This window comes from Schistocerca serialis, unplaced genomic scaffold (genome assembly GCF_023864345.2).
Source record: "Schistocerca serialis cubense isolate TAMUIC-IGC-003099 unplaced genomic scaffold, iqSchSeri2.2 HiC_scaffold_868, whole genome shotgun sequence".
In the NCBI taxonomy this organism is placed as follows: domain Eukaryota; kingdom Metazoa; phylum Arthropoda; class Insecta; order Orthoptera; family Acrididae; genus Schistocerca; species Schistocerca serialis.
The window spans coordinates 184,025-256,113 of NW_026048483.1; the positions used below are offsets into that span (position 1 = coordinate 184,025).

General features: G+C 41.5%; 1 protein-coding gene across 1 annotated transcript; it reads left to right on the forward strand.

Moving 5' to 3' along the window:
- The first annotated feature begins 20,715 nt into the window (after window positions 1–20,715).
- On the forward strand, window positions 20,716–44,480 carry LOC126452447 (Down syndrome cell adhesion molecule-like protein Dscam2). Its single transcript, XM_050091075.1, has 3 exons — window positions 20,716–20,861; window positions 27,971–28,129; window positions 44,156–44,480. The coding sequence occupies exons 1-3, from the start codon at window positions 20,726–20,728 to the stop codon at window positions 44,464–44,466; spliced, it is 606 nt and encodes a 201-aa protein (XP_049947032.1). The 5' UTR covers window positions 20,716–20,725; the 3' UTR covers window positions 44,467–44,480.
- The last annotated feature ends 27,609 nt before the right edge of the window (window positions 44,481–72,089 follow it).

The window sequence follows — 72,089 nt, forward strand, 5'->3', positions numbered from 1 at the left end:
TTTTATTCCGAAGAATACCGCCACCTCCACACTTGAACACAGTCTCTAAAAGAAAAATATCGCGACATAGTTGTGAAACCGTCCCAAAGACACACTGCGCACTTTGTGTGGACCAACCTTGTCTTGGAGCGTGAGGAGAAGAGCGGTGCGTTTCGTCACAGGGTTATTTGCTAACCGTGATAGCGTTACGAAGATGTTTAATAAACTCAAGTGGCAGACTCTGCAAGAGAGGCGCTCTGCATCGCGGTGTAGCTTGCTCGCCAGGTTTCGAGAGGGTGCGTTTTTGGATGAGGTATCGAATATATTGCTTCCCCCTACTTATACCTCCCGAGGAGATCACGAATGTAAAATTAGAGAGATTAGAGCGCGCACGGAGGCTTTCAGACAGTCGTTCTTCCTGCGAACCATACGCGACTGGAACAGGAAAGGGAGGTAATGACAGTGGCACGTAAAGTGCCCTCCGCCACACACCGTTGGGTGGCTTGTGGAGTATAAATGTAGATGTAGATGTAGAGGTGCTTCAGGAGTTACTAAATCCGACCGCTACACTCTAGCATGGAACTAAATAGATGGCTGCACGCTAGTGAGACCTCCCTGAGACACTTCACACGCTTTTGTGGGAAACAGATCTCGAAAACAATATCAGCTGCAATATCGGATTTTACACGACAAAACGACGATATCGGGAAGCCGAAACAAATATCTCTGTTACTCTAAAAACAGGAAGCTCACTGCTTTCCGAGTTTTAGCTGCTTGTTTGAAGGCACTCCCACTGACAGAGAGAAAAATTTCTGAGTCCTTCAGTTGCTATGGTGCTCATCACTTTTCTGAAACGGTTAATGGGCTTAGTTCTTATTTGCTTGTGATGCAGTCAGGGAGGTTATTATCTTCAATTCTCGAAGCATACACTGGTGTCTAAGAACAGACAGGAAAATCAGAACAATTACACAAACAGAATTCGGATCACTGCCCTACAGGCTAGAAAAAAGCTGGAATTTTCGGTGAGCTTTCGGTGTCCTACAGCTCATGGTCTGGAGATGCTCTAAAGCCGCAATGGTGGATGAGGGACAGCACTCCACCAGAGATGGGTGTTCTGCTTGGATGTGTCTCTGATCACTCAAACAAAGAGGACATCACGTTACTCTTATATGTCACAGAAATTTCCGTACATACCTTTCCCCTGCCTTGTTTGAAACAATCTGTAAAAGCTTCTATAACCCTCATAAAGGATACCTTGTGAATGAATGGAGCAATCTGATTGGGTCTCACTGAATTTATTTGCCAAACTGCTGCTTCCGGCGTGGGAGCACTGCCCGCCATTTTGTTTCGCAGAAAGACAAATTACGAGACTTTCAGCGGCAAAACTATTTTGTACAGATCGAAAACAACATACAACAGCCATATTGCACTGACAGCTAAACCCAGAAAAAGTGGTATACAGATCATGAATACAGGAAGACACTTCCTCAATTACACTGCTCTGCTATCGTCGAGGAAGGCTAGAAATTTTCAGAATGAAACTGGTCTCCAACTGGGCTGTCGATGTAGTAAACACAATTAGTATCCTGCGCCATACAAAATCATCACTTCTGCATCCTGCATATAGCTGTCGACCATCAGACACTCCTACATATATTGCAAAAACAGACAGATCCAAAAAAAAGGGCACATACACCACATATAGTCCTTGCACCACTAGATATTTCCCACGAGGTCGATCAGTCATCCACTGCAGCCAACACTCACTAGTCAACTGTCCCACTTCCCCATCCCCCGGAACATGCATCCCTGATATGTTATCAGAGCGTCCTCCACGGACAGTGGTCACTCTCCAAACCATCGCAGAAAGTCTGCGCTGGTTACCCACGGCACAAAGATGTTACTGTTTCTGGCCCGACCTGCTTGCTTGCTCATTTCCTGACTCAGGGATTGCAAGATGTTTTTTCACATGGCTTGCCAGAATATCATATCATTTACGTGATAGGTCTAGATATCAAGCAGAACGCAGAATGCTACCAATCGCTTGCACAGTATAATTACAAGGATAAAAACTGGAAATTATTTCCCTAGAAAGACGAAGCTTTAGTGAGATGCAGCAACGTGGAGCATACTGTAAACCACTGAGTAACTAAAAACTCCTCTCATCTGCAAAGATCTTTACGGGAAAACACGAAAAAATAAAGGAAAATGATAGTTCCACTCGCGAATACTGCAGTCAGTGATGTAACAGGTTCCAAATCGTACTTCTGCTTTGCGTTTCTCATGCTAGAGAAGCATCAAACTTGTCTTCAACCCGTTTTTCACCATCTAGATGCACGCAACACACACCACGATCGATGTTCTCTCAATCAAATAAAGATGGGAAATGTGCAGAAGCAGCCAATCGGCAATTTACATGAGAGGGAACAATGGTCAAATGCAAACACACGTCCATATTGAATGTTCTCAAATTTCCACAGAGGACGCACTAGATCACGAAGGCTGCAACGCATACTGAGTATTAGTTCAATATTCAGCCATCTGGAGTGCGACGTGGTTAGGTCAGCTACATTCCTGTACCCCATCTGGACTCTCCATTCATATGGCTCTCACCATAAGCCAGAAACGTCAATCGTTTCCGCCACAGGCCACCACCACCACATACTCCCCGCACACCAGATAGAATCGTTCTAGGAAACCGGCCCCATACATTTTATCACTCTACTTACAATTAAATATTACGAGTGCAACCTTAATGAGACGACATTCGATAATGAGCAAAGTATTGGAAATACCTCCTCCAACGGACTGTGGCTCTGGAAATAGTAATATCTGTACCATTCTTAGGACTGGACATAATTTTCTAAGTAAACACGCCTTTCTTTCCCCTTACGGGTATTGCAGTTATCCACGTCAAATCCGTAACTTCCTTGCGATAGAACATAGTGTTTTTATTTGCACATGTCGGAACACACACATTGTTTAGAAAGCTGCTGCTCACAGAGAATCTATCATGCATCCTCTACTACAGCTAAGTGTAATACTTCACCAACAACTGAATACTGGCGATACGAAACAAAGCTGAGCGAAAATCCGTAATAGATGGACATGACTCATTTGTTTTTCTTTGGAGTGGTACCAGTGTCTCTAGGGAAGAGACACGCAATCGTGTTATAAGTAACCAGATATTTAAATTAAAAAAAAAAAACACGATTTCAATGGCTATGTTACTGTCACAAGCGGTCTTGGTTCCACAGGTGCACACAAGTATCGATAAAAGTTTCCACGTAAAAAATTAAACAAACTTCATAAATCAAGATATAACATTTCTTCCGAATCATGTGGTTTTCCACACAAATACGACGACATTGAATATAGACGGTGATCATTGGGTGTGCATTAACACACCGAACGTGCAGTTGTACGTTGCCAGTGGTGCAGTGGTGTAAGGTAGTTATAATATCATCGAATTCAGAAAGTGATTCAGCCGAGTTACGTGTTATGAAGCCAGTATTTGCAACTCCCTCATGCCGCCAGTAGATACTTCTCAAGTATTTGTAATGCATTCTGTCTTGATGCCATGTAACAAGTTGTGCGATATATCCACTGGTTTATAGGCGATGGTTGATTGAGAATAATCACATACAGTAGATGGTGTGCTATATGACAAATCACTTAAAAAATGCAACCCTAGATTAAGGTCGTAAGGAATGTACCCTGGCTTTTCAGATCTGTAGTGTTACGCTTTCTGATAGAAATGTTGTCTCCGATTTGGAATCAAGTCTTACCATTCACCCACATATGTATGTTGGGTTCTATGGTGATGTCCTTTTAATTATTACGGTCACAAGTGAATCACATTTGTGGCACTCTCACATCTCGAAACGAGTCATCTTTTTTCGAACCTTTCTGCTACAATAAAACTCCAATGTGGTTTTAGACAGGCCCTATGCATCTTGTAACTGTTCTTCACTCTCTGCCCCGCCCTCCTTTCAGCTTACTGCATGTGATGATCCCTATTTGAGTCAGAACTGAACACAAGTCGGGTGCGCTATATCTGCCACCTTGTGCACTTGTGGAGAACCATGTGGAGCTGAGTTAATGCGACAGGACTGTCTTTTTTGACCACTTAATGAAAATGGGGACATTTTGTCGTAGCTGCGCCAATGATGTACGAGGGCAGTTCAATAAGTAATGCAACACATTTTTTTTCTCGGCCAATTTTGGTTGAAAAAACCGGAAATTTCTTGTGGAATATTTTCAAACATTCCCGCTTCGTCTCGTATAGTTTCATTGACTTCCGACAGGTGGCAGCGCTGTACGGAGCTGTTAAAATGGCGTCTGTAACGGATGTGCGTTGCAAACAACGGGCAGTGATCGAGTTTCTTTTGGCGGAAAACCAGGGCATCTCAGATATTAATAGGCGCTTGCAGAATGTCTACGGTGATCTGGCAGTGGACAAAAGCACGGTGAGTCGTTGGGCAAAGCGTGTGTCATCATCGCCGCAAGGTCAAGCAAGACTGTCTGATCTCCCGCGTGCGGGCCGGCCGTGCACAGCTGTGACTCCTGCAATGGCGGAGTGTGTGAACACACTCATTCGAGATGATCGACGGATCACCATCAAACAACTCAGTGCTCAACTTGACATCTCTGTTGGTAGTGCTGTCACAATTGTTCACCAGTTGGGATATTCAAAGGTTTGTTCCTGCTGGGTCCCTCGTTGTCTAACCGAACACCATAAAGAGCAAAGGAGAACCATCTGTGCGGAATTGCTTGCTCGTCATGTGGCTGAGGGTGACAATTTCTTGTCAAAGATTGTTACAGGCGATGAAACATGGGTTCATCACTTCGAACCTGAAACAAAACGGCAATCAATGGAGTGGCGCCACACCCACTCCCCTACCAAGAAAAAGTTTAAAGCCATACCCTCAGCCGGTAAAGTCATGGTTACAGTCTTCTGGGACGCTAAAGGGGTTATTCTGTTCGATGTCCTTCCCCATGGTCAAACGATCAACTCTGAAGTGTATTGTGCTACTCTTCAGAAATTGAAGAAACGACTTCAGCGTGTTCGTAAGCACAAAAATCTGAACGAACTTCTCCTTCTTCATGACAACGCAAGACCTCACACAAGTCTTTGTACCCGAGAGGAGCTCACAAAACTTCAGTGGACTGTTTTTCCTCATGCACCCTACAGCCCCGATCTCGCACCGTCGGATTTCCATATGTTTGGCCCAATGAAGGACGCAATCCGTAGGAGGCACTACGCGGATGATGAAGAAGTTATTGATGCAATACGACGTTGGCTCCGACATCGACCAGTGGAATGGTACCGTGCAGGCATACAGGCCCTCATTTCAAGGTGGCGTAAGGCCGTAGCATTGAATGGAGATTACGTTGAAAAAAAGTGTTGTGTAGCTAAAAGATAGGGGAATAACCTGGTGTATTTCAATGCTGAATAAAACAACCCCTGTTTCAGAAAAAAAATGTGTTGCATTACTTATTGAACTGCCCTCGTATGATGTACCGGGTGATCAAAGAGTCAGTATAAATTTGAAAACTGAATAAATCATGGAATAATGTAGATAGAGAGGTACAAATTGACACAAATGCTTGGAATGACATGGGGTTTTATTAGAACCAAAAAATACAAGCATTCAAAAAATGTCTGACAGATGGTGCTTCAATGATAAGAATAGCAATAATTAGCATAATAAAGTAAGACAAAGCAAAGATGATGTCCTTTACAGGAAATGCTCAATATGTCCACCATCATTCCTCAACAATAGCTGTAGTCGAGGAATAATGTTATGGTGAGGCATTGGCGTCGGATGTTGTCTTTCAGCATCCCTAGAGATGTCGGTCGATCACGATACACTTGCGACTTCAGGTACCCCAAAGCCAATAATCGCAAGGAATTAGGTCTGGGGACCTGGGAGGCCAAGCATGACGAAATTGGCGGCTGGGCACACGATCATCACCAAACGACGCGCGCAAAAGATCTTTCACGCGTCTAGCAATAAGGGGTGGAGCGCCATCCTACATAAATATCGTAAGTTCCAGTTCCTGGAGGTGTTCCTCAGCCAGGCTGGGGATGATGCGATTCTGTAACATATCGGCGTACCTCTCAACCGTCACGGTAGCAGTTTTGCTGTCCAGCGCCATCTGTCGGACATTTTGTGATTATTGTTTTTTTTGTTCTAATAAAACCCCATGTCATTCCAAACATGTGTGTCAATTTTTACCCCTCTGTCTACATTATTCCGTGGTTTATTAAGTTTTCAAATTTATACTGACTTTTTGATCACCTGGTGTAAGGCCAGCGCCAAAACTAAGCACTCTCTGCAACACAGAGTAGTATAAAAGACAATAAGGGAACTGAACCAAGGACAGGGATTCTGCTACTGCATTGCTGTGTGTCTTCAAACTACTTACAGGTACTACAGTTTAAAGGAGATCTGCGTCCCTCAGGGCGCAGTCACGTCTGTCACCCAAACATTCTCTCTGTCATCATTATTTGGTATCATCCGACAGAGGAAAACAATGAACTACAAAAATAAGTCTCCCCTAACGTCATCCAGAAGAGAACTCAGCAAAATTTTACCGCGTTTTTCGCAGAAACTTGGAATAAAATGGTTCAAATGGCTCTGAGCACTATGGGACTTAACATCTGAGGTCATCAGTCCCCTAGAACTTCGAACTACTTAAACCTAACTAACCTAAGGACATCACACACATCCATGCCCGAGGCAGGATTCGAACCTGCGAGCGTAGCGGTCGCGCGGTTCCAGACTGAAGCGCCTAGAACCGCTCGGTCACACCAACCGGCTAAACTTGGAATAGAGATCAACACAAAAATCATTTCCGCCCTTTGTATTGCTCATGAAAACCACAGACAGCATATCTCATCACCATACAGTGAGACTTTTAGAGGTGGTGGTCAAGATTTCTGTACGCACTGGTACCTCCAATACCCAGTAGCACCTCTTCCTGCATGGATGCATGCCTGTATCCATTATGGCATACTATCCACAAGTTCATCAAGGCACTGTTGGTCCAGATTGTCCCACTCGTCAACGGCGATAAGACGTAGATCCCTCAGAGTAGTTGGTGGGTCAGGTTGTAGATAAACAGCCCTTGTCAATCCATCCCAAGCATGTCCGATAGGGTTGATATCTGGAGAACATGCTGGCCACTCTAGTCGAGCGATGTCGTTATCCTGAAGGAAGTCATTCACAAGATGTTCACGATGGGGCGGCGTATTGTCATCCATGAAGACGAATGCCTCACCAATATGCTGACGATATGGTTGCACTGTCGGTCGGAGGATGGCATTCACATAGCATACAGCCATTAAGGCGCCTTCCATGACCACCAGCGGCGTACGTCGGCCCCACATAATGCCACCCCAAAACAGCAGGGAACCTCTACATAGCTGTACTTGCTGGACAGTGCGTCTAAGGCGTTCAGCCTGACCTGGTTGCCTCCAAACATGTCTCCGACTATTGTCTGATTGAAGGCATATGTGACACTGTGACACTGTGAAGAGAATGTGATGCCAATCTTGAGCGGTCCATTCAGCATATCGTTGGGCCCATCTGTACCGCGCTGCGTGGTGTCGTGGTTGCAAAGATGGACCTCAGCATGAACGTCGGGAGTGGATTTGCGCATAATGTAGCGTATTGCGCACAGTTTGAGTCGTACCACGACGTCCTGTCACTGCACAAAAAGCATTAATCAACATGGTGGCGTTGCTGTCATAGTTCCTCCAAGCCATAATCCGTAGGTAGCGGTCATCCACTGCAGTAGTAGCCCTTGGGCAGTTCCTGTATATCTCCCCCATGTCCAAATAACATCGCTTTGGTTCACTCCAAGACGCCTCGACACTTTTGTTGAGAGCCCTTCCTGGCACAAAGTAACACTGCGGACGTGATCAAACTGTGGTATTGACCATCTAGGCATGGTTGAACTACAGACAACATGAGCCGTGTACCTCCTTCCTGGTTGTTTATATCTTTGTGCAGATTTAGTGACATCTCTGAACAGTCAAAGGGACTGTGTCTGTGTGATACAATATCCACAGTCAACATCTGTCCTCATCAGTTCTGGAAACCGGGTGATGCAAAACTATTTTTGATGTGTGTATATATATCTAAAACAAATACCATCTGCTCGCTGGCATCAAGCATATGCGCTGACCCCCAGTAAATATACAGGTATTGATCTGCTCAGGCGCCTGTACAGACCAGTGTAAAGTGTCATTGCCTGTACTGTAGGAGAAGGACCATATTCCACAGACTATATTATCAGTCGCAAGAGAGGGTCCATGTGTTGTTTGGTACATTCGTTTTTTCTGCTGTAACACATCCAAGCAGTGTATGACACATCTTTTTACACCACCATATACTTTGTTTTCTCTACCACGACTTCGGGGTCTGTGTCCAGTTCTAAACTGACATTAACACATTTCCATCCATTCGCTCTCACAGAAAACTAGCCATCGCACAGTGTAAATTATTCTGCTGCTGCTCCCACAAAAAACAAACTGGATGATTTTAAATAAAAGACAGTCACAACATGGAAACTGGAAGAGTTTGGGGCGTTATGGAGAGTTTTCAAATACCTGTGGTAAAGTGATTGACAGCCTCTACATCTAAACTATTCTTCGTAGTGACAGGGTAACTAATGGCGCAGTGTTCCCTCTCAATTTATTCCTCATATTGCAGTCATGTATGTGATCACTGTTTCGGTGCTAGCCATCACTGGAGGGGATTGCCCCCCCCACCACCACCACCAAAACTCTTTAGCCATCTCAGACAAGTTATATGAGTCACTAATAATGATATAATCAACAGCATACCAGTGAACAGATGGATTGAAATTGGCAACTGATCAGAGGTAGACTGCTACATTCCGCATCTCATGAGGAGCAGAGCGAGCTGAGTCAACAACTGCCCTTCCGCTCCTATTTTACTTAAAATGGTTTAAATGGCTCTGAGCGCTATGGGACTTAACATCTGAGGTCATCAGTCCCCTAGAACTTAGAACTACTTAAACCGAACTAACCTAAGGACATCACACACATCCATGGCGGAGGCAGGATTCGAACTTGTGACCGTAGTGGACGCGCAGTTCCAGACTGAAGCGCCTAGAAACGCTCTGCAACAGCGGCGGGCCCTATTTTACTCACGCCATCCATCGAAAAGCACAAGATTTTTCCAGATGCGTGCATGTCGAGGAGTTAAGCACTCCTTATTGGCGTATAGTACATACGAAAGTGTTGCATGATATAACAGACATTCAAAGAAAGGATGGTTTTTGCGCATGATGGAGCATGAGACGGATGGAGTCTGAAGAAATTTACGTAAATCTACTGTGCTATCAATTCTTTAGTATTGTTCTAGGGTCTGTGGTCAGTACCAAGAAGGTACTGGTAAGATAGAACATAAGCACATGCGCTCCTAAGGCTATACTGTTACATTGTCGCGGTTTCTGACCTATTAGTCATGTGTAAAGCAACACTATTTATACTCCAATGTAGGAAATATATGTCCAGCGCATGATACAGATTCTCCTTGCAAGTTTCTCTACGATAAACCAGTGTGACAAACAGTAAAATGAGAAAACTATTTCATTAAAGCACAGAGTCTTTTTGATACATACACAATACAGCTTTGCAGAGGTGTATAACACACACTGTTCACATATGATCACTGTTCAGAAATCATTCTATGCTTGCATTACTCCTATAAAATGATCGTTAGTAATGGATAATACCTTTTACAAGGAAACAGGCAAACACACAGCAGCAGTTCTTATCGCCACATAGCTGCGCCACCTAGCACGGCGTTTCGGCACATAGAGGCGGAGGGGAAACGAAGCGTGGGGAGACGAGAGCAATGTATGTGCGGCAGCAGAGAGCGGACAAACAAAGTCAACGTTGCCGAACCGCATTGCTGCGGACAAGTCAGGATCATTTGTCTACGGTACATTGTATTATATGTTAAAATATATGAGGGGAATAATAATTCAAAAAATGGTTCAAATGGCTCTGAGCACTATGGGACTTAACGTCTTAGGTCATCAGTCCCCTAGAACTTAGAACTACTTAAACCTAACTAACCTAAGGACATCACACACATCCATGCCCGAGGCAGGATTCGAACCTGCGACCGCAGCAGTCGCGCGGTTCCGGACTGCAGCGCCTAGAACCGCGTGGCCACCGCGGTCGGCGAATAATAATTGTTAATACCAATTTCGATCAGTGGTCATGAGAGAAATATTAATTCACGTCTTGACGACGTTGCGTCCACTGCTCCACAGATTTACTCTGAGTGAGATCGGGAGGCGAGAACAGATGACACAGCTTTGAGAAGACTTGAAGTAGAACTTTTGTCAAAACGACAATTGTCTAACGACAAGGTAATTGTAACTGCTTGCAATAATTACCATTTATTGCGATTTGAACTGCATTAAAAGTAAAAATTTAATACTCAACAAAATTAACTTCAAGCACAAACCGAAATAATTATATTTGCTTGACAACTCCTTCTGCTGAATAGTATTCTTAAAAATGTGTAACGTATATATGTATATATATATATATGTGTGTGTGTGTGTGTGTGTGTGTGTGTGTGTGTGTGTATTTGACTACAGTTATGTGTAATAATCACTGCACGTAAAAAAAGAATTAGTGGTAGAAAAGATTAATGTAAAAGACTATCGTAAAACTGGTCAGTAAGTTTCATATTTTTCGTTGTTAACAGACATTATGAGTGTAAACTAACACGTTCGTTATTACAGAGAGAGACCGCATTTCTAATCCACTGAACAAGCAAACAATTAACCATCATGTGCGAATAACTCCAGGGAATTTGACCGATTACATCGAAAACCACTGGTATCTCGACAAGTAACAGTTACTGTCATTTTACGGCCTTATCCAGTTCGTGCCATGAAAGTGACAGAAGTTTACAACATGGTGGGAGAAGCTTAACTTCTCCTTGGGCAATACACTGAATATCATGGTCTGCATAATGAAAAGCATTCAAAGTCCTAATCCAAAAGACTAGGAAGTTCTCATTATTATGCACGCAATTGATATGTTGAAAAAATACATTCTTAAAACCATAAGTCTTTTAAAACTAAGAAATATTATTACTTTGCTCCAAGGTCTACATCCTAGTAACATCGTCACTTCTATATGAGTCTATTTCCGAGAAATCTGATCGTATATTTACGATGATAGGTTCAAGGCTTATATCCATCACCATTTCACTGTCTAATTCTTCTTTCTGAAGCTTTTCAGCATGCCACACAGACTGTGCCCACGCTACAGGTGGGATGTTGTCTGTTATCTCATTGTGTATTGCCTCATGTACAAGCGATTCACCGTATGTCATCTTGAATGTTTTTTTTCTCCTACATAGCCTTAAAACACTTTGCCCAATTTAATTCCGTGGAGCTACAATGACAGTGACACATGGGTAAAGGCAAAACTGTGTGATCCCATTCACGTGCAAGGAAGTCAAGTTTGTTCATTCTGTCACGTGACTTGTATAAATTAACGAACTGCAGGAGATCGGTGTTGTGACTTGGCAAGACAGCCAAGTCACTATGCGAGGATGCCGAAAGGCACGCGTTAAGACTGGCGTGAGGTCTGGAACAGTTAAGGGAATTTATAGTAGCAAATAAAGTACGTAGATGATGTAATACTTAACTTCAATCCATAATTGGAGAACATCGCTCTTGTTGATACATTAATAACAATCTCAATATAAACTGGTAATGGCGCCTTGCTAGGTCGTAGCAAATGACGTAGCTGAAGGCTATGCTAACTATCGTCTCGGCAAATGAGAGCGTATTTGTCAGTGTACCATCGCTAGCAAAGTCGTCTGTACAACTGGGGCAAGTGCTAGGAAGTCTCTGTAGACTTGCCGTGTGGCGGCGCTCGGTCTGCAATCACTGACAGTGGCGACACGCGGGTCCGACGTATACTAACGGGCCGCGGCCGATTTAAAGGCTACCACCTAGCAAGTGTGGTGTCTTGCGGTGACACCACAATCGGCACGAGTCTGGTTTATACGGTGCTTAACATTTTTATTTTTAAGCCGGAGAAAAATATCCGCTTTTCTGGTGTTTATACTTGATGTTTTGTCTATAACAGTTGAATTATAACTGGCAATGACCGATTTCAAAACAAGGTATGACAGGAATTGTGAATCACGTCACGAAACTGACAGCGTTCATTGCCGAATGGTAACCACTGCTTTTTTTTTTTTTTTTTACACCTAGATACAAGTTTATTCTCAGAAATAAAACCAAAAGAAGAGACACCATGCAGAATAATTATCCGAGAGCCTACCCCAATGAGAACTTTAAAACCGCCAGTACAATCACTCACTTTCCAGCAGATCTTCTTGGAATGATTCTAATTGACCCATGTTTCATCAAGGCAATACACCGTTCAACTACCTCCTTCTCTAGTATGCTGAACCTATGTCACTTCTGTGAACTAAGAACTCTCTTCTTAACAATTCTGGAAACAACGTCTTTTAAAATTTTTTATCTTGACGAAGTGCTTACCATTGAAGCCTTCATAACTGTAATACGTTGTTGTTATGTTGGGCATCCATCATTCACATGGAGCACTTTAAAACATCGTTGTTAAAACCATCAATTTGTGTTACAGGTTCCTTGCGATTTCGATGCTTTCCAGGCGACACGAAACCACCTGTCTCTATGGTTCCTACAGCTCTGATAATTTCGTTTACAATTCTCTTTACAGTTCTCTCGCCAACACCACATGGTTCTGGAGACTTTTCTTGTGTTTTCCAATGTCAACAGTAGGAGACCTGCTTTTAAATTCACGTTTGAAAAAGTAATAAACGTGGTAAATAATCCACCTCTCCTGCTTGTGAAGCACTTCACATTTATTGCCGTCGCCTGACTTTTCTTTTAATCTCACTTAAACATTTCCAATGTACACATTCACAGCTATACTGCTACAAGAGAAAAAAGGAAACAAAAACATTGATAGTTGAATGAATAATTCGGTTGTCGCGAAGTAGAGCAACAGTACAGCACATAGGAGCGAGATTCTCGATCTCTAGCTGTTAAGTCTCTGCTAGCCGCTCGAACAGAGAATGAATAGTATTGGCCGCCAGTGGCTAGTGGAGGGGGATGCAAAGAACGGCTGAAAATTGGGCCGCGTTCTTGCATGACCCGGACTCTGTAAAAAGGACGTCTGTCTATCAGATGTATACATGAGGATTGCAGTACCTCACAGACACCTGTCGCTAACTTAGAATTGCTGTAGCTATGAAACTGAAGACTCTATTGTATGCCCAAGATGCGGCAGAAGAATGGAGTACGTCGCCCAAATATTCGATTGTGTAGAGGAAAGTGTCGAAACAGGATTGACATGTTTCATCATCATAACATATAAGATGTAAGTCCTCTAATGACTGAGTGGTTGGCTGTTAACGATCGCAAGTAGATAGTGGTCTAAGTCACACGCAGAACACTGAGCTGTATGTGAGTGGAAACCAGATTATGCCCCACAACTGGTGCACTCCAACAGAACAACGGAAAAAATGGTAAATGATCTACAGAAACATCTCTCTCCCTCTCTCTCTAGAATGCATCATCAGTCTACCATTAAATCATACCTCGTTTCAACTCCATCTCAACCGATTGCTCCATCCACTTTCTGTCAACCTTCAACGCAATTGCAAATACGTTTAGAGGCAGATGGTTCCCTTTAGTCCAGAAAAGTATCAAAGACAGCAGTCAACTCGTGTGTTATCTTAAAGGAAATACAGTAGAATATTGCCATAAAGCAACTGTTTGCTAACTGACACCACAAGCTTGTGATTTGCGGAGAGTACGGAGAACCACATTGTAAATACTGTTTGTTAGTGTTTAAAGCACCTAATCTGTCCTGCACAGGTTCAAATATGCGATCCATTCTGTAGCTGCATATTGCAGTCACCCCAGCTCGTAACACAACAGTATTTAGCGAAGGACACACAGCTTCCCGCAGGCAGCTAAAGAGCGTTTATTACGAGCGGGGGTGACTGCAATATACGAGGGTTGCCCAGAAAGTAATGCACTGCATTTTTTTCTCATCCAAAAACAATGCTACGAATGAGAAACGTAACGTATGTAGTATTTGAAGTGAGTACACCACGTTTCCGTCACTTCCAACAAATAGCGTAGCCGAAGGACAGTTTCAAAATGGTGTCAGGAGGTAATGTAAGTTGCACGCAACATGCCGTCATTGAATTTCTCACTGCAGAGAAAGAAACTGTAGGGAGTATTCACAAAAGCTTGTGCAAAGTCTATGGAGCATGTGCTGTCGACAGAAGTATAGTTAATCGCGGGGTACGAAGGGTGAGGTCATCAGAAGGCGGTTCGGTGGAGCTCTACGATTTACAGCGGTCAGGGAGACCATCCACGGCTGTAACACCTGACACACCTGACCTCCGAGCGGTTCTAGGCCCTTAAGTCTGGAACTGCGCGACCACTACGGTCGCAGGTTCGAATCCTGCCTCGGGCATGGATGTGTGTGATGTCCTTAGGTTAGTTAGGTTTAAGTAGTTCTAAGTTCTAGGAGGCTGAAGACCTCAGATGTTAAGTCCCATAGTGCTCAGAGCCATTTGAACCATTTGAACATCTGACCTAGCCCCCTCAGACTTCCACTTGTTTGAGCCATTAAAGGATGCCATTCGTGGAAGACATTTTGAGGACGATGAGGAGGAGATTCGCACAGTGAAGTACTGGCTATGACACCAAGACAAGCGTTGGTACCGACAGGGCACACACCCTTGTTTAGCGCGGGAGGAAGGCCATAGGACGGGATGGAGATTACGTGGAAAAAACGGGTGTGTACATGAAACACCATTCTTTCGTGTGTGTAATTCTCATGATGTTCAACAAAGAATTGTTGCAGAAAAAAATGCGGTTCATTACTTTCTGATGATACCTCACACAACTGCAGAATGGATCACGTGTTTGACCCTGTGCAGGACAGATTAGGTGTTTTAAACCCTAGCAAGTAGTATTTACAGTGTGGTTCTCTGTACTGTCCGCCAATTACAACCTTGTGCTGTCAGCTAACAAGCAGTTGCTATATGGCAACAGTCTACTGCATTTCTATTGAGGTAATAGCGATACACACTAGTTGATGGTTTTGTGTTCAAAAGAGAACCATCCGCCTCTAAACTTATTTGCATCTGCGTTGAAGGATGACAGAAAGTGGATGGAGTGATGGGTTGAGATGGATTTCTAATGAGATATGATTTAACCATAGACTGATGATGCAGTCTAGAAAGAGATGTTTTTGCAGCTCATTTAACTATTCTTTCCGTCGTTCTGTCGGGTGCATCAGTAGTGTGGCATAACCTGTGTTCCACTCGCATACAACTGTGTGTTCTGTGTGTGACTTAGAGCACTATCTACTTGCGATCGTTAACAGCAAATCTCTCAGTCATCAGGCGACTTCCACCTCACGTGTGACGATGATGAAACATGTCTATCCTGTATCGACACTTTCCTCTAGACGAACGAAGATCCAAGCGACGTACCCCATTCTCCTGGCGCATCGTGGAGATGAAATCGAATCTCCAGTTTCATAACTACGCTCATTCTAAGCTATCGACAAGTGTTTGTGAGATAGTGCAATGCTCATGTATACATCTGCTAGACAGATGTCCTTTTTACAGAGTTAGTGGCGGCAAGACTGCTGCTGTGTGATTGCCTGTTTCCTTGTAAGAGGTACCATCCGTTACTAACGATCATTTTATAGGAGTGATGCAAGCATAGTACAATTTCTCTGTGTTTTAAGAAAGCTTTTTGTTCACTTTACAGTTTATCACAGTAGTTTATCATAGAGAAACTTGGAAGAAGAATATGTATCGTGCGCTGGAAATATATTTCCTACCTTGGAACATTAACAGCGTTGCATTCCAGATGGCTAATAGGTCCGAAACCGCAACGATCTAACATTGCAGTGTTGTTAAGTCCAGAACCATGTAGCCTTAGGAGTGCATGTGTTCACGTTCTCCGTTACCAATACCGTCGTGGTACTGACCACAGACACTAGAAAAATACTTTAGAATTTATAGCGCAACTCATTTACGTAAAATGCTTCAAACTCCGGCTGTCTGGTGCTCAATCATGCATAAAAACTACCAGTTTCTTCTTCTTAACCTTCTGTTACGTCATCACAACACTTTCATATCTAGTATACACCGATAAGGGATGCTAAACTCCTCGACATGCAAGCATCTGGAGAAATCTTGTGCTGCCGCCCGCGATTAGCCGAGCGGTCTTAGTACCTGTGAGTAGTTTGGAGACACGCAGCAGTGCAGTAGCAAAGTCCTTGTCCTTCTTTCAGTTCCCTCTGTCTTTTATACTACTTTTTGTTTCAGAGAAAGCTTCGTTTCGGCGCTGGCCTTATACATCATACACCATTGGCGCAGCTATGCCAAAATGTCAAAAAAGACGTTTCTGTCGCTTTAACTCAGCTGCACGTGTTTCACCATGGGGTGCAGGAGGTGGCAGATATAGCGCTCCCGATTTGTGTTCAGTTACGACTTAAATTAGGATGATCACATGCACTAAGCTGCAGGGAGGGCGGGGCAGAGACTGAGGAACACTTACGACAAGCATAGGGACTGTCTAAAACCAAGTTGGAGTTTATTGTAGCAGATAGGTTCGAAAAAAGATGACACTTCGAGATGTGAGAGTGCCACGATTATGATTCACTAGTGGCTGTAATCATTGAAAGACATCACCATAGTACCCAACACACGTATTTGGTTTAATGGAAAGACTTGATTCCAAATTGGAGACAGCATTTCTACCAGAAAGCGTAACTCTATAGACCTGAAAAGCCAGTGTACATTTCTTATGACCTCAATCTAGCATTGCTTTATAAAGTGATTTATCGCATAGCACACCACTACTGTATGTGATCATTCATAACCATCCATCACCTATAAATTAGTGGATATATCGCACAACTTGTTACATGGCATCAGGACAGAATCCATTACAAATACTGAAGAAATATCTAGCGGCGGCGTGAGGGAGTTGCAAATACCGGCTTCATACCATGTTCCTTCGCCGAATCACATCGTAAATTCGGTGATTTTATTACGAGCTTACACTGCCGGCGACGTGCACTCGCACTTTTGGTGTGTTTATACACACTCGGCTATCGTCATATTTTTGTGTGGAAAACCACTTCATTCGGAAGCAATATCATACCTCGATTTATAAAGCTTGTTTAGTTTTTAAGATGGATTTTGTTAGTGATACTTGTGTGCACATGTGGAACCAAGACTGTGACAGTGGCTCTGAGCATTATGGGACTTAACATCTGTGGTCATCAGTCCCCTAGAACTTAGAACTACTTAAACATAACTAACCTAAGGACATCACACACATCCATGCCCGAGGCAGGATTCGAACCTGCGACCGTAGCAGTCGCGCGGTTCCGGACACTGTGACAGTAACATAGCCATTGCATCAGGTGTTTTTTTAATAGCTGGTCAGTTATTAGATGATTGTCTTTCTTCCTAAGACACACTGGTACCACTCCCAAGAAAAACAAATGAGACATGTCAATCTATTACGGATTTTGGCACAGTTCTGTTTCGTATCTCCAGGATTCAGTTGTTGGTGAAGTAGGCCTATTATACTCCGTTGTAGTAGAAGATGCGTGACAGATTCGCTGTGAACAGCAAGCAGCCTTCTGAAGTATGTGTGTGTTCCCACATGTGCAAAGAAATTGACTATGTCCTGTCGCAAGGAAGATATGGATTGACGTGGATAACTGAAATAGCCATAAGGGGAATGAAAACCGTGTTTACTTGGAAAATTATGTCCTGTCATAAGAATGGTACATATATTTCTACTTCTATCAAGTATCAAGGACATTTTGCTTTGATATTCAGCTATATTTTTGATTACTCTGGCTTTCATTTCTGCAACAATATGACTTAATACGTTGACACATGCAAACCTGGAATGAAGAATACGGCTCATATCCACTCCTTTTAACTTCTGACTCAAAATCCTATAGTGGTTGATTTATTTATTTTTTTCAACTTTGTAGGCATTGCTAAGAACAATAGCTGTTACTGACTTGTGATTCTACAGTGCTTTAACGCAGATTCCAAAGATTTTTCACCTTGAAGAAAACACTACAGGCCGATATAAAATCTTTTTGCTCTTTTCCCGCTTTATCTTCATCATTCACTGGAAAGGTTGTTCCAGAATGAGTTTTGTAAAGTTCATTCTTGGTATTTTTATGTTTCTGTTTACATAATTAGAATCTTCGAACGTGTTATGTGAAACGAGGTGTATGGGCGATGTAGAATCATTTCGATAGGTCGAAAGAGAAAACATCAACAAAGAGTCAGGAGTGAGAAGACAGAGAGTGGAGGTCATTGTTGTGACGGAGTGTTGGTGAGTGGTGAGAAACGTGGTGTCTGTGGTTGGTGAAATACGTCAGTGTTTGGAAAATGCTAGATTTATGATCTCAGTGTTTACCGGGGTAAGACCTAGTAACTTTACGTGTCGCGTTGCTCATTTGCCGGAACCGTGGTCTGACTCATTAAATGTAAAACACTTTGATATGTAGATCGGAAAGCTATGTGCACGCCGTAAAGATACTGTTTTCGATTGTAGGCAACATAAAATCTTTTGTGCATACCACGGGCTGTAAAATGAAACATAATATGGTTACACATTTTCGTGTCGTGTATTGATATGAAGAACTCTGAATTTATGATGTGCTGATTACCGCGTAATTGAGGTGATTGTGTTGACAATTGCTTGCGGTACTTATTGTTATTCTTAAACAACTGACAAATGATTTACAGTACAACTGATTTACTTTCACAGTGCGGAGTGATATAATGTGAAAAGTGCTGCGACGCGATCCTAAACCATAAATATGAGAACTGTGGCTAATATGTGCAACAAACATTATGACGTCAGGTTACGCCACGCGATAATGGCAAGAAGGGTATCTTATTTTCGTCGTTGCATTCACTCACGATCAAGGAGTTCAGCAAGACAATGTCAGTTCTCGGATTACCCCCTCGAGGGTTATGGTCTAGTCTCTTCACAATTACTTTAGTATTTTCAGCTGCGACGGAAGTGGTAGGGAGAAGGCTGCGCCGGAGGCACGGCTCGGATTCAGCCAATCCCGTGACGGCTGTAGTGGCAGCCCAGCGTGCACGTGCACCCGGAGTTGCCAAATCTCAGTCCACAACACTTCCGCTTGTGCTGTGATTTAGTTGCAGTGAGTGAGTCTGTGCGATCGCTGTGCACTGTGTTTGTTTCGTTGCAATTTCGGAGTTACCGTGTTGTTTCTGTGACAGTTATTTGTTGTGTCTTATTTAACATGTCAGAAGAAAGTACATCGGAAGTTAGAAGTGGAAAAGTTCGACGTCGTTCTCGTGGACAGGGGATTGCTTTACGAGGACAGTGTAGAGAAATGGTTTGTTCGTTAAGAGCTTACTTTGAGAATGAAAAACCTAATGGTGGCCCACTACTCTCCGTTAGCAAGGTGCCGGTGGTAGATAGAACGGCAGCAGCCCTGAATATCAACAGAAACACTGTCGTAAAAATTGGGAAGGAACTGTTTGAGACAGAAAAGGAAGTTGGAGAACCATCCAAACAGGGCACTCCCGGGAAGAAACGTCCTATGGATAGGCGTGTCACCGATTTAGATTTATTTGCAGGGGATGCAATTTGTTGACATGTTTACGATTATTATCACAGAAAGGAACATCCCACACTCTCAAAGTTATTGGCGACACTTAAAGTATCAGGAATTTTTCAGGTCAGTCGAACATCATATTCACAGTTTTGCACAACGTAGGATTTCACCACGGACAATTTTGCGACTGTAAGCTATTGATGGAATGGGAGGATATTGCTGCATGGCGATGCCTATTTTTAAGACAAATATTTAGCGTAAATGTTAATGAAGTGGTTTGGCTCGATGAAACATGGGTTAGTTCTGCTCACTTAGTTAATCAGGCGTGGACAGACAACACGATTAAAGGAACAATGCAGATGCCATCTGGTAAGGGGGGCAGATTGATTCTACTGCTTGCAGGCACCTCTCAAGGTTTCGTACCAAACTGTCCCCTTCTCTTTAAACCGAAGAAGACAGGACATTATGAATATATGAACCAAATTACACTCACAAAGTGGTTCATAGAAGCTCTAATACCCAACCTAGATAAAGCGTCAACAATTGTTTTAGACAATGCTCCACAACATTCAGTTGTTGATAAAAGCACCTACCATGGTAAAGTGAAAGAAGGAATTGATTAATTTGCTTGAACGTCGTAACGTAAATGTATCTGATGACCTTAAGAAGGTCGATCTTATGGGAAAAATAAATTTCCATAAACCGTAATTTGCAAAATATAAAACCAACGAATTCGCAAAAAATATGGGCATACAATCGTCAGGCTGACACTGTACCACTGCCACTTCAACCCTATAGAGTTGATATGGGTCCAAATTAAAGGTTATGTTGCCAGGAACAACCAAAAATTTACGCTCTCCGCAGTAGAAGCACGCACTAAAGAAGCTATTACTCACATTACCTCTGAAGACTGGAAGAAAGCCGTCAAATACACACACAACACTATGGAAAGAGCATGGCAGGATGAAGGTGCTTTGGAGCCTTAAGTAGAAGAGATGATTATCTCTTTAAATGACAATAGTGACAGCGAAACTTCAAGTGTCTGTAATAGCGACGAGAGTGATGTCAGTGGAGTCCTACCATTATCCACATAGAGATGCAGCACAAACGGACTCAGCGACACGTCTGGAGTGCGCAGTTTGCACTTGTAAGTACTTGCATAACAAAATTAATTCACACTAAGTTTTGAAATTTTAATATGGCGGCATTATCAAATATTAATTTCAAAGAAAGTACATTTCTAGAATTTAATCTGTGCATACATATTACAGTATACAAAATAATGTCTGCAGTACATTGGCCGTTTTTCTGTTTTTTTTTCTTTACTCAGAATAGATGTTGCTCAATTTAAGATACCAAACAAGCATTACTTTATTTTTTGTTGTGTTGGAAATAAGGACGAATATCAGAAATATAGCAGGTCTTTACAAATATAGAGATCTGCTGTTGCCTATCGCTACTCTACGCGAGCAGACGATTGCGCATCATATTATTGAAGATCCTGTATCTCGCGTTAGAGATCTTCGACGCAGCTAGGGTTTGAAACAGATGAAAATTTGGTGTTTTCTTGACAGTTCATTGGCATAATGTGTACATATAACTTCAATAACAAAAACTTTCTCGCATGTCGAAAATTTTATAACGTTATCGGAAAGTTGTTTCTTGAAAACTGTAGTTTTATTGTCTACATAACCATTTTAAAAAAATAAAAATGAAACCATCACTAGTGAAACTATTTCACAACGAATTACAGTCGGCTTCACATTTAAAGACCTAATAGTTAGCGTGTGTGAGCGAGTTGAATGAAACATGAGATTAATCGCGAGTTCCGTGTGGGACTTGGAAACTCTGTTCCGTGCTCACCTGTGCCACTTCCGAACTGTCGATCCTAAAGCAATTCTGAATGCACTTATAGCGCGGCGGACGTCGACAATTCGTCAGCAGCATCAGCTAAGTGGAAACTTATTTTGACTTATTAAGAGAAACCGAGAACTCTATTGTTCTAATCAGTGATGTAAAAGTTCAGTGCGCAGAAACAAGAGTAACTTCTCATGGTGATTAACTTAACGTAATTGCAAATTGTCATATTGCAATGCTATTTTGTTTTCTTTTCAGTAATAACATTCAGAATAACTTTGAAAATCTGGTTTCGTCCATTAACCTACTTTTTCCACAACCATAATAATTTTGCAAACTCATTAAAGTACGACTTGTTCCGTATTATTGCAAACAATTGCCATAAATACAGGTAGAATTGGTTAATCAGTTTTATTCCCGTTTATTTGCTTTTAGTTGCTACTGCTTCTTTGTTTATATGTTTAAGTGCTTAATTTCATGTTTTACTGTTTCACATTTCATCTCATGTGAATTATTGTGCTGTACTAATGGATTGTGCGCCCTGTTAGGGTATTGTTAGGTGTAATTCGATCGTCATACGAATAAATCTGATACAAACAAGCACAAATGATGATTGGTCAGAAGCCGTAGCACGCATACACGGGTGATGTTACGCATTTGGAAGTAAGTCCTACTTATGTATTAGATATTTTATTACTAAGTTACATTAAATGAAACTTTAACCCTCGAGCAGGCGCGCCGATTTTCGTAACACGAGGGGGCGCGGCGCACTTTCTACACACGTAGTCAAAAGCTGTCATTATACTACCACGGGAAACGTGTATTTGCTAAATCACAATTTAATTTCATGATGGATGATGAAGAGGGTTGTGTGGGCGCACAGCGGCAAGGTCTTCAGCGCCCGCTCAGTAACAGATTGAGACGGGTGTGAAGAAAATACTCAGAACAGGAAGATAAAACAGAATGTAAAACACAGGTAACAAGGTTGGAAAAATATGTGCCTACCCACACCGAAACGTGGGACGAAGCATGCCGTCAGCAGTAAAACATGGACAACACAAGGAGAAAGTGGCAGAGGGAGCTAAAACAATGTAGCAGATGGAAGTGGCTGGCAGACCGCAAGGAAAAAAGGGAGGAGCCAGCCACTTTGCAATACACAAAAACCTCCAGCCTAAAAGTTTAGGCCAGAGTCCAGACACATCACAAAACTTTAAAAGCCTAGACACACACGCCTCATCATTAGCTGAAACACAGGGCAGATCCCCAGCAATTTGTGCTTCTGCCCTTGCATCACGGTATAAAATGCAGTCTGTTAAAATGTGCCAGACAGATATATGCGCACCACAAGCATCACAAAACGGGGGATCCTCCCGCCGTAATAGAAAGCTATGTGTGAGAGGTCAGTGCGCAATCTGAAGACGCGTGAAGGTCACCTCCTCCCGCCTGAGCAACCGGCAGGAGGAACGCCATGGCCTAGTTGTTGACTTCACCAACCGCAATTTATTGGCCGTCACCGCCTGCCATTCTTCCTCCCATAACTCCACGCACTTCTTGTGGAGTGCAGAAATGACACACTGCAAGGTAATAAGACACTGGACCGCATGCTGCTCTCTGCAGGCCTCCTTGGCAGCCCGATCGGCCTGTACATTGCCCCATATACCTACATGACCAGGCACCCCGCAGAAGGACACCTCCTAACCCCGCCGTTGGAGCAGGTAGAGTTGGTCATATTATCAGCTGGCGCATCTGCTCAGTTGGGTACAGATTCTGCTACTGAGCCAGTGGGTGTGTTGGACCTTCCATCGAGCTACGGGCCCCCTTGAAGATGTCTCCCCCAGTTGGAGACGAAACGTTGGGAATCGACACAGAATTCATCAACCGACCACGGCATAACAGCCCGGATAATTTTAATGGACATGATATTTCCGGCCGTGAAAGTCTACATTTTAGTAATGATTCTAAGGCACTAAGAGAATCGGAGCCGAGGAGAAATCGATTGCCCCAAACACAGTTCATTTGCTCCAGTGCCTTCAGGATCGCATGGAGCTCCGCCATGAAAACGGTATATTCATCAGGGAAGCGAATCCGATATTACATTGTCAATTTACTATTTGATTAAACAAATAAGAAATTTTTATATCATTCTATTGCCATAGCTGACATATCAATCTATTTTAACACTTTTTAAGCACGTGCTGAACAAAAACACACTTTCATTGCAATACAAAAGGATAAAACCTTTATATATTGAAGAAGTATCAGTTATCACAAGATTCCTCCCATCGACATAGTTAATTGTCTTCCGCATTTTCGGATATGCTTTACATTTCTTATGTGTATGCACCGACTTTACATGTCCTTTGCAAACAAAGCTATGAGTTACACCTTATGGTAGTAGATGTGTTTCTCGCTCGTCCACAAGTCACACACCGACCTCATTTTCTTGGTGGTAGGCTCCTCAGTTTTGTTAACATGTTGAGCTTTGTATTTCACGAGGGAAATTGCAATGGCGGCAGGAAGTGAAGAAATATTAGCTCTTTCCACTAGCTGAGGCTTCATACGAGACAGGCTAAATATTTCAAGAAAATTTTTCTGTCCTTTTATGGATCTGCCTCCTTTGCATGAAAAATTATTTGAGAATTGATTTCTGCTATACCCAGTAGAGCATAGAATACAAGCGATGGCAATTTTCTTGTCACCTGTGCGACGGAATACGCACCTCCCAGTTGATCGACTGTGTCGACTCCTCCTTTTGTTATATTGTGATCCAAAACCAGCTCTGATTTTGTAACTTCGTCAATGGTTCCAAAATCGAGCGTAGTTGAAAGTAATATATAACTGCCTTGTTTTGCTTCGACACATACGAAACTAGTGTTATATCATTCTGAAAACCAAATAAAGAGGAGTGGATAGCCCTACATTTTCCAGGTAAAAATTCTTGTGGGATCTCGCTTCTGTTTTTTCTCAACGTGCCGACGCATGTTAGTCGCATTTTCAAAGTGGAGTTGGCTAAGGAATAGCTAGTGTACCAATTATCCATTGTAACGTTTCTTCCGAAGTCTTCAGTGTAACTAGCATTCCTACAATATCACAGGGAGAATTAGAAACATCGTACGGTCCTTCGGGTTGTTTTCAACAATATACTTCCAATATTACTAGTGTAGAATGTTTTAGCATGTGCTGAAACAAAAATCTATATCCCCGTACTTCGTCAGTTTGTTCGGGATATACTGAACAAAAGAACAGCGTCCCTTTCCCTGGAATATTGTACACATTCTTTCCTAGATTGAATGTATATATTATTTAATTTACAATTTCATCAATCGTTTCCAGGCTAAGTATTGTCCATAAAGCCTCTGTTTCACTTGTGACCCATCTGGCAACACGTGTAGGCCCAAGGAATATTTTCACGATAGTCTTTCTTTTTGTTTTCGAAGTCATATTAGAACGTATTTTATTCAATTTACACATTTTGTCCCTCCCAATAAAAATACCGTCAGTGGAGAGTGGCTCTTAACAGTCATCATCTGAATTGTGGACTTGATCAGAATTTGAACTGTGGTCACTTTGTGAGATAAATTCCTCTTCTTCTTCTTCAGAGTCATCGTTTTCGTTGTCTGGTGCAGGATTGAAGTCTGAAGTTGATTGAAGTGGAGTAACCAAACAGGCTCGTTGTCTGTCAGCTTTGATCTCTCCCTGCGCAGTGATATAACCGCTTGTTAAGTGTCATCTTTTTATTCGATTAAAAAGGAAATAAGTAAAAGTGAAGGAAAAATTACATACATGACCGGGCGCGTGGCGTACTTTGTACACTATGATGACACACAGCAGTTTATTTTAAACTGCTGTAGCTCACGTGAACCTATGCCAACACAACCTCTCACTGTGCTAGCTGAAACAATATTGCAAGAGTAGGTACGGGCTTGCTATAGTAAAACAACACTGGAACTGTACGCGACAATGTTATTTGTGGTTGGCGCACTTTATTTATTAAAAAAAAGTTCAAGTGTGTGTTAAATCCTATGGGACTTAACTGCTAAGGTCAGCAGTCCCTGAGCTTACACACTACTTAACCTAAATTATCCTAAGGACAAACACACACATCCATGCCCGAGGGAGGAGTCGAACCTCCGCCGGGAATAGCCGCGCACTTTATACAGAGGTGCGCCCGCTCGAGGGTTAAGATGTACAAATACATTAACACCCATCAACGTTTTTCTGAATCATGATTTAGTTACGTAGTTTTTATTTCAAAAATCGTTTACTGTCACACCCATCTGCTGCGTTGTGCTCTGATTGTCGCGCTGTTAATGCGCAGTATGAAAATGGCTGAGGCTGCTTTCTGTTCCGTAGCTAAACACGGGGTGTCCACTGGGGGCCGAACCGCACAATAACCCTGGGTTCAGTGCGGGGCGGCGGTGGGGTGAATGGACTGCTGTAGCCTGTTGTGGAGTTGTGAACCACTGAGGGCTACAGTGGGGACGAAGCCTGTCCATAGTTTCTAGATCCCCGGTTCCATGCAATACAATACCTTCAGTGGCTTCAATATTTAACTACCGTATATGGTGAAATCCTTCAATACTTCTTACGATACACACAGCTTATGCAGAGAAATTACCCTGTGGTTAAGTCACGAATTTTCATCATTCTTGTTTTTAATTACAGTAGTACGTTAGCTAAAAACGATAAAGTGTTGTGGTTTTCGTCTTAAGGAGCGTGTTGTGGGAGATTTGCAGTGTGTGATTTCATTATATGACACTCGAAGCCGTTGCTCCTCTGCTCGTCTCTTTTTACGTGTGAACTGCAGCTGGCCACGTCACTGCAGGCTAGCTGTACCAGCTGACCGGCCAGTGCTGTGCAAGTTACATGCGCCGGTATCGCTGTTGTCCCATATTATCGCTAAGTCGATGTGCGCGTAACACACAACACAAAAGTACCCTTATTATCGTACTTGACAGTACTCAAGACAGCTTGGCTGCAGTCGCACGTGAAACGAAAAAATACATAGTGTAATGTTTGCATCAGGTTTATACTTATGATGAACGGATTTTAGAAACACGTCACGAGATGTTCAGTTTGTTTAGGAGACTATTTTATCAGTGGTAACTCTTTGATTTGTATTGTTATAGTTCTTGAGTAATTACTAGTATGTGTGAACGTAGTGTTCAGCTAAATTTGAGAAAAATAAAGTTTTCCTGGTTCCACTTAACTCAAAATTTCTGAGCGCGGTAAATTTAAGGGAGACGGATCGGAGTACTCAGTGCGAGTAATGATCATGGTCGGTTGTATCTCAGTCAAAGGTTCGACAGGTGCTGTTTCGGACGATACAGTTATATTTTGTGATAACCTCTGACCTGCACAGCTTCCTCCAGACAATATATCCAGCGCTCCATGGGCTGGACTTCCTTTCTCATTAGCGGTATTTCTTTCGAAGAGATGTCATCTGGTCTGCTTTGCGTTCTCCAAAGCGTTGACAGTGAAACTGTTGCGACATATTCATTCTCTATTTACTTCTTTGTGGCCTCACTGTCCCAACATTCTTACAACTTTTGCACCCCATGTTTTTACGATCAACCACTAATTCTTCTTACATAAATCTTTTTTCTGTTTCATTGTCTAAGTCTGGAAGATCACAATAGACAATGTTTAAAGAAGTAGGTTTACACGCAAGTGGCACATTTGCAGCACAAGCGAGTTCATTTACACTTTTTTCTTTCATCACCTCTGCCATTTTCTGCATCACACTTAACCAACTTAATCTTTTGCTGTGCTGGAGATGAAATTACCGCATAGGTCTAATCTTATTATTCACTTCGACTCTGAAACTCTTAATAGAATTCCACACTTCGCCTTAACCTCTTTAACACCAAATACGGAAGTGCACAAACGACATTACATCATTGCATACCAAAAAAAAGGAGCGCCTTCTCGAAATTTATTTTAAAATCTGCCTGTATAAGACTATAATTTATTTCCATGTCTCTTAACAATCACGCATGGAACGATTTCAATAATATTGTACAGGTCGGTACTCTAGTCATGTACTGAAAAGGCTGTGAGCCTGGCTGCCATAACACCTAAAAAGAATACCAATGTACTATTTTCAAAGGTCCGAGATGTAGATGAAGTCCAATATCATTACCTGCTTTGGCTGATAATTCCACTGATGTTTGATTTTTAGGCCTAAGTGAAATGTATCTCAGCTTTATGTTCAGTATATATATATATATATATATATATATATATATATATATATATATATATATATATATATATAAAGATTATGTTCAATGTGAACCATCCCCATGTCTTCCAGTTTACTCCAAAATTGAGGAAAAATAGGGTTTTGATATAAATAGAAAAATGTTGCATGTCATAGTTCAATTTATTTCATTGCAGGGAAGCCGCTTCCAGAACAACATCGGCAGCAGGTCTTCCCGAACGGCACCCTGATTGTGAAAGACATTCAAAAAGTCATAGACGAAGGTGGTTACGTATGTATAGCGACAGATCCCGACGGAAGCACTGCCAGGAGCAAACTTAATGTCCAAGTTACTGGTAAGAAACAAAGAGATGCTGTTTGCTTTCCTTTCCTGGTAGGCAGTGATAGAATCAATTTTATGTTTATCTTATCTATTGTAAAATTGAACCTCTTTTGGCCTGAACTGCAGCTACATACCTATTGGACTAAAGGTATGCTATCCAAATCTGCAGACTTGGGACTGTACGACATTGCACCAATACTAAGTTGCAGTACATTGCCTGGTGATCGCTGCTTCTTCGTTCACAATAAATGCAATGGTCTTTTGTATTTCTTAGGATGGTTTTAAAGAATGGAAAAAGAAATACATTGAGTTTATCTAGTACTTGTGAACTGGATTCGCATGTGGCAGAAGATATGTTCAAAAGTTGCTTCACCTTTCCTGATTTACATTTCTCATAGTTTCCTTGAAAGACTGTAGTGCCTGAAAGGAGGTTGCTGTGGATGCTGGCATGAGCTTGTGAAAAATATTTGAGTGTTCTGCTTATGAACAAGTCTTGTAGTTACGAGTCCATATTAAGATTCTGGATCCGTAGTGATAACGCCCAAAAAGATAGGGAAATACGGAAGCGTCCGATCCCACCCATCTGCTTTGACCCATGACGTCACAAATATGGCGGAAACGACAATTCCAATATGGCGCATATAAAGTCGTTACATACACATTATAAAGACGAAAATACATCGAAATACAAGCACACACACGTTTCACAAAAAGCCTAATGACTCTAACGGGACAAGCGCGGGAACTTGGGGGTTTTTGGGTGGGGACAAACTAAATATATACAAATTTAGACACCCACCCCCATACAAAACCACGTAAAACGACGAAAAAAATCGACATCACAAAACTCACCAAATACCACTAAACACAATATTATCTGAATCGGACATTTCCTTTGACTTATATGGATCTACAGCAAATGCCTATCCAATAAATTGGGATCGAACACTTCCCTTGACCTATATACCTCAACAGCAGCTCCCGATCCCATCTCCCAATACAGATACAAATACCAACATACACCGCCAAACATTGCGAACAGACACGTCCCTTGACTTACATAGATCTACAGCAGCTCCCGATCCCATAAATTAGGATCGAACACTTCCCTTGACCTACATAGCTCAAGAGCAACTCCCGATCCCATATCCCATTACAAAAACCAACATACTCCACCGAACATTGAGATTGAACACTTCCCTCCAACTATATAGCTCAACAGCAGCTCCCAATCCCATAAGTTAGGATCGACCACTTCCCTTTACCTATGTAACTCAAAATCATTTCCCAATACCAATACCAACCTTCACAGCCACAAATTTCAATGAAACACTTCCCTAGACCCCAACACACAACACATACACCGAAAACAAAAAAATAAAAACTTACCACAAAAAAGTTCCAGCCCCACAAACTAGATTGGCCACCACAATCACACACAAATGCGCGCGACACACACACACACACACACACACACACACACACACACACACACACACACACGCACACACACACACACACAAACCAACGAAAATATACTAAACCAAAAGCAAAACCCAACCTAACCACACCTCAACACCCCCCAAACCAACCCAACCTCCCCTCTCACCCCAAAATAAAAAACCCACAAACAAAAACCAAATGCAACATAAAAAAATCTCAATCACACACTACAACTCCACAAAAACTTCAACAAAATAGATCCTCCACAACTAATACAAAAAACAAACACAATCCCCCTCCCACCTTAACAAATACTCTATCACAAAATAAACCACCCACCCCACCCTGAGCCGCAGCCAACTACCCACCTACTAAGACCACCCTAACTAACCACTTTCGGCCTTTTACCCACAGCTCTTAAGAAAACCCGAACAACGCAATAACCCTCTGGGACACTCTTTCGCCAACAGTACTCATCTAAATGAGACTGAAGGTTGGAAAAGCGCCTCTTCCCCCTCCCAAGAACTGACTTAACTGCCCCCCACATGCCCTCTATTGTATTGGTACAAGACCCTGTCTCATAATTCTTAAACTATAAACTATGATTCACTACTAAATGATTAAATCCCCTCTCACCCAACCCCCTAAATGAAGAAAAAGCATCAGAAACTATTGTGGAGCCCAGCTCTATATATTCCTCAATTAACCCCACTAATTTGGCCTTTGACCTCCCTTCCACAACCCGAAAAACACATTCGGAACCCTCACCCTCCGGAACAACAGCCCCCCACACCCAAAGACCAGCCACAGACTTCCCCCTCCCATACTTCCTTTTCCCAAACTGTTACTTGTCCACCTCCACAACAACCCCATGCCCCCCGCAACTTACCCCTGTACTTAATAAATTCTGAACACACTTCATGACAAAAAGAATACCAATCCAGAACCCTCCTCTCACTCACACCAGTCTCATGCGCGCAAAAACTCTGTGGGGATCTATAACAAAAATAATAAGTAACAAGCACAATCTCGCGCATGCCCAGCCTAGACTTCTCGAACCAGGCACCATGCCGTATGGAACACCATATGTCTTCTTTCCGACAGCGCCACGTATAACCGTCCCTGGTCCGAGAGGCCGGAACTTTAACCAACTTCATTTCTTCACGGCACACACTGCACTTCACCACCTCGGCAATTAAGCCAAAAAGCTGCAGGAACTTAATCAGCTCTAAAGGTGTGTCCCCCATCATAACCCTCAAATGAGAACTATTTATCTTATCTTTCATATCCATTCCTGAACAAAAAACAACAACCCATTAAATTTAATAACAATACCACACAATGTACAGCGATCATCACTGCATTAACCTTCGCACAAAACCACAAAACCGTTAACTGACTGAAACAAATTCCACTTCAAAAATACACAAACAGTACTCGACACTGAGCAACAGCAAACTGAGGCCAATACACCAAACAAATGAAAACCCTGAACATACCACCAGAGGGCACAACAAACCACAACATGACGACATCTACAAACACGCCACACTCACAAACCAAACTCCGCGCCGTCATGACGTCACACACAACACCCTTACGTCACGGGTCAGAGCCGATGCGTGAGATCGGACGCTTCTTTCGACCCAAAGATAGGGTACATTACAAATTATAATCTCTAATGGAGGGAAGAAAAAAAAAAAGAAAAAAAAACATTGCATCATGGTTGGGTTGGAAGCAGAAAGGAAGATCCCTGTTTAGTATACTGCTATGCTTGTACTTGTGATCTACAAGTGACATTCCTGCAAGTGATATAGTATTCCAGTAAAAAGAACACTGTCATTGAATTTGGGGCACAGCAAGGGCAATCTCAGCTTGCTAATATCACGTCAGTTAGTGACAAATGAAGGTTATCAGACAAGGCCAGTGAAATTTGGCTTGCATAGTTTGCTGTAGAGCATGATTTATCTCTTCATGTTGTTTAACTCTAGCTGTACCCATTCACACATTACGTGTCTCACTGTCAATCTGCGTAAATGGAAAAGGAAGAAAAAAAGAAACCACATATTTATAATATGTATGGGAATTGGGTATACATCCTCCAAACCTTGCCCCCTGAACCTGTCCAATCTCCTCCTCCCCTCTTTTTCCTTATGTCCTCCTCCTCCTACCTCTCTCTGCCCATCATTTCCTCCCCTCACCCCGTCAATGTTCTTCTCCCTCCTCTCTCTCCAACTCCCCTTCTCACATCTCTCCATCCATTACCTCCTTCCCGCTCTCTATATCCATTTCCTCTCGCCATTTTGTGTATCACACCCCCTCCCCCTTCACATTGAGCCTTGTTCATTGTTACTGTAAGTTCACATTATGTAGTAGTATTCTAATCATAAGCCAATAAACCAGAAATACAATTTTCCTGTTTTCTGTAAAAACGTCTGTGGTGAAGAAAACAAAACAGTACTTTGTTGTTCATACAAATTATGTTGAAAAATATATATAGTGGGAAAGAATATAGCATATCTATAGGGGAGAAGCAATCTGTCTAATAGTTTAGATGCCCTTCTATCATACTTAAAGGCCCAGCGGTACCAACCAGCCACCATGTTATCCTCAGCCCAGAGGCATTTCGGCCTTCATGGCCTGTTTGGGCAGAGTTTAGTTTTTTATCATAGTTAAGACTGCCTGCAACAAAGGAAGCAATATATATTTCAAAATGTGAACTAAATCGGTCAAGAACTTTCTGATATTATTGCCAACCTTTTGATATTACACATTATGTATGTCTGTCTATTTACATGTTGTTTGCATGTAGAAATATATATCGTACAATCGTCCAAATGTTCATTAGAGTAATGTGTAAAAATTGGAAGTATATTAGTCAAGTATTTGGCAACAGTGTTTCCCCTCTATTTATTACTTAAGATCTCGAAATGATTGTGACAGATTTACTTTAAAAAATGAATGTTCATCAGAATATTGTGAAAAATTTTAATTAAAACTGTCAAGATTGTATCGAGGTTTTTGGTAATATTTTCTCTATGTTTAAAAATGTGTATGTGAAAGGAAATACCCATTCACATGCAGTGTTTTCTAAATTTCAACGAAGTAGCCTTCTCGAATTTTGTGATCATAAACATATGCATACTGAGATTTCATATGCAAAGCTTTTTTGAAACTCACATGTGTCACGATTCTTAACTCACAGATCACAAAACATGTTCATTGTGACGGAATAAAAGCAGCTTCAATCATAAATAATGTTATATGCAAGACAAGTTTAATGTATGTAATTGAAAAGAAAAATAAATTTAGCCTCATTGTTGTATTATCAGATATGGGTTGCATAAACCATTTGTTTGTGACACTACGTGTTCAGAAAGAAGGTAGCAAAATACCTGACACTTTTGTAGAACTGGTTTCGCCTCCTGATGCTACTAGTGAGACATTATATCAAACAATTCCTTACAAAATAGGGTATATTAAGTTTCACAGTGGACGGAGCATATGCTAGATTTGAAGCAGAGATGTTATGTTATCTCCGCTTTTGGCCCTAGATGTGCAGTGAACCAGCTTTACTGCCACACCTATTCACCATGTCCCAGGAAGAGGCTTGGTGATAGGAACTGATTAGAGTTGTTTTGTCGGTGATGTGCATTTTACCATACCTCACTAAATGTTACAAACAAACTCTTTTATCTTTAATGTCCGTGCTGGTAGTACAGCTCGATCTCCAACCCTGAATGATACACACTCTGGTAATATGTATGTTGTGCAACGATGTGAACTGCATGAAACAAAAAGGTTGCGCCTCCTAACAGTGGAGTGGAGTGTCTTTTGTGGACGGATGAAAGACAACCAAGAAATGAACGAATGAACAAAAACGTCATGTACATGTCTGTGGGAGTCATGTTAACTCAACTCATGAGGTCCGTGGCGAAAAAGATAATAGGTGTGTGTTGGGGTTTCCTTGTCCAGCTTGCGCTGGCCACCTGGTTTCTCTCGTGCGGCCCAGTGCCCGTCACACAGTTGTCAAAATTTGGCATAATGATAAATCCATTGAGTGGGCCAGCGAATGCTGGGCACTGCTTGCTTGTGTCAGCTGTGACTGCGGATCCATCATTCATGTGTTTCTGTGGCACAGCTGCCACACACATCCCCCTCAGAGAGCAGAGCTTCATAGCTGCAAGAATGTGTGGTGATTGGTCTGTGGTGCGTGTGTGTTTAGAGTTTGCACACTGTGTGGTGATGTCAGTGTGAGTGGGATGGTGGTGGCTCAGTCTGTGGTTGAAGGGTGGCAACCTGTGATGTCAGCATGTGGTCAGGCGAGTGTGCAATGGGCGTGTCCTTGGACGGTCGGCTAGTGACAGCAGCAGCGGCCAGTGCTGGCTACAATCTGTCCATAGCAACACGCAGCCTAGGTGCAAGGCTGTGAGTCACTTGAAGGGTGCGTCGAAGGCTGATGCACTGATAGCTTAATAATGATGCAGTGTGTTCACTAGTGATATAGATAACGCACTACAATAAAATGAAGTTCACCATTTGAATTGTTCAGAATGAAATCTAGAATGACCGATCAAATGTTCATGAGTTGCACTGTCCAACAAGTTTGCCAGTGGATCAGTCGCAGAAGCACAGTGTGGCACTCGATCTGACCTCAACCTTCGAATCAGTGCAGTAATAGAGATTGCATTTTAAATGTAAAATTGCATGAGTGCTGTGTTGCCAGGACTCGAATGCAGGTTCTAGAGCTGTGATGGATGAGCCCAGCAGCATGGAGGCATTGTCTGGAGCTTTCCAGTGCTTGACCAGAGATACTGGCTGCAAGCACGGTCAGCTAGAGACAGGGTCTATACAGCAGACGGCAGCTGGAGGGTGCCAAATTCTAACAAGGTTTTGCAGCTTGGGTGCATGCTTACTGTGTCACACAGTGTAGCATTCTGATGATGCAGCGTAGACTTTCGTAGTGTATGTGGCGGCCAGTGCATGCGATTGATGTAGCCCGTTGGTGGCTGTAGTAGGAGTGACCCGTGCACCTGAGATGGGCATGGTCCAGGCGGAAGTGTTTGCTGCCTGGTCAAGGTGGTGGAAGGTGCACGTGGTGGCTAAAGCCGTGCATCATCGTTGGCTAAGGGTGCAAGCTCTGCTTGACTTCTGGCTGAGGGAATGTTGTCTTTTGTCAGATCTTCTGCTGGGTCAAATAAGTGGATGGCTGCTGGTGTGGGCAAGACTAAGCCATATTGATGCAGTCAGTTAAGAATCCAGACTGCTTCTCTTTGCACTCAATGTCCAGCACTTCTCTCCATGGGTGACCATATGATGCAGTCTGGAGCAGGGCAACCAGAGGGGTGCACAACATGACATGCATGTAGTGCTGCAGGTCAGCATGCATGAAGACTTTACCGGTGCCAATTCTTGCTAGTGCATGTGCTCAGAGGCCAGTCACATAAGGTGCGCAGACATTCTGCCAGGGTCTACAAATAAACCTGGGACTGCAAGAGGTTGTTTGTAAACAAGATTGGTACAAGTCTGTGGTGTCACCGCCAGACACCACACTTGCTAGGTGGTAGCCTTTAAATCGGCCGCAGTCCATTAGTATACGTCGGATCCACGTGTCGCCACTGTCAGTAATTGCAGACCGAGCGCCACCACATGGCAGGTCTAGAGAGACTTCCTAGCACTCGCCCCAGTTGTACAGCCGACTTTGCTAGCGATGCTAGACTGACAAACTACGCTCTCATTTGCCGAGACGATAGTTAGCATAGCCTTCAACTATGTCATTTGCTACGACCTAGCAAGGCGCCATTACCAGTTTATATTGAGATTATGTATACAGAAGGGCGATGTTCTCCAATTATGGAGTAAAGTTAAGTATTCCAGCATTTACGTTCTTTTCTTGATAGAATAACTCCTTGATCTGTTCCAGACCTCATGCCAGTCTGCGTGAGCTTAAACGCGTGCATTTCGGCCTCCTCTAGCAACACGGTGTTGGCTCTTCTGCCAACACAGAAAAGTCGCTTACATCTCCTTCAGTACTACTCGCAGGTCCAGTAGCACCAGTGGTAGTGCGTCCATGCAAACAGTGTCGTCTCATATGAAGGTGGCTTTCATAGTCCTGTGGAGCTGTTTGACCATGCCATTTGATGCCAGCTGTTAGGTTGTGGTCCTGTGTAATTGGACATCACACAGGCGATGTTCGAGAACCATGTGTAGTCAAACTGAAAGCTGTGATCTGTTGTCCTGTGACTGGGGCATTTGAAGTGTTCTATCCAGGTGTCAATGAAGGTGGTGGAGACTGTCTCGGTGGTTATGTCCACAATGGGCATTGCCTCCAGCCAGCAAAGTGACACGGTCCACTGTAGTTAGTAGATAGCACTTGTCTTGGGAGAGAGGGAGCGGGCCAACGAGGCCTACATGGAAATGTGCAAATTGGCATGTGATGTCGGGAAGGTGTGCACAGGTGTGCCTCCTGACTTTGGCGCATTAGCAAGCAATTGTTGGCTTCTAATGGTGGAGGAAGTATTTAACCGCCGTGTATACTGCAAGAAATTTCCAGTCATAAGCACTCAAAGTGCATTGCGATTCCGATGGCTTCTAAGAGAAAAAGTGAAGCGGCTGCCAGCTCCTGTTGACATATTGTTGTAGTGCCACACCAATGGCAGTCTGGCTAGCGTCCACTTCTATGGCTGTGTCCACATCGTGTTGCAGGTGCATGAGCAGTGTCACTCATGGGAAATTCAGTTTTGACTCCATGAAGCTCTGCTCCAGTATGTCCACCAAAGGTCGTAAACAGACTCTCAAAAAGACCAAAGGTCTTTACGATAGTCATTTTCTGAATGCCTTTGGGTGCTACTTGAATTTGTGTGTACGGCTTTGTGCAGTCTAGTCAAGACATAGCTAATATCTTGAAGGTATGGTACCGGATATTGATCTGGCACTGTTTGTGAATTATGGGTGTGTGAGTCCTCTCAGGGGAACCACAAATTGTGTGTTTTTGGAACTAAATGTAATGCAGATGATGATGGGCTGCTTGATGGCCAAACAATGGCTTGTCATCCACCATTGAATGCTTAATGTCCTTTGGTGCATCACCTGGGAGGGTGAGTCTAGGAAATTTTTTCAGTATAAGGTCCAGAGTGCTTCACAGGTTTTACACCATACAATGCGGCCTGCTGGTACTGTCCTGTTATCTTCAAATTTGTTCCTGCATCCATGAGCTGGGGATTTGAGATATCAGTTAGCAGCATGTAGTGGCTGAGAAAGTCGGCCACCAGGTTTGGCTCATTAACATCAGCCACAGTAAATGTCCATGAGAATGTGCGGCATAGTCAGAGTTCTAAATTGCAGTTCGTGTGCCATACGTTTTAATGCCTGAATTGTTCACTGCAGTGAGAGTGCCTCAACCCACCTGTGGTCTCATCATGGAATTGGGGAATATCGAGAGGTCCGAACCTGTGGCATGAGGTACCTCATGCCCTCCATGTGTTGTGCTGTGAAGGGACGCCTAGATAATGAACTGCAGCAGGTTACATACAGGCCTGGTTGCAGCTGGCATTCAGCTGCACTGAGGGAGGATGGCTATAGCTTCATCGTTGAAGTATGCGTGGTGGCACCAGAAGTCGCTTGGTGACTGTTCTGCTATGAGTGCGTTACTGTTAGAATGGCTGGAGCTGCATTGTTGGTTGCGCAAGCCGGCCCTGTGTCTGTGAAAGCTGCCAGTTGTGAGGTCAGCTTGTGAACTAGCTGATACGGGTCAGCATTCCTGACAGGGGCTGTAGGACGTGCGTGCTGCTGCGGGGGAGGGGGGAGAACACTTTCGTAAGCTGCCGTGGCAGTGGTGCTAAGTGCCGTAGCCAGCATGTCATGCAACCATGTCGTTATATTTACAGTGGCAACCTGATTCTCCTCTGTCTGGGCTGCTATTACCACCAACTTCTGATCGGGAAGGCTGCACACCCAGATAGTGCATAGCAGTGAGTCTGGTACCATGTCAGATTGCGTGAGGCTCTGCAAGTGGTGGAGGAACTGGGAATCTCTCCGGTCATTGCATTCCTATTGGCACAGTAGTTTGTGTGCCTATTGTTCCTTGGACTATGAGGTCTGACAAATCAATTCTTCCTTCAGTCATTTTTAAGAGGATAGCATCAACAAGGCAGTGATTATATGTTGTATTTCGGTCACATAGTTTTGGTCAAGCTGGCTCGCTACGTGCCTGAATTTTGCAGGGTCATGGGATATGTATTACTTATGAAGGCCGCCTCCACGTAGGTGAACCACATGAGTGGCTCGCAGAGCCAGAAGGGAGGCAGCCTGATCAAATCTCATCCAGTGCTTGCTGCCACTCCAGAAATAGTAGGAGACATAGGTGTGGTGAGGTTTTGCGTGTCGAAATTCTCGCAAGCTGTCAGTGGATGTACAGAGTGCATGAATCCAGAGTGCACCTGTGACTCACTCCCTAGGTTCTGTGCACGAGCAGGTGTTCTATAGTCTTTAATCATGTTAGCTCAGGGTCAAGTTCTCGTATGAGGGGAAAACACACAGTGGACATACCACAATACCGGCCAAAACAAAAAAAGGAAAAAAAAAAAAAGAAACGCTAGAAGTTCCGCGAGCAAAGCAGGCATACAAAAAAGGAAAAAAAAAGACAATATATGTGTTTAACCAAAAATGTCAAAAGTTTGTCTGCAGAATACTGTTACATTTTAGCCTCAGATCATATAGGGGTCACCACTGAAAGGGGGATGTGCTGTTATCACTGTGTACGGTCCTATCACATGCAGTGAAGTGGTTTTACTGCCGCACCCATGCACTGTGTCTGTGGAAGAGGCTTGGTGATGGGAATCAATGAGAGTTGCTTGGTCAGTTATGTACAATTATTTTTCCTTGCCTTGCTAGATGTTATAAGCAAACCCTTACCTTTAATGTCCATGCTGGTGCATTGCACTAGTGAAACAGCTCCATCACTGATCCTGGAGGGTACACACACTGATGATAAGCAAGTTGCGTGACTGTGTAAACTGCTTGGAACAAAGGTTGCATCTTCAAATCTTAGCTTTCTGGTGCAACCCATGCAGTGTTCTGTCTTTTGTAGACAGATGAAAGACACCGCGAAACAAACAAATGAATCAAACTTCGCCTATGTGTTCCTAGGGAGTTGTGTTAAATTGACTCACATGGTCCACAGTGAGAAAGGCAGGAGGTGTGTGTCACACTGTCTTGTCTAGATTGCACAGGCTGCCTTGTCTTGTGCAAGCTGTTGCACCTCACACTGTTGCCAGAATATATTGTAACAAGTTAACATTCATGGGCCAGCAAATGCCGGGCACTCTTTGCTTGTTTGGCTGTGACCACAGGTCCTCTGTTCTGTGGTAGAGAACAGTTAGGTCATTCCTTGTCTTGCTTTCCTTAGGTAAGATAGCTCAGGACTGTTCTTGATGAGATGCAGATGCCATTCAGGTGCAGTATGCACTTCTCGTGCATGCTTAACTCTTCCTAGAGATATAGAAGTCATAGGGTGGAATGCATGTAAATATTTTGCAGTGCAGCTTGAAATGTCTCGGTGAACTGAGTTACAGAACGCTTTAATGGTGAAACCAGACAAATTACTTCATGCCAGCTAGAAATCTCTCTCCCTCTCTCTCTCTCTCTCTCTCTCTCTCTCTCTCTCTCTCTCTCTCGCTCGCTCTCTCCCCCTCCCTCTGTCCAGGCTTCTTGCGCAGTATGATGCCCTGAAAATTTTTTTATTGATGTTGCGACTAATGACACACTTCGAGAAAGTGAGACAGTATTGTAGGAATTTAATTATAAAACTGTGGTGTTCTTTCTTATCTTTCTGGATTTGTGTTGCTTATTGCCAACATACTTTCCATTTAAGATGCTGTCAGAATCCCCTCAAACCCACAGGATGTATTGTGACATTAAGGAAACAGTGATAACTGTATTGTAATGTTACATGAAGAAAAATCATGTAAAACCAATACCCCCGAAAGTTGTTCGTAACCAGTATCATAATCCCTGTCATTACAAATCTCTTGGTTAATTGCATGTACTTGCTGACATTTGACCCAATTTGCATTAGGACCAAGAGTTTCTAAGTTTAATTAAAAATGACATTCAAGAAATTGGCACTAGATGGAAGCTATTGGAATATACATAGATAGGAATGAACAGTAATTATGGGGCTGGATCCTGGAATACAGTCCCTAAGTCAAACCAGGGAGATGGTACACCTATATCCTCCAAGTTATCAACCATGATGATGCATTTGTGGTACACCCAAATCCCCTAAGTTATCATGCATAATGATGCATTTGTGCATATCCCTCTTGTCAGCTCGTGTGGAGAGACTATTTTCAGCAATAAACAGTATAAAAATCAAGCTAAAAAACAGATTCAGCTTGAGAATAATTACAGGAATTTCAGCAGCGAAAAATAAATGGGATATCTGCATTCTGCCATGTTTTACCTATCAGCACATAACTTCTACGTCTGATGACTAATTACATCTACAAGAACGTTGGGGATAAACAGGAAGAAGCCTACATTTGTGAGATAAATTACATAACTTTTTCTTAATCTTCTCTGTTATATTTAGGTAAATCATAATTTTATATTCTCTAGTATTGCACTCCTATCTGCTGAAATGTTTAATCTAACCGAAAACCAAATTAAGAGAAAAACAGTGCCTGTTTTGTGCATTCACCTTCGTATGAGAGGAGTATTAATACACTGCAATATTCTGTGATAGTGAATCACTTTTAATGACACAATCGATTTACCCTTCAGCCTGTCTGCCCAATTTTGTGCATTTTGATGACCAGTCTGACTAAGCTTTTTGGTGATAATATACAGGCAAGTATTTTGTGCTGTACCTATTAGGCTTCGGAAATGTTATGTGATGTATGCTATGGTAGCATGATTGAATATGCTGTTTGAGTTCAGTGATACACACAAGCTGATACCAAGAAGAATGTATTACAGTGAACACAAGCTGGTAGTGAATACGAACTTGTCCCTCACCGGAGTGTAAGATAGATGTGCAAATGCCTTTTGACATAGAGCTCCACCACATTTTTAAAGGTGGTTGACAGCTGTAGTACTGTCTTCAAAAATCACACTGGTGATGTTTCTGTGATAGAGTAGAAATGCATGCAATTTAGCTTCAGTGTACATGTGGAGAAATAATTGACATTACCAAGCTACACACATAAATAGTTGTTCAACCATGCACTAGACCTTCACCTTTTTGTCTGAGATGTATTGCCTTGATATAAACGAAAAGTCTTGTGGTAGTCCAGACAGCAAACTACTAAATTTGTAGTCAACACTTGATGAAGACAACTGAGGAAGCTATCAATGTATTGTGTAAAGATAAAAGGAACAAATCAGAAACAATCAATTTCTCCAGTTAAGTCTTGAGGGTTACATTATAATCAGTTCCATTCTCCAGTGCCAACTAAGGTTCTCACAAGTTTCGCTTTATAAGCTCAGAGTGAACAGCACTTGACAGGCTCTGTAGAACAGCCTAATTTTTCAGGGGAATAATTCATTGTACAGTATAAGAAAACCATTTCAAATTAGAAGAAGAAAGACCACAAATAATGGTGATAACACTTCATGTAATAAATGTATCAACAGATATATAAGAAATCCATGTCGAACAGTCAGCACCGTTAAAAAATGTCCTATATTTTGCTCTTCATTGCACAAGACATGGTGACAGGATGAACTTTTTAAACATTTCTTACAAAAAATCAGGTATATTTTATGAAAGACAGCATGTTGACTGTGGATATTTCCCCTATTAGTATGGGAAATGAATCTAAAATCTAATCTCTCTACAGCGGTTTTTAGGTTTCATTTCCAACGATTGGAAATAAAACTGCTATACATACAGTCTATGGACTTTTATTTACAAAAATGTACAGTCTGAGAAATTTTTAAGGGTTTTGCAGCAGGACAGGTTGTGCGCAGAGAAACAATTTTTAAGTAGAAATTCAATACCTTTTGCTGTTTCTGAGTTAATTAGCATTGAAATTAGCCAATTCAAGTAGCACATGAGAGACAGTGGTGCCAAACTTTTTCTTTGTGTGCTTTCCTCAAACTGAACAAGAGAATGATACATAAATTGGACATGGGTTGGTAGTAAGGATCAAGCCCAAGCCAAAGTCTGAGCAGTCTCGTGCACTATCATCTATGTTATGAGAACAACTGCCACTAACTGTATCTGCTGGGCTCCATGAATTTGTGTGCACAATAGCCTGATTGGCTAACTTCAGTGCTGATCAACTCGGAAATGGTGCAATGTATCAAATTTTTCCTTAAATATTATTCTTCAGCATTGGCTAACTTCAATGCTCAATCAACTCGGAAATGGTGCAATGTTTCAGATTTTTTCTTAACAATTATTCTTCAGCAGAACCTATTCTGCAACAGCCTTACAAGCTTTTGCAAACGGTTTCTGACCAACTTGTATATCTTGCACTGTTTCTTGTACACCGCATCAATCCATTATGGATCTGTTAAAAATGTGACAAGTTCTTCATTTCTTGCATCTCCAATACTATTCCCCTTGTATGATGTGTCCCACAGACATCTCCAGTCTTTAAACTTGTCTTTAAACTTCTCTGGAAACTCTGTCATCAATGTTTTTGCGGCCTCACTCTGTGTCATTGTAGCTGTATTTGAACTGCGTGTAATGGCATGCGCATTGACAAGAAGTGGAACCTTTGTCAGATGCTTGGCACATTATTGCTACACAGCGCATGATTTGTTGGGCTGAAGTGGAGTGCAGATTGGCTGTCAGGTGGTCATATGAAGCAACTGCACAACAGCAATAATAATAATAATAATAATAATAAAATTGGTCAGTTGAATGGCCAACAACCTTACACATGTACAATTTATTGGTCAGTCAGCTGATGAATTGGTAATTGTGTAGGACCCTCTAACTACAAATTCTTTCAAGTTTCCTGTGTTCATGGACAAAATTTCTGTTTCCTCTGGTAGATAGCATAGCTATAGTGATGTTTCAAAATCGCATCTCTAACTGATGTACCCTACAAGCATCAAATCATTATCAACTTCCTTATTTTGTAGGAAGAAACTGTGGGGAATATTTGCAGATGTTGGTAAAGTCTACCAAACACCTGTAGTCAGCTGGAGTAAGGTTGGTTGCAGGGAATATCAGAAAGGGGTTCAGCGGCACCTCATGACTGCAGTGAGCAGGGAGACAATTGCTGCTGCAAAGGAACTGTAGATGAAGCTATCCAGGCTCTTGAGAACTTGGGAGTGCCTACATGCTGGTTTCCAAGCTACCTTGCAGTGGAATGCAAATCTCACAGAAAAAACGTTTGTTCTGAGATGATGCAAAACTTTGAAACACTGGGGGAGGTCTATTTATTGCAGGTTGTGACAGGTAATGAAACCATACTGAGCAAATGAAAGTAAAAAAAAAAAAAAAAGGTTATGATAACATCATCCTCATGTGTTGAAGAAGTGGCTTTGTGACCAGAACAAGGACTTTTGCCAACAAGGCATACTGCCCTTGGATCTCACTGGAGGAGTTCCATAAGACTTGGAAGGAGATTATATGGAAAAATAGGGTGTCTAGTTAAAACATCATTCTTTCATATAGTTTTCATTGCGATAAATAAATAATTGTTGAAGAAAAAACTAGTGAGCATTACTTTATGGGCAACCCTCATATGTGTAAATGACCAGTATAATGATACGTGAATAAATACATTTTTAGTAAATTAATGCAGGTACCAGTACTATATTCCTTGAACAACATGATCCACATCACAATGTGTTTCCTTATTTGATTAATGGATTACATGGGCAAATAAAGACATACAGGTTTGTAGATTTAGACAACGGGTGATACTGTAAACACTACATCACACTGACATCATTGTGAATATTTCTAGTTAAATACAACAAACATTGTATTTGGGAATTCTTCCAAAAAGAACACCTTCAGTATTCCTAACTGTGCAGTCAAGCATATTCTTCTCTAAGCATCATTAGTAAGATTGTTAATATGTATTGAATGTAGTAGTTAATGTTGTTTCAAATGAGAAAAAAACACTATTAATCCTATCACATTTATTGTGTAGATTAGGATACACATTACCTATCTTTTGTAGCTAAAAATATTATTATTGGTTCAAAGAAACATGTGTTATTATTGCAAAAAAATATGTTTCCCCTTAACATATTAGAAAGCAACAGTAGTTTTTATGTCTTCCACTGTTTTTGAGTGAGGTCAAGCACTACACGCAAGCAAGCAAGTGAAATTTAAACTGTGACATGTAATTAATTTAAAATTTTTGTGTCCCATCTTGTGCTCAAACATTGCACAAGGACCAGTAAACACACAAAAAGAATAGAAGATATAAAAAGCAACAGATGAAGTCTAGTACATTTAGATGAACAGTATTTGGCTGAAAACAATACAGGTAGTAAATGTTCACTTGCAATAGACAGATAATATCTATTCTTATCTACATAATAAACGTAATTGAAGTGGCAACTGTGGTAGAATTTCTGCAGATATTAGCAACACAATTAATTCTTATTTTCGTATTTCTTCCAGAGGCACCAGAAATTGATCCAATAATAGTAAAACCAGACCTCCAAGAAGGCATGCGGATGAATCTAATGTGTGTTGTCAGCAAAGGGGACTTCCCGATTGCTATACAATGGCTAAAAGATGGAGTAGCAATAAATTATGAACAAGGAGTGTCTGAGAATAGTTTTGATGAGTATTCGAGCACCCTCAGTTTCAACAGCCTTATGATGAAACATACAGGAAATTACACTTGTCAGGCATCAAATGCTGCTGCTTCAAGGAACTACACAGTGGAAGTGGTTGTTAATGGTATCACCTTTAGTAGCAATTTATAGTATTCAACTAATTTCACTTTAAAATTATCTCATTGTAAAATTATCTCAGGTAATTCCAGAAACTGTTGTGTCGAGGTCAAAATATTAAATCTGCCGAAGTTTTGTTATAGCACATTGTAGATATAATTCCTGGGAAAATATACAGTAGTGCCCACTAGAAAGAGGTATTGGTGGATGCATGTCAAACTGAGGTTTTAAAATTAATTAGAAGGCACCCCTCTCTGCTACTACCCCCTCACTCGCACTACCATAAGCACACATAAACAATACACTACAGCCACCTGGATGCCTTATACCTAGAAGCACAGTTGGCCTTGGACACTTTAGTTATATGCAGTGCTATTGAAGGTTCCATGATAGTGTATTTGCCAAATTGTACACTATCTGATCCAAAGTATCTGGACACCCATTGTTCGACATTAATATAGGGTGTGCCCACTATTTACCTTTATGACAGCTTGAACTCTCCTGGGGACACATTCAGTGAGATGCCTGAATGTCTGTGGAGGAATGGCAGTCCATTCTTCGTCATATCCATAATCAGAGAAGGCAGTGATTTTGGACGCTGAGGTCAAAAGGAAAGCCAATATTCTAATTCATCTTGGTGTTCCGTTGGGTTCAGGTCAGGATGCTGGGCGATCCACTCTGTTTTTGGAATGTTTTGTCCAAAACCATTGCATCATAAAATCTGCTTTATGACAGTGTCATGCTAATTCAAACAGCCATCGTCTCTGAACTGTCATTCTGCTATATACAGTACACAGAGTGCTGTAAAATATGTATTTCGATGATGGCACTAAACACGACGGCAGCTAACATTCTTCAGGCATTAGCGCAGGGTCTGCCACAGAATACGGGGTTACTCATCATCCCAGATCACATGTTTCCTGTCATCCACTGTCCATGGGCATCTCTACACCATCTCAAGCATCACTTAGCATTGACTACACAAATTTGTTGCTTATGAGGAGCTGTTTAACCATTTTACCACATTGTTTTTAATTTCCTATGCACAGTTATTTTCCTAGCTGGATTGGAATTCACAAGTGATTCCTACCACTAATTTCAAGTGATTTCTACAATCGCCCTCCACAATGCTTGGCAATCCCTGTTCGTTGGTACATGAGGTCTTCTCGTCTTGGTTCAGATGTGGTTATTCCTTCATGTTCCACTTCAGAATCACATCACCGGCAGTCGACTGGGACTGCTTTAAGTGAGTTAAAATGTACTTGCTAGATCTGTTACTCAGGTGATATCCAAAGGCTAGTCCATGTTCAAAGTCATTGAACTCTCCTGACCAACCCATGCTGCTGTTACTGCTTCTCTGCTAACAGCATAATAATCCCTGCCTCCTCTTACACTGGCAGGTCCACCTCATGTGGACCATATGGTGATTGGATACTGTTTAGCAGGCCTTTTGACCTATTGTTGAGAAAGTACTAAGAGTACGGCACTCTTACTTATACAGAACCACCAGCCAGTGTGACTACAGCTCGGAGAACAGCAGTAAGATTACAATCTCATGTATTCAGAACCTTCTGCTGACCACAGGAGCCGCGCGGAGTAGCCGAGCGGTTTGAGGCGCCATGCCACAGACTGCGCGGTCCCTCCTGCCGGAGGTTCAAGTCCTTCCTCGGGCATGGATGTATGTGTTATTCTTAGCATAATTTAGTTTAAGTAGAGTGTAAGACTAGGGACCGATGACCTCAGCAATTTGGTCCCATAGGACTTCACACACATTTGAACATATTTTTGGCCACAGGATGATAGACTAATACTTACCATAAAGAAGATATGTTAAGTTGCAGACTGGCACAATTAAAAGATACTTAAGATATAGCTTTCAGCCCCAGCCTTCATCAGCAGAAGAGAAACCATACAAATACATACACACAAGCAAGCACATCTCATTGACACATGACTGCCATCCCTGGGAGCTCGATCTGCTGGAGTTGGCAGTCGTGTGTGAATAAGATGTGCTTGCTTGTGTGTATGAATGGTGTGGTTTCTCTTTTGTAGCTGATGAAGGCTGGTCGAAAGTGTTATGCAAGGGCCTATCTGTGACTCAATGTGCCTTCTTTACAGTAAGCAGCAATCTATTTTTTCCTACATTGTTGATATTCCTACGTGGAGTTTCCATTGTTCAGATACATAATTATACTTCTGCATTCTCCAACTGTGATGATGATGATGATGATGATGATGATGAATGTTACAGAAAGGTCTGCAAAGAATGGGTTTTTTGATTATACACTTGCTGACCACAAGTACAGCACATGCACTGTAGCTTAAGGAACTGATAGGAATGATTGTATGGGCCCCTTTTATGTATCCTTTTGTTCCAAACAGCACCGGTGTGAGATATTGACACAGAGTTGTTAAAATGCTGTTTGGTAGAATAAAAAATTATCAGTTATATATTTATGCTCAGGAATGGTTCTTTATTTTTACAGATTTGCTGGTTTCTTTTCACTGTCTGTCATCCTGCCTTATTTGCCCATGTTGCATTCCATATTTTAATAACATTGTCTTAAATTTCTTCTGTTGTTGATCAAATGTATCAGTTGATGAGTCCAATCAGACCTTTAAGAGATTATAAAGTTGACTTAGTAATGAATTCAATCATTACAGCCAATTGTCAGGAATGCAGATCATCAGAACTAATTCATGATAATTGCAAGAGAGATCAGAGATGAAAACCAACAGATTACTGTTGCACAAGATATCAGTAAAGTAAAACACATAGTTGTTCCAACACATAGTTGTTCCCACCACGCCCATAAGTGCTTGAGATTTTAATTCTTGAACTCAGAAATTCCTACAGCGTGGCAGCACCATTGATGCTTAATTTTTGCCAGTACCTTCATCAGTCAGCATGCTGTTTGTCCATATTAATCAACTTGATGCTGAACTTTCCTGTGTTGGTTAGCTCACTAATATAGTGGTGCATCAGATTAGTGTATTCTGTTTGAACATAATACACACCATTGTGATTCACAATGGAACATTCCCAAGTGGAAATAATGATCTTGATGAAACTTGATGGGTGTGCAGAGAGGGCAAAATAATGCAATACTTATTTTTTTTGTTTCTGCCTAGTTTCATTTTTATAGGGTATATTAGGTTCAGTGGGCATATCTTTGAAATGGTGAGCAATGCAAATGTTTTTCATGTAAAAATTCATATGTAACTAATGAACTTGAGAACTGTATAACTGACTTGAGTAATAATTTGAAATTTTGCAAAATGCCTAACCAATAATTAATCATGAAAAATAAAAAGTTTTGTCACAGCATTAATTAAAGAAGCTTTGAAGCCACATATATCCATGAGTAATGAAACTATTCTCTGAAATACTATTCTTGGGAAATAAGCTGTATGCAGTGTGCTGTTGGAGTAGTTTCAACATACCTAATTAAAATACCCAAACATTCATTATTATCCTCATTATTTATGTCACTTACATTTGTTTTATGTTTTAAATTGTTAGCTTATGTTTTGCCATTCATGTCTGTCCTTTTTATCACACACGTGTATTGTGTTAATTGAAAGTAATTAGTAACTGATTTTGTATCATAATAATCATTAAGTACAGCAGAGTCCCACTAATCCAAACCCCAGTAATCCAAATGTCCGGTTAATCTGAACATGATAAATGTTAATCTAAGTACGGAAAGCTGTGTGGTAAACTGCTGTGCATACACATTATTTTTTTTTACACAGTGCAGTAAACATGTATTAGAAAAATTGGCAAGGAAACAATAGGTTTAAGCAATGCATAACATTGAAAGAAAAGCTGTCAAACTTACTAAAATACAGTGGACATTTTATCCCTACTTTTTAGATGACAAAAACTCAGTCATTGCTTTTTGGCATAATGAAGACAGTCTGTTATATGACACATAGTTTCTCCATAGTCTCATAAACATCAAATCAGCAGGTGTAGCAGTGGGCTGTTGCTCCAAATAACACAGTACAAGGTCAAGAGCTTCTGCTGCATCACTGTGTGGCACCAGCTCTCCTTTGTCACTTTCAGGCACATTGTCACTTCCATCACAGCAGTCCACTTCTTCCTGGTCTTGAGTCACAGCAGCAACTAAATCAGCATCAGTAAGGTTCTCCACACATGCCCCATTCACTGCCATCCACTCACCTACATCTCCTTCACTAGCTTCTTCACATCCAGGGATTGTCTGTATCATTTGTAGTAGATTTTCCTCTTCATTTTCAACTAGGTTGTCCTGAAATTCAGGAGATGTCCACAGTTTTCTCCACAATTTTCTCAGAGTATTTTCTGAAATACTACGCCATGCCTCAGCGGCCCAATGAACAACATTCTTCACATTGGCCTTTTTTATTTTGTCCACTGAAGGAATGCTGTCATCTTGGATCAGCATTCTTAAAAATTGTTTTCTGTAAATCAGTTTTCATATTTGCAGTACGCCCTGGTCCATCGGCTGTAGAAGCAAAAACATCGCCACAATTTCTCCATCACATAATTCCTCAGTACTGGGGTGATATGGTGCACTGATCATGAAAACATTCTTTGAACAACGTACCATCCACCCATGCTTTTTCTGGATGTGGTAATATATGGACAGGGACTTCATGTTGCAATTTTTAAGAGCTCTGGGCCTAGCAGATTTACCAGTCAGCACTAAAGGCAGCTTGTGATTACCAGCAGCATTGCTGCAAGCTAGTAAAGTCACACGATCCTTGCACATTTGAAAACCAGGAGCATGGTCTTAGGCTGTTGATGCCAGGCTTTTTTCTGGCAATGCCCTAAAATTAAGGCCAGTCTTGACAGCACTATAAATTTGTTGTGGAGAATACTTTCCCTCTCTTATTATTTTTCACTCACCCAAGTATCCTTTCACTGCATCATAGTCAGAAGAAAGCTTCTCTCCAGTAATTGTTAACTGACAGATTCCATGATGTTTTTGAATATGTCCAACCAACCCGTACTTGCACTAAAAGACCCATCAAAATTCATTAACTTGTTCCGTTAAACAGCCTTCTCCTGAACCAGCATTCCACTCAGAGGAGTTCCCCTTTCTCTTTCTTGCATAAACAAAAGGAAAAGAGCTTCATCCACTTCATCGTACTGGGACTATTTCAAACTCAGCTGAATTTTGAGTGTTTTTACCAAATACATTGTACGTGACTGTTCAACTTTAACTTGGTTCTTCTTCCAATCACAAATGGTTGCTTTATGAACACCCAGTTTTGTTGTCAGTTTAGATACATTCTCACCATTGTCTGTCTGCTTCAAAGCATTCTGTTTTCCTTTGAGAGTTAATGTTGAATGTTTCCGTTTACTCATGACGAAAATACATACAGCTCTACACCTGAACAAATACAATACAACTGTTAATACAGCTGTAACACATGCCAGCAATCAATAACTAATGTAACCAAGCACTTTGCAAGCCAACTGGCAGTGCACTAACCTCAGACACTACAAAGGACTCAACAAGGGCAAGGACTGAGAGTGAGCCATTGTTCCCACACTTGTTCCCATTTGTTACCATGGTGTACCTACTTACCTGCTTGGTATACTGCATTTTAGAAACTAGTCACCGTAATTCTGGCTAATCCGAACAAATTGGTAATCCAAACAAGGTCCGGTCCCAATTACTTCGGATTAATGGGTCTGTCCTGTACTGATAATCTGTAAGGAAAAGCTTAAACATACCTTTTTTTGCACCTCACACATAAAATGAATGCTATTTCTTCACAATTTACATGACAGAGAACACAATATGAAACAAAACTCAGCAGGATTTCAAATTGTTGCACATGATAAACTAAATATCTAGATTTGTGTCGTGGATATTTCAGAACACTGGTGAGTCCTGGCGAAGAAAATTTCTTATGTACTAATGACTGCAGCTTGATTTTATTGTTTCTCGAGTAGAGATTACATCATAATCATTCAACTGAATTAGATTTGAAATTTTCTCACAAAGTTCTCCCAACATTGAAAGCTGCATATGCCCCATTGCTGTACCTGTGCCATTGCCCCCTTTGGCTTCACGAGATGAGAGGGTTTCTTATACTCAGTTATGATGCTTGAAACAGTTCTCTCACTCTGAATACCCCAAGAATTTAAAGGAAATACAATTTTTTCTCTCTCAATCGGAAAAAAGCATCTTTCAAATATCTTTTGACCTAGTCGGACGTTTGTTTACTAGATTTTGATACTTGCACAAGACATTTGGGGCTTCATAAAGCGATTTTTAAATTTCAGTCCAAACTCATTAGTTTCTTTTAAAACTATAATAAGGCAGGTGATCAGAGTGAAAACACCATTTAGAGCATTGAATCCGGGAACAAGAAACCTCTAAATCTGTTGACCCCAAAGGGCTTGGCAGTACAGATACAGCGATATGACATATACAGCTTTGAATATTGGAAGAAGTATGTGGAAAGATTTTCAGATTTATGTGTGTTGGATAATAGTACTATCAGTCCTCACTTGAGAAACAATATAATATAGCCACAGTCACCAGTACATAATTAATTACCTTTGTCAAGTGTTACCAATGTACTGATAAATGTCTGATACAAATCGGGATAATTAGGGGATCATCCATGACAATTTGGAATTTCTCCATCATGTATATTATGCAATGACAAATCATTCATTTTATATGTATGGTATAAAAAAAAGTTATGTTTTAAGCACTTCTTAGTGATTGTCTTCACTGCAATGATTTTGTATCATAATAATGAATTACTTATTATTTTCAATTAACAAAATACACATATATGAAATGGTAAACATAAGAAAAATATCCATGAATGTAAAATGTAAAATAACGATTTAAACATAATGCAAATGTAAGTAAAATAAGTAAGTGGAATAATAATGAATGTTTAGATATTATAATTAGGTATGTTGAAAATACTCCAACAGCACTTTGTATACAGCTCTTTTTCCAAAAAAGGTATTTCAGAAAAACATTTATTACACATGGGTGACCAAATGAGGTGGCGCAGTGGTTAGCACACTGGACTTACATACAGGAGGACGGTGGTTGAAACCTGTGTCCAGCCATCCTGATTTAGGTTTTTCATAATTTCCCTAAATCGTTTCAAGCAAATGCTGGGATGGTTCCTTTGCAAGGGCATGACCAACTTCCTTCCCCATCCTTCCCTAACGTGATGGGACAGATGACTTTGCTTTTTTTTCCATTCCCCCTAGTCAACTAACACATGGATGAATGTGGCTTGCAAGCTTCTTTAATTTATGTTGTATAACAAAGGTTTTCAATTTTTGAAGCGACTTAATGGTGGTGGGGTATGCATAAATTTCAAATTCTTACAACAGATGATGATACAGTTTTCACGTTTGTTCATTCAATACATACTAACTTTTATATGAAACAAATTTTCATATATCACAATATTGAGTTGATGACCCTTCGCTCACAGCTCCAGGCTGCGTTGCCTTCCATTACACAGCTTGAGGCTGCTGCCAAGGGGCATCACTGTGGGGGGGGTCGTATGCGGGGATGCAAGAGACGTCGAGTACGTCCCACATGTCCCCCATTTGGTCCACTGCTGTGACCACGCCGGGTTCTGCCTGCACTGAGGTTGACCCCTCACCCGTGGTCGATCATTCCAAAGTCTGGCAGGCAGCGAAAAACTTTATGAGGGGCCGATCATAGGGCCTCCTCAGTTCGTTTGATGGTCATCCACCCTGTTCCAGAGGAAGCTTCTTGGCCCACAAGATCTGGGCATTCACAGTGGGTGCGTTTGCTGGTAGTTGGGAGCTCCAACATTAGACGCGTAATGAGGCCCCTTAGGAACATGGCTGGTAAAGGGGGATAGAAAGCCAGTGTGCATACCAGGGGTAGTCATTCTGGATGTGGAAAGGCTGCTTCTGGATGCCATTAAGAGTACAGGGTGCTGCCAACTGCTGGTGGTGGCTCATTTAGGTACCACTGATGTATGTTACTTTGGATCAGAGGAGATTCTTCCTGGTTTTGGGTGGCTAGCAGAGATAGTAAAGACTGCCAGTCTTGCTTGTGAGATTTAGGAAGAGCTCACCATCTGCAGCATTGTCAATAGAACCAAGTGATGCAGAGCCAAATGGAGGGTCTGAATCAGAGTCTCAAGCGGTTCTGTGACCATGTAGGCTGCAGATTCCTTGACGTGCACCATCGCGTGGTGGGTTTCCGGGTTCTGCTTAATAGGTCAGGAGTTCACTGCACACAGGACTGGGTGGTTTCTTAGGCCTCAGGGAATGACAGAAAGGGCATCTGTCTAAAAGGGGGTAGGTAAAACATGGTAAGTTAGTAGTAGAAACAGTCTGTATTGTAGTTGTAAATTGTCGTAGCTGTGTTGGGAAAGAACCAGAGCTCCAAGTCATAATAGAAAGCGCTGAAGCTCAAATAGTTACAGGCACAGAAAACTGTGCTAAAACCGGAAATAAGTTCAGCATAAATTTTTTTCAAATGCTCTAATAGTGTTCAGAAAGGATAGATTAAATACAATTGGTGGTGGAGTATTTATTGCTGTCAGAAGTAGTTTGCCTTGTAGTGGAATTGAAATAGACAGTTCCTGCGAAATAGTATGGGTAGAGGTCATACTTGATAAATGGACTAAACTATTAATTCGATCATTCTACCAACCCCCGACTAGGAAGATATAGTTGCTGAATAGTTCAAAGAAAACTTGAGTCTCATTTCAAATAGGTACCTCACTCATACAGTTATAGTCGGTGGTGACTTTAATCTACCCTCGATATACTGGAAAAATTATACGTTTAAAGCTGGCCCCAGGCGTAAAATGTCATCCAAATTTGTGCTGAATGCTTTCTCAGAAAATTATTTTGAGCAATTAGTTCATGAGCCCACTAGAAGTGTAAACGGTTGCGAAAGCATACTTGACCTGTTAGCAACAAATAATCCTGGACAAATAGTGAGTATCGTGATGAATACGGGGATTAGTGACCACAAGGCAGTAGCTGCTAGGCTGAATACTATAACTCTTACAACCATCAAAAAGGAACACAAAGTATATCTTTTTAAAAATGCTGATAAAAGTGCTCTTAACGCCTTTTTAAGAGACAGTCTGCACTCTTTCTGATCTGATCATGTAAGTGTAGAAAAGGTATGGCAAGATTTCAAAGAAACAGTGTCGACAGCAATGGAGAGAAATATATACACCGTATAAATTAATAAGTGATGGTACTGATCCCCCACGGTACACAAAATGGGTCAGTTTGCTGTTGCAGAAGCAGTGAAAAAAGCATACCAAATTTAAAAGAACGCAAAATCCCCAAGATTGGCAAAGTTTTGCAGAAGTTCGAAATATAGTGCGTACCTCAATGCAAGATGCTTTCAATAATTTCCACAATGATAGTCTGTCTCAAAATCTGGCAGAAAACCCAAAGAGATTCTGGTCATACATAAAGTAAATTAGTGGCAAGACAATCAATACCTTCACTGCGTGATAAAAATTGTGAAGTCACTGATGACAGTGCCACTAAAGCAGAATTATTAAACACAATTTTCTGAAACTCCTTCACCAAAGAAGATGAACATTCTTGAATTCCAATCAAGAACAACTGCCAAAATGAGAAGCATGGAAATAGATATCCTCGGTGTTGCAAAGCAGCTTAAATCACTTAACAAAAGCAAGGATTCTGGTCCGGATTGTATACCAGTCAGGTTCCTTTCAGAGATGCTGACACAGTAGCTCCATATTTATCAGTTATATACAACCACTCGAACTCAGAATGATCCTTACCTAAAGACTGGAAAATAGCTCAGGTGACACCAATACCCAAAAAGGGAAGTAGGAGTAATCCATTGAACTACAGGCCCGTATCACTAACGTCAATTTGCAGTAGGGTTTTGGAACATATTCTGTATTCCAACATTATGAAGTACCTTGAAGAAAACAATTTATTGACATGTAGCCATCATGGATTTAGAAAATATCATTCTTGCAAAACAGAACTAGCTCTTGATACTCATGAAGTAATTAGTGCTATCAACAGGGGATGTCAAATTGATTCCATATTTTAAGATTTCCAGAAGGCTTTTGGCACCATTCCTCACACAAGTCTTCTAACCAAAGTGCGTGCCTATGGAATATCGCCGCAGTTGTGCAACTGGATTTATGATTTCCTGTCAGAAAGGTCACAGCTCATAGTAATAGACGGAAAATCATTAAGTAAAACAGAAATAATATCCGGCATTCCCCAAGGGAGTGTTATAGGCCCTCTGTTTTTCATGATCTATATTAACGGCATAGGAGACAATCTTAGTAGCCGTCTTCGATTGTTTGCAGATGATGCTGTCATCTACTGTCTTGTAAAGTCATCAGATGACAAAAATGAATTGCAAAATGATTTAGATATCTGTATGGTGCGAAAAGAGGCAGTTGACCCTGAATAAAGAAAAGTGTGAAGTTATCCACATGAGTACTAAAAGAAATTCGCTAAATTTCAATTATGCGATAAGTCACAAAAATCTGAAGGCTGTAAATTCAACTAAACACTTAGGGATTACAATTACAAATAACCTAAATTGGAATGATCACATAGATAATGTTGTGGGTAGAGCCAACCAAAGACTGCGATTCATTGGCAGAAAACTCAGAGGTGCAACAGGTCTACTAAAGAGACTGCTTACACCATGCTTGTCCTCCAAATTCTGGAGTATTGCTGTGCGGTGTGGGATCTGCGTCAGATGAGACTGACTGATGACATCGAAAAAGTTCAAAGAAAGGCAGCTGCTTTTGTGTTATTGCGATGTAGCGGAGATAGTGTCACAGACATGATACATGAATTGGAGTGGCAATCATTAGAACAAAGGAATTTTTCATTGAGATGGGATCTTCTCGTAAAATTTCAATCGCCAGTTTTCTCCTCCAATTGAAAAACATTCTGTTGGCATCCACCTACATAGGAAAGTATGATCATCATTATAAAATACGAGAAATTAGGGTTCACACAGAAAAATTTAAGTGCTCGTTCTTCCCGCGCACCGTTCAAGAGTAGAACGGTAGAGAGACAGCTTGAAGGTGGTTCATTGAACCCTCTACCAGGCACTTTATTGTGAACAGCAGAGTAATCATGTAGATGTACACACTCGCCAGGTTTCATTGAGATCACTTATTTACACTCGCGAATGTTACCCTGTCAGTGCAACAACTACTCTGCTACCATAGAACACACTTGTGCATTTTCATTTACATCTGCACCTATGCTCTGCAAACCACTGTGACGTGCGTTGGAGAGGTTATGTCCTACTTTACCTGTTATTTGGGTTGTTTTCTGGTCCATTCATAAATGGAATGCGGTAAGGAGGATTGCTTCAATGCCTCCGTGCATGCAGTAATCATTCTGATCTTATCCTTAGGATCCCTATGTGAGCGATATGAAGGGGTTTGTGGTATATTCCTAGAGTCATCATTTTAAACTGGGTCATAACTTAATAAGTAGGCTTTCTCACAAGGGAACCTCCCCATCGCACCCCCCTCAGATTTAGTTATAAGTTGGGACAGTGGATAAGCCTTGAAAAACTGAACACAGATCAATCGAGAAAACAGGAAGAAGTTGTGTGGAACTATGAAAAAATAAGCAAAATATACAAACTGAGTAGTCCATGTGCAAGATAGGCAACATCTAGGGGAGTCTAAGCTCAGGAGTTCTGTGGTCCCGTGGTTAGCGTCAGTAGCTACGGAAAGAGAGGTCCTGGGTTCAAGTCTTCCCTCGAGCGAAAAGTTTAATGTTTTATTTTCAGACAATTATTATCTGCCCGTCCGCCCGCCCGATGCAAGGTAACTGCGCTGTAGTATGGGGACGCTAGATCTAAACAAACATCGAAACACACGAAGTCAGTCGACTACAGCGCACGGAAGAGAGAGTACTCCTGCTAACGAGACTCCCTGGCTGGCAGTTGACTGTTCACTACTTTGGACGAGAGTGCATTAAATACGTGAGATGTATTCCGTGCGCAATATGAATCCAGCAAATAAAGCTCGTGACTTCAATAACAAGGTCAATGAATATTTACCGAACTATAAATTTGTGGTGTGGTCGCAAAACACAGACACTAAACTTATTACAGTGAACAGAGACGTCAATAAACGAACGGACAGATCATAACTTTGCAAAAAATAAAAAAGTAAACTTTTCACTCGAGGGAAGACTTGAACCAAGGACCTCCCGTTCCACAGCTGCTCACACTAACCACGGGACCATGGCAGTCCTGAGCTCACACTGTCCTTGATGTTGCCTATGTTGAACATGGACTACTCAGTTTGTATATTTTGCTTATTTTTTTCATTGTTCCACACAACTTCTTCCTGTTTCCTCGATTAATCTGTGTTCAGTTTTTCAAGACCTATCCACTGTGCCAACTTATAACTAAATCTGAAGGGGGTGCGACGGGGAGGTTCCTTTGTCAGGATAGTTTACCGAGCAAGGTGGTGCAGTGGTTAGTGCACTGGACTCGCATTCAGGACAACATTTCAAACCCCTGTCCGGCCATCCTGATTTAGATTTCCCTAAATTGCTTCAGGCAAATGCTGGGGTGTTTCCTTTGAACAGGCATGTGCGACTTCCTTCACCATCCTTCCCTAATCCTATGGGACCGATGACCTAACTGTTTAGTCCCCTCCTCCAAATCAACCAACCAGGATAGGTTATGTCTATTATCCAGAGTCTGCCGCCAGTTCAGTTTCTTCAGCACCACTGTAACACTTTCCCATGGATCAAACGAACCTGTGACTGTTCGTGCTGCCCTTCTTTGCTTACGCTCAGTATCCCCTATTGGTCATATTCGTGGTGGGTCCCACACATTCGAGCAACCCGCCCAGGGGGCTCGCCCCTCTTCGGTGGATTTTTCCCCTCCGTTGGGAACATGTCTGAGATGTTATTGGGAAAGTTCTGCATTGTCTGTCCCTGACGTAAGAACAGTTTAATCTTCATTTCTCGCGCCCTTTTCCTATCTTTTTTCCCTTCTCTTGTTCTACTGCTTCAGTGTTTGAAGCTCCTGTTTTTCTTCTTCCTTCCTGATCATCTGTCAGGTGTTCGGGTGGTGTGACCTGAGGTGTGAACAATCACCTAACGTGGATGCTCCCTCTTGTGAAGCAGGGCCCCAGTTGGAAGGAGCACGCCATCGGAGATGGTGACAATCATGGGGGATTTCCTCACAATGAGTCAATCATCTTCACAATCAATGTCTACAAAACATTTTTGTAATGAGACTAATGATTGAAAGACCCTTCCCGATGCACCACGGTTCCTTGAGGTCTCACGTTCTGTATATGGTCAGTCCTTCCCCATGGTAAATCTGTTTATTATTCAGAAATCTGTTGATGCAATTGCTGGCCTTGTAAAATCCTGCTCTCGTTTATGGAATGGCACTTTACTTTTGGAGATTACTTCTGATTCTCAAGCAGAACAATTGCGAGCATGTCGAGGCCCATAAAACTTTGAATTCTTCCTGTGGTATAATTTATACCAGGCTGCTTGATGGTCTAACTGAGACTGAAATCCAGTCTTACCTCTCTGATCAGGGTGTCATTGCCGTCCATCGTGTAATGAAGAAGGTAGATTCCTCCTTAGTGACCACCCGCACTCTTTTCCTTACCTTTGATAGAGTGATGCCGCCGACCAAGGTCAAAGTAGGCTTTTAAATTATCACAGTCCAGCCGTGCATTCCGAACCTGATGCAGTGCTACTATTGTAATCATTACAACCACACTAGAATGTCTTGTCAAGGTAGGGATGCACATGAGGGCGATTGTCCGCCTCCTCCTCCCTGTTGTACCAACTGCAATGGGGGCTATACCGCCTCCTCTCGGCATTGTCCCATGTATCTTGATGAGCAGGCTTTTCAAGAGATCCAGGTAAAAGAAAAAGTGCCCTACCCAGTCGTTCCCAAGTTACTGGCTAGTCACAAACCCTGTGTTCTCCCATCTGGCACCTATAGTTCCGTTCTTGATATCCCTCGCTCCATGGAGGACATGGCCATGCTGACATCCGACCTTACTTTCAGCTCTGAGGTTGTGAAGTCGCCTAGTGTCAAGGTAGTATCACCATCCCCCTGCCCAGCTGTGCAACAACCTGTCAAAATCTCGCCTCAAAGGGTGAAGCCACCAGTTACACAACCGGTAGGCTGGAAAGGGTAGGAGTACTGTGTAAACTTGCTCCATCCCTCCAGGCAAACAACACCCGAGTCTTCCTCTAACTGCAAAGGCTCAAAGGAGTCCACCAAAGGTAGTCTTCTCCTTTGCCAACTCAAAGATTCTCTTCGACAGTGTCACCATGTGGTACCTTAGAATGGCCAGCCTCTGTATTGCCGTTGCTCACCACCAACTGTTTTTCAGCGTTGACCTCCACAGACCGACCGCACAATCAAGCTGATGCATCTGTGGACCCCATGGAGCAGGATTGTCCTGCTTCTGAGCTCTGTAGTAGCGACTTGTCCTCCAATGGAATGTTCACAGCCTTTGGTCCCGCAAAGAGGGTTTACGACTGCATTTAGCGCTGCAGCCTCCCCTTGTACTCCGCCTTCAGGAAATGAAATTGCGCCCTTACAACCGCTTTGAGCTTTCACATTACTTACGAATTCGTTTTTACCTTCCCCCTGAGGTCGGCATTCCATCTCATGGGGGCATCATGCTGCTCATATGGGATGACATTCATAGTCAGCCCATCTCCCTGACTACCCGTCTTCGAGCTGTTGCAGTTCGCCTTTTCCTTCCCCGTCTAACTTTTTCCCTCTGTACCATTTATGTCTCTCCGTCATTTGATGTTACCAGGGCAGACTTTCTTCAGCTTATTGGTCAGCTACCTCCCCCATTTTTGCTACTCGGTGCAATGTGTTTCATTCCCTTTAGGGGTTCTCCCAGGGCCTGACAGAGAGGTGACCTCTTGGCTGACCTTAACCAAATTAACCTTTTTTGCCTTAACACAGAGCACCCACTTTCCTTTCCAACTCCTCACACACCTATTCCCATTTGGACCTATCCTTTTGCACTGCCCATCTAGCCCAATATCTTGAGTGGTCCGTTCTTTGTGACACCTACTCGAGGTTGACTGGCAGCTTTACCCCTCCCTGGCGACCTTAGACGAACAAGATTTCCCCAGTTGTGATGGCCAAGTATAATATCTCACCTACATTATCCTTACTGCTGCACCGTGTTCCATTCCTTGCACTTCCCCTTTACCATGTCATGTCCCAGTCCCTTGGTGGGGCCTGAGGGCACATTACCCGGATGCTGGCATGAAGCCACCATCATATCCATACCTAAGCTCAGTAAGGACAAAAACCTTCCTTCTACCTACTGCTCCATATCTCTTACAAGCTGTGTTTGCAAAGTGATGGAATGTATGGTTCATGACTGGCTGGCATGGTGGCTTGAGTCTCATAATTTATTGACGAATGAACAGTGTGGATTTCGAGCGCGGCGTTCTGCAGTTGACCCTCTCGTTACTTTGTCCACCCATGTCATGAATGCTTTTCTGCAGAAATCCCCGATTGTAGCCATGTTTTTCGATTTGGAAAAGGCCTAAGAAACCTGCTGGAGGACTGGTATCCTCTGTACTATTGTGATATCAGATGCCAAACATGGCATATTGACACCAAATGTAGTGGATGCCTGACAGGAGGTGCCATATTAAGACTTGGTGATAACTTTCCTAATGATTTATTCGTTTCCTCTACAAAGCTCAGTTCACATCAGTTTGTGTCACAGGCCCCGCAATGCCAAGGTAGCACCACCAGCGACCTGTGCAACGCAACGCCGCGTCGGGCCGACCTTGTTTGCCAGCCGTAGAGTTTCGATTACGTCAGGATGGCTATGCCAGCAGCCGACTCAGTGACTACAGTCCTTGTTGTCACTGCACTGCTCCACGGGGAGCAGTAGGCCAGCCCTGCTGCTGCTTCTTCCTCGCTAGCGTAGCTAGGAACGCAGTGGCAATGACCACCTGCGATGATGTTGTTGTTGTGGTCTTCAGTCCTGAGACTGGTTTGATGCAGCTCTCCATGCTACTCTATCCTGTGCAAGCTTCATCATCTCCCAGTACCTACTGCAACCTACATCCTTCTGAATCTGCTTAGTGTATTCATCTCTTGGTCTCCCTCTACGATTTTTACCCTCCACGCTGCCCTCCAATCCTAAGTTTGTGTTCCCTTGATGCCTCAAAACATGTCCTACCAACCGATCCCTTCTTCTAGTAAAGTTGTGCCACAAACTTCTCCCCAATCCTATTCAATACCTCCTCATTAGTTACGTGATCTACCCACCTTATCTTCAGCATTCTTCTGTAGCACCACACCTCAAAAGCTTCTATTCTCTTCCTGTTCAAACTATTTATCGTCCATGTCTCACTTCCATACATGGCTACACTCCATACAAATACTTTCAGAAACGACTTCCTGACACTTAAATCTATACTCGACGATAGCAAATTTCTCTTCTTCAGAAACGATTTCCTTGCCATTGCCAGTCTACATTTTATATCCTCTCTAGTTCGAACATCATCAGTTATTTTACGCCATAAATAGCGTAACTCCTTTACTACTTTAAGTGTTTCATTTCCTAATCTAATTCCCTCAGCATCACCCGATTTAATTTGACTACATTCCATTATCCTCGTTTTGCTTTTGTTGATGTTCATCTTATATCCTCCTTTCAAGACACTGTCCATTCCGTTCAACTGCTCGTCCAAGTCCTTTGCTGTCTCTGACAGAATTACAATGTCACCGGCGAACCTCAAAGTTTTTACTTCTTCTCCATGAATTTTAATACCTACTCCAAATTTTTCTTTTGTTTCCTTTACTGCTTGCTCAATATACAGATTGAATAACATCGGGGAGAGGCTACAACCCTGTCTCACTCCTTTCCCAACCACTGCTTCCCTTTCATGTCCCTCGACTCTTATAACTGCCATCTGGTTTCTGTACAAATTGTAAATAGCCTTTCGCTCCCTGTATTTTACCCCTGCCACCTTCAGAATTTGAAAGAGAGTATTCCAGTTAACATTGTCAAAAGCTTTCTCTAAATGCTAGGAACGTAGGTTTGCCTTTTCTTAAACTTTCTTCTAAGATAAGTTGTAAGGTTAGTATTGCCTCACGTGTTGCAACATTTCTACGGAATCCAAACTGATCTTCCCCGAGGTCCGCTTCTATCAGTTTTTCCATTCGTCTGTAAAGAATTCGCGTTAGTATTTTGCAGCCATGACTTATTAAACTGATAGTTCGGTAATTTTCACATCTGTCAACACCTGCTTTCTTTGGGATTGGAATTATTATATTCTTCCTGAAGTCTGAGGGTATTTCGCCTGTCTCATACATCTTGCTCACCAAATGGTAGAGTTTTGTCATGACTGGCTTTCCCAAGGCCATCAGTAGTTCTAATGGAATGTTGTCTACTCCCGGGGCCTTGTTTCGACTCAGGTCTTTCAGTGCTCTGTCAAACTCTTCACGCAGTATCTTATCTCCCATTTCGTCTTCATCTACATCCTCTTCCATTTCCATAATATTGTCCTCAAGTACATCGCCCTTGTATAAACCCTCTATATACTCCTTCCACCTTTCTACCTTCTCTTCTTTGCTTAGAACTGCGTTGCCATCTGAGCTCTTGATATTCATACAAGTGGTTCTCTTCTCTCCAAAGGTCTCTTTAATTTTCCTGTAGGCAGTATCTATCTTACCCCTAGTGAGACAAGCCTCTACATCCTTACATTAGTCCTCTAGCCATCCCTGCTTAGCCATTTTGCACTTTCTGTCAATCTCATTTTTGAGACGTTTGTATTCATTTTTGCCTGCTTCATTTACTGCATTTTTATATTTTCTCCTTTCATCAATTAAATTCAATATTTCTTCTGTTACCCAAGGATTTCTATTAGCCCTCGTCTTTTTACCTACTTGATCGTCTGCTGCCTTCACTACTTCATCCCTCAGAGCTACCCATTCTTCTTCTACCGTATTTCTTTCCCCCATTCCTGTCAATTGCTCCGTTATGCTCTCCCTGAAACTCTCTACAACCTCTGGTTCTTTCAGTTTATCCAGGTCCCATCTCCTTAAATTCCCACCTTTTTGCAGTTTCTTCAGTTTCAATCTGCAGTTCATAACCAATAGATTGTGGTCAGAGTCCACATCTGCCCCTGGAAATGTCTTACAATTTAAAACCTGGTTCCTAAATCTCTGTCTTACCTTTATATAATCTATCTGATACCTTTTAGTATCTTCAGGATTCTTCCAGGTATACAACCTTCTTTTATGATTCTTGAACCAAGTGTTAGCTATGATTAAGTTGTGCTCTGTGCAAAATTCTACCAGGCGGCTTCCTCTTTCATTTCTTCCCCCCAATCCATATTCACCTACTACGTTTCCTTCTCTCCCTTTTCCTACTGACGAATTCCAGTCACCCATGGCTATTAAATATTCGTCTCCCTTCACTACCTGAGTAATTTCTTTTATCTCGTCATACATTTCATCTATTTCTTCATCATCTGCACAGCTAGTTGGCATATAAACTTGTACTGCTGTAGTAGGCATGGGCTTAAGTCTATCTTGGCCACAATAACGCGTTCGCTATGCTGTTTGTAGTAGCTAACCTGCACTCCTATTTTTTATTCATTATTAAACCTGCTCCTGCATTACCCCTATTTGATTTTGTATTTATAACCCTGTATTCACCTGACCAAAAGTCTTGTTCCTCCTGCCACCGAACTTCACTAATTCCCACTATATCTAACTTTAACCTATCCATTTCCCTTTTTAAATTTTCTAACCTACCTGCCCGATTAACGGATCTGACATTCCACGCTCCGATCCGTAGAACGCCAGTTTTCTTTCTCCTGATAACGACGTCCTCTTTAGTAGTCCCCGCCCGTAGATCCGAATGGGGGACTATTTTACCTCCGGAATATTTTACCCAAGAGGACGCCATCATCATTTAATCGTACAGTAAAGCTGCATGTCCTTGGGAAAAATTACAGCTGTAGTTTCCCCCTGCTTTCAGCCGTTCGCAGTACCAGCACAGCAACGCCGTTTTGGTTAATGTTACAAGGCCAGATCAGTCAATCATCCAGACTGTTGCCCCTGCAACTACTGAAAAGGCTGCTGCCCCTCTTCAGGAACCACATGTTTGTCTGGCCTCTCAACAGATACCCCTCCATTGTGGTTGCACCTATGGTACGGCCATCTGTATCGCTGAGGCACGCAAGCCTCCCCACCAACGGCAAGGTCCATGGTTCATGGAGGGCGATACGGCAACCGAAAGTGAGGCCCTCGCCACAGAAGTCTCTGGCGTGTGTCGGGAGCTGAGACAACTGCCCGTGGTTGTGAGCCGAAGAATGGCTCACCCTGGCTGGCTGCAGACCCTGCATCGGCCTCAGAAGGTCGAACCAATGACCCGCTGTGGACTGGGACGCTGTCGCCCCATCTGTTGCTGCATGTAGCCCAGCAGAGTGACACGCCCCGCCGTCCAGAAGAGCTGCCACACTTGAATGAATCTCGTTAGAAAACAACAGCTATACACCCCGGTTGCCCTTCTGCCTATAGGTTGCGCCATGTGAACCCATTTACTCTTTTCTGCGGTTTGATGGCCCTGTGGCCTCCATTCCACCGCAACCGCTGGTCAGCGTAACTTACTGCAATCCGGCCCACACCTGGCTGTAACCCATGCTCAGAATATCACACAAAACTAACTTTCCCTATCCTAAATTGTGGTGCTGCTACAGTACTCTTTACACATGGGGCTTCTGTGACAACCTGCTTTGTTTCCTTCAAGAATTTTTAAAAGATTGAGTTTTCAATGAGCATTTGGGTTCTGCCTTGTCGGACACCTTTCTCCAACAAAACGGTGTGCCTAAGGGTTTCGTCCTGAGTGCTGTCCTCTTTGCTATCGCCGTTAATGCTATCATGGCCTGTCTCCTGCCAGGCATCTTCAGCTCCCTTTTTGTTGATGATTTAGCAATCTATTGCAGTTCTCCACAGACCTGCCTCATGGGGCAGTATCTTCAGCAATGTCTTGATCATCTTTGCTCCTGGAGCTTCAACAATGGCTTTAATTTTTCCACTGACAAAATTGTCGTTATGAATTTCTGCTGATGCAAGTGGTTTCTCCCGCCATCTTTACGTTTTGGGCCTGTTGCTCTTCCGTTCTTTTAAACTACAAAATTCCTGGCACCCATGCTTGAGAGGGAACTCTTTTGGTCCTCTCATGTATCTTACCTGGCAGCCCACTGTATGCACTGCCTCAAATGTCCTACATGTCCTCAATGGTACTTCCTGGGGTGTCGACCGAACCACCCTCCTCTGTTTGTACCAGTCCCTTGTCCGTTTGAAACTCGACTATGGGCCACTCCATGCCAAGTGGTCTAATATCGAGAAATGTTCCCACATGACCATCATGGATTTTGATGAAATTTTGTATGAACATTCACAAATGTTCTCAATGAACACTGATAAAGCTTCAGTTTCGGAAATTCAATACTTGCAGAGGTATAGTCACTTGTTTGAAACCATAGCACAGCTTCCAATAGTGCATCCTTGAATTTTCAGCAACTTTGAGATGAGATTTCTCTGTAAGTATTTGCATGAAATAAACAAAACTTGCCCATCTTATACAACTTTTAGAGCTCTTTAAAGTAAAATATTAAGAAAAGGATTTATGAGCAATTTTCATGTAGATAATTTGAACCAAAGTTGGGCGAAAAAATAGCTGTTTAAAACAAAATGCGAACTTTACTTTTTTATATCTCCAAAAGTAATCGTGGGATGTACATGAAACTTTGCACACCATAACTCACCAACACAAGGTCTTACAACATAAAATTTCATTCTCCTATTGCTTTCCATTATTTCACAAATATAGGGTGAAGCTGACGATTTTTCAAAAAGCGCTAAAAATGGGTATTTTTAGTCAAATATTTCAAAAAAGTGTTTTCTCCAAACTCTTCTAAACTGTGGTCGTTAGAAAGAGCATATTCTAAACTATCAAGAAAAGTGAATTTGGTTTTGCAATGCAAGCATATAAGGCCCTAAAAAGTAGCATCATCAAAGAAGCGCACTGGAAGTTTGAACATATTTTTCTGGCACTCAAATTATACCTGAAACCTTTTATTATGCCTAATAAATGTTTATTGGATCATTGCATAATTGAAATAAGATCTGGCAAATAGTCACTGATACTGTCAGAAAAACTTGAAAACTATGAGAAGTAGCCCTTCTGCTTTTATCGTAAGTGTTCATCCGCATAAAACCCTTCTCATTTGTTTAAAAAAAAAATCAAAGAATTCAATGAATAATAGCTTCATATTCTTTGTACTTCTCAAAATTGTAAATATTTACAAGTGGAAAATGAAGACCTAATTTTTGGATTCAATTGTATAAAAAAATTTTCCAAAAAAGATTCGGTTTGATTGAATCATGCATCTAGTGATGTAAATTATCCAATCAATATTGCAGAGATTTTAATACCTAGGTGTTTTAACCTGTGAATTTTTGTCTTAAAGTTATTAGGGAAACATGTAAAATTGGTTGGTTAAACATCTGAGAGTTTTAATTTTGTATTTAATCACACTTAAATGTAGCCTACTACCTTGGTAAATACGTAACCACTAGTTTCACAGAGAAAATTCACAAGGTTCACTGTTTATAGAAAATATAATGGCAACAATTACTTTAACAATCAGATTGTTTCATTATTGTGAGCCTTGTTTGAACAATCAGTATTTCAGTGGTGTGTTTGCAGCATAGTGAGTAGGTTCTCTTGACTGAGTGTGGCTTGTTAAGTGATTCTTAAGACCATCAAAGTTTGTAATCTAATTTAAAAAAAAATTGATTTGATTGTGTCTTTTATGGCATATATCTCTTATTAGATTCAGAAGCAATTTGTCTGAAATTTAAGCAGATTATAATTTGCACTTAGAGGCCAAATACATTATTTAGTTACTGATTAGAGATGGATGCAGAAAAGAACAGCATACCTTCCTGCTCAATTGGGCAAGGACATAGTGGAACAAAGTGTTGTGTCACTTTCTTTGCCAAAAAAGCTGCTTTAAAATGGTTTATGGATTTTAGTGATGAGGAAAAAGAGTTGTTGGTCCCACGTTCTGAAGCAAAGCTGGACAATACCTCTCAAGTTTGCCTACACCATGAAGCCCTGTTATTGACACAATAAGAGAGGTCATCTTTTTTTTAAAAAAAAAAAAAAATGCTTCAATCCCTTTGGGAAGGTGAATCATAATGTTAAGGCAGGAATTCGCACTCTTGATACTGAAACAGCTAATAAGGCTTCTGATATGTTGAAGAAGCAGCTTGTTAATAACATAAAGCCAGGTCAGAAAATTTGTCCGGCTTGCAGGACTACCTTAAATAAACACTTGGGCGAACCTTTATCAGCCTCATCATCACATTCTGATGAGGACTTTACACCAAAAGAAGAATTAAACAGTAGCTTATTGTCTATCGGTATTTCACCCCTGAAGATAACAGTAAGCTACAGAGTTAAGCCCCAATATGTGAAGAAGAAAATTCAAACGGCTCAAAATGTGATTAAAAACAGAATTGTAAATGCAATGGAAGTAAACCGAAAAATTGAAGATGCTAGTGAAATTAAGGAATGTGGAAACTGTGCCGACTATGCACATTTGCTGACTGAACTGGAAGCCAAGATGCAGAATGCAGTTCATAAAGAACAGATGCAAATTTTAACCTTGACACCTGTAAGTTGGACAGTCAGACAAACAGCAGCTCAGTTTGGTGTGTCCGAAAGAATGGTGAAGAATGCTCGGAAGCTTAAGGCAGAGAAGGGCATTCCGGCACTTCCCGAAAATAGGCAAAGCAGGAAATTACCAGCTAGTAGAGTGCGAAATTTTTTTGAAGATGGGTACTTTGAGTACCACGCCTCCGCCAATACAAAGATATAATTCACGATCGCGCACGCAGAAGAGCGCTGCGCCAGCGACCGATTTTTATAAATAATTTTGTTCTTTTTTTTTACTTTTGCGTAGGTTTTGTTTTTAACAGCTAATTGATTACTCTCACTCTCTCTCTCTCTCTTGTCTTGATACGAAAGACATGTATTTTACTGCGCTGTGTTGAATGTGCTTTTGGGTGGAAATTAAAATTATATTACAAAGCGAGAATGTTTCAATAGTGATTCGAAGTCGTTATCGCCAAATTTGTGAATTGATCGTGACAGTGACAACTTGAAGTTTTCAACAGACGGAGAAAAGTGAAAGACGGGTCGTCCTACAAGGGAATTGGGATGACAGCCATGAAGACTATATTGTAATTAGTCTCGCGTTTCTAACAAGATTATATTTCCACTAGTTTCTGATGCTATTTCCGTACAGTCACTTTTTGTAGTGTTGCCGACCCGGTCTGCCATGCACGGTTAAATTACAGCACTATCTCAATCAATAATATGAAGTCCGCCTTACCCGTAACTGAAACCATCAAAATTCAAAACCCAATCAGATTTTCTATTTTATATTTTCACGGCAGAACCCCTAGTAAAGGAAACACTACGATTGGCGACCGTGACAGGACTTACAATCTCCGGATTTGATACAAGTGCAAATTAGTATAAATTTGATATCATATTTAAAATTTTTTTTTTTTGCCATTGGAAAATTTTATTTGCAATTAATTACGAAAAATCGCAAGATGGACGCTAGACGCGTAGAAATTGTTTCCGCGGACGAGCTTAGTGAAAGTGACACATTGTCCGACAGTCAAATGAATATTGAACTTAATAGTGAGGACGTTCAAGACATAATTTTGCCGGATCGATTAAGACAACAACCCCTACATTTAAAAAGATATACAGGCGAATGGAGAGAGAGAGAGTACTATGCGACAAAACACGACATTGACAACGTTAACTTCAGAACCAGACATCAATCACACACAAAAAAATGACGAAACTAAGACACAGGACTCTGACATGCTCAACCAGATTCTGAAGTTACTTGGTGACCAAAACAGAAAATTTGACGCTTTAGACGACAATTTAAAACGTGACATTGGGAAATTTGACACTAAATTCGATGAACTGACACGAGACATAAAACAAAATTTTGAAAAACAATCGAGACAAATTGCCGACTTGACACAAACCACCAGTAGTCTTGCAAGGAAATTTACTGACTTATCAGACAAGATTACGAGACAAGTAAAGGTATTTATGGAATTCAGTGACGAGACAAAAACTGACATACAACGATGTAATGAGAAATAGTTAACAGTAGTTTTTGAAGAACAGAAAACCAGTACCCAAGTTGACGAATTACGACAGTCACACAATTCTGTAAAAACAAACCAAGAACACTTAGACCTGACAATTACAGACCTTTCAGACAGATTAAATGATGTCACATTGGAGCAGAAATCCTTACAGGAAAAGTTAGAAAAACTTGAAGACAGAGCAGATGTAGCATCTTTAAAGAATGACACAACTCTAGCAGAGAAACTTGTACATGAATGCAAATTATGTGATGATTATTTAGATGAGAAGTTTGAGACAATGACACAGATCATTTTAGATAAGACAAAGGAACAAGTAAAGGGAGAAACAGATAATATTCAGCAAGAGGTACGTAAACTTAAAGAAAATGTAATACCAAGTTTGTCAGTAATACCAAAACCCATAACAGGCAACCAAAACACAAATGAGAATCTGAATAATGCTAGACCCAGCACACAGCGAAAACTAAGATTACCAATGAATGATACAAATCCCAATGAACCATTTTCAATGCTACCACAAGATCAAAATTACTATCAGACATCACCACATACTATGCACAGTTTGACACAAAATGCAGGACCCTTAATGCCATCGGGAGTAGCTGATGAAACATTAGTACGACATGGATACTTTCAGACATTTTCATGTGATGAGAAAGACAAAGTGCATCCGATTGTTTTCATCCGCTCTTTTGACGGTATTTTCCCAAGACATTGGTTAGAAGCTAATAAAATTTGTTACGTGGAAGAGCAGCTACGTGGGGAGCAGCAATGAAAAGATGATGTTTAACATTTGAATAGTTTGAACAAGCATTTCTTGAGGAATTCTGGTCAATCACAGAACAGCAAAGTTTAAAACGAGAAGTATACAATCCAGAAATTTACAACCCGAAGAAAGGGACTTTACGTCAATACTTCAAACGCTACCTAGACAAAACATTATTTGGACAAAACCAGCAGATCTGCCAGACGTAATTAGAACACTTAAAAGCCACTTACCATTTCCTTACCATGATAAATTAATAGGAGTGTCCGAGGACAAAATAAAGAATTTTTTCAATTATGTTGATGAGATAGATGTTGTTTACAGAGATGAGATCAGGGATTTTAATCAATTGTATCCGATCCATCCAAGAAAATCGCGTATGCACAACAGAAATGACAGAGGCTATTGGAATCCGCCTCCGATACCACAACAAAACACTCAAAGAAACAATTCACACTACACTGGGACAAATCCATTCAATATTAGGAGAAACAACTTGCAGCATTGGCTGGGAAACGGTAATTATTACTATAATGGTTATCCAAACAGTAATTACAATCAGAACAATGACAGTTATATTCAAAATAACAACAGAAGAAGGAACCAAAATCATAGAGGTCAATGAAGAGAGGATAACAGGTGCAATCCAGGATATTTTCAGAGAAACAACATACAACAACATCCAAACATGTAATGCAGGAATAACAGTAATGACGATACCAGTTACAGTCATGGGCGAAATAATGTATGGGGAAATCACAATGGACCACCGCCACGACACATACAATACAGCAACCCTCAATTCCTACCTAACAGAACTCCCAATGCGACGTGAGTTAATGTCAACAACCAAACAGCTGATACTTGGGTGACACGCGACAGAAATGTAAATATTATTGAGTTGGGCAATGACCCCAACCCGCAGCAACAACTGAATTTGCCGGAAAACGAACGATGACCGAGCTAAGCGCTCGAGTTACGGTCGATAGGGAGCAGAGCGCAACGGAACCGGCGATTTGTTTTCTCTAATATGATGACAGTAAGAAAATAGAAAAAGAATTATATCAGGATGTAGATTTTAATAGTGCCAGTAAAATAAAGAAGATTATTCAGGCTATAACACGAGTTATGACTGGTAGTTATGAAGTGGAAGTAATGTTAGATACAGGAGCAGCAGCAAGTGTCATTTCAGTGTCTTTATATACTGAACTCAAACAAATAATGAACGTACAAACATTGCCAGTACAGAATTGTCACATTATAAGTGCCACCGGTAACAAATCAAAGAACGTGAAATTTCAAGCTCTCATTAACTTCACATTTTCAAATATACCACTCAATTACAGTTTTCTGGTAGTAGACAAATTAGTTATGCATTGCATATTAGGAATTGAATTTTTAAATGAATATCAAGGAATCATAGATATAGGAAAAGGGAAACGTCATTTAACCGTAAACCAACAACAACTGACAATAGAATTAACACAGGGTAAAAACTTAAATAGTAAACAAGGTAAGTTTGAACAGTTACATTTTGTGTATCCACCAGCAACAAACATATGTGATTTAACTTTTAATGTAGCTGTATCTCAGGGAATTAAACCTAATGATTTATATGAGAAATGCACAGAATCTGAATACATGACGAAGGAACAACAACTTGAATTACTTGAAGTCTTGCAGCAATTTGCTCAGGTATTTGTGGAGAAACCTGGAATTATTAGAGGCTATACTTATGAGATGGATGTTAAACCACACAAAACATACTGTAGAACATATTATAATATTTCTTGGTCAAAGAAACCAGCAGTTTTGAAAGAGATTGAAAGAATGCAAGCTTGGGGTATCATTGAAAGGTCACATTCACCATATTGCAGTCCGATCCTAGCAGTTAATAAAGAGGATGGTAGTGTAAGGTTAGTGCTGGACGCACGAGAAATTAACAAAGTCATAATTCCAATCAACACACGACCTATAAATTTGGAAGAACAACTTTTAAAATTTCATAATGTACAGTATTTAACCAATATCGACCTCCGCTCATCGTTTTGGCAGGTGAACCTCCATAAAAACAGCCGTAAATACACTGCAATTCTATGTGAGGGATGTAGTTATCAATTTTGTGTTCTACCCTTTGGTGTACGAGTGAGTGCTGGAGTATTCATTGAAGTCTTAGATGCTGTTCTTGGACCACAATTGCTATCGCAAATCACAGTTTATGTTGATGACATTGTCATTGCCACCACTACTTGGGAAGAACATGTTAACCTTTTGAAGCAACTTCTGACTAAATTTTCTGACGCAGGTGTCACTATCAATTTATCAAAGACGAAATTAGGGAGGAGAGAAATCAAATTCCTTGGTCACTTCATATCAACTGGAGGCATTTATCCAGACTCAAGAAAAATTGATGCAATTAAGAATTTTCCATCCCCAAAGAATCGTAAACAACTCAAAGCCTTTCTTGGTCTATCTTCATTCTTCAGGAAATTTGTACCCTACCATCTTCTTAACAGTCCACATCTGCTACCTTTACTCAAAAGAAATAATATTTGGAAATGGACAGAGTTCTGTCAGACAAATTTTGAAGCGATTAAGAATGCTTTAGTAAATGCACCGTT

Bases quoted from the DNA above. Each gene is read 5' to 3' on its own strand.
- LOC126452447 (XM_050091075.1), top strand. From the start codon at position 20,726: ATGACAATAGTGACAGCGAAACTTCAAGTGTCTGTAATAGCGACGAGA. The intron at 20,862-27,970 runs GTAAGTACTTGC...ATTTCATTGCAG, and splicing joins GGAGTGCGCAGTTTGCACTT to GGAAGCCGCTTCCAGAACAA. The intron at 28,130-44,155 runs GTAAGAAACAAA...TATTTCTTCCAG, and splicing joins ACTTAATGTCCAAGTTACTG to AGGCACCAGAAATTGATCCA.